The sequence below is a fragment of the Molossus molossus genome, unplaced genomic scaffold (assembly GCF_014108415.1).
Source record: "Molossus molossus isolate mMolMol1 unplaced genomic scaffold, mMolMol1.p scaffold_m16_p_1, whole genome shotgun sequence".
Classification (NCBI taxonomy): domain Eukaryota; kingdom Metazoa; phylum Chordata; class Mammalia; order Chiroptera; family Molossidae; genus Molossus; species Molossus molossus.
In genome coordinates, this window is record NW_023425344.1 from 205724623 (window position 1) to 205796711 (window position 72089).

The 72089-nt window shown below is 41.0% G+C and overlaps 1 protein-coding gene and 1 pseudogene across 1 annotated transcript; one reads left to right on the forward strand and one right to left on the reverse strand.

Annotated features, from left to right (window-relative positions):
- Positions 1 to 11016: 11016 nt before the first annotated feature.
- LOC118623294 lies at positions 11017 to 11564 on the reverse strand (annotated as a pseudogene).
- A 14673-nt stretch (positions 11565 to 26237) lies between these two features.
- On the forward strand, positions 26238 to 43227 carry SPESP1 (sperm equatorial segment protein 1). Its single transcript, XM_036250812.1, has 3 exons — positions 26238 to 26277; positions 42041 to 42439; positions 42602 to 43227. The coding sequence occupies exons 1-3, from the start codon at positions 26238 to 26240 to the stop codon at positions 43225 to 43227; spliced, it is 1065 nt and encodes a 354-aa protein (XP_036106705.1).
- Positions 43228 to 72089: the final 28862 nt, after the last annotated feature.

The following is a 72089-nucleotide window of genomic DNA, read 5'->3' on the forward strand; positions in this document are numbered from 1 at the left end:
AGGCCTCCATAGATGCCTGAAACAGCAGATAGTACTGAACCCTATATATAGTTTTTTCCTACATATACATACGTATGATAAAGTTATTTTATAAATTAGGCAGAGTAAAATATTAACAATAACTAACAAACAATTATAGCAATATACTGTAATAAAAATTATGTGAATGTGGTCTCTACCTCTCAAAATATTGGACTGTACTCATCCTTTCTCTTGTGATGATGTGAGATGATACAGTGCCTCCGTGATGAGATGAAGTGAGGTGAATAGTGTAGGCACTGTGACATAGTGTTAGGCCATTATTATAAGGGTTACTTGAACACAGGCACTTCGATACCATGACAGTTGATCTGATAACCAAGACAGCTACTAAGTGACTAATGGGCGGGTAGTGTACACAGCATGGAAACACTGGACAAAAGGATGATTCATGTCTCAAACACAACAGAGCAGGACAGCGAGAGATTTCATCATGCTACGCAGAAGCGTGTGCAATTTAAAACTTATGAACTGTTTATTTCTGGAATTTTCCATTTAATATTTTTAGACTTCGGTTGATTTGGGTAACTGAAATTGCAGAAAGCAAAACCCCAGATAATGGGTGACTACTGTACAAAGGTTTTAGAGGGAAATTTGGCCCTATACACAAAATTTTAAATACAATGTTCTCTGATTCGACAAGGCCATTTGTAAGAATTTGGTGTGCTAAAATATTGGCCCATGTTTACAAAAATATATGAACAAAGAAAGCTCATTAATAAATATTTACAATATTTGTGAAAGTGAAAAGTTGACAACCTAGATGTCTAACAATGGAGTTAAAAACTTGATTGTAGATCCTTACCATGCATACTAGGCAGCCATCAGCAAGAAGGAGGCTGATTTACATGAACTGACTTGGAAGTAAGTCTGAGATCTTTTGGGGAGAAGATAGCAAGCTGCAGAGCATCATGCATAGTATAATTTTATTTTGTAAAATAAATGGTAAAAAGAGCAATCTGAATATACATTCACATGTGTGTTTATAAACAATTAAGGAAATACTATATTCATAGCAAACAGTTAAGAATGGTTAATGCTTGGGAGTGAGAGTGCTTCATTTGAATTGTTTTTTAGGATGTACGTACCTTACCTTTTGTTTTTTAAGGCAGAATTTCTTTTAAGAACAATGGAGCATATTGTCGGTTAGGTTCTGACTCCGAAAAATCATTGCACTTCTCCCCTGCACTGATCACATCGGAGACTAACGGCAGTGGTGACTGTATATAAAAAGATACCATGGATGCTGTAAGTGAAATCCAGTCTCTCCACACCATCCCAAGTACAGGGATTAAAAAACAAACAAACAAACAAACCTCAGCCCTGGCGAGTTTGGCTCAGTGGTTTGAGTGTTGGCCCATGGACCAAAGAGTCACGGGTTTGATTCCAGTCAAGGGCGATGTACCTCGATTGTGATTTGGTCCCCAACCCTAGTCAGGGTGGTGTGGTAGGCAACCAATCAATGTGTTTTCTCACATTGATGATTCTCTCTCCCCCCGCCCCCCCCATCTAAAGATAAATGGAAAAATGTCCTCAGGTGAGGATTAAAAATAAACGCGTATATACACTACTGTATTTTTGGTAAAGGTTTCAATTAGGTAACACATTAAAGTCACTTCTCAACTAAAGGTAATATATTACTTGAAAAATCAAAAGTATATATTTGTACTTATTCATATTGTTCTATTTTAAATTTGGAATATAAGGAATGTTTTTCCTTCTTCCCTAAGTTATTCCTCACTTCCTGGGTCTCCCAAGTTTACATCTGTCTCTCTCTAGACACCATTCAATTAAAGTAAATTTTAAGATATTTTAAAACAGGAAACAGAAGCTGTTAGTGGTTCTAAAAGAAGTGGTATTTCTGGAAATTTCCATATGAATGAAGTGAATGGAGTGGGTCCAGACATACTTGAGGGATCCAACAAGTGACACAACAATTATTAAGAGACTGAAGAGCAACTATCCAGAGATCAAAGGTAACTCACCAAGATGGTACTTCTGTTCCCACCTATTAACAATGCCTGTTAATCAACTTAGTATTCTGTGAAAGCAACCAAAAAACTAATGCAGAGTATTAAAAATGCAGAGAATTAAGGAGAATAGCTTGGAACAATAGCAATTTAATCTTGGAAAACATCATTTGAATCTTATAAAGGGATTAAAATAAAATTGTAATTGCGGCATAATATACAAAAACAAAAGTATGCATTTAATAAATATACAGCTTGTTAAATTTTCATAAAATCAACACTCCCATGTAATCAGTATTCAAATTAAAAACTACTAAATCAGTATCACAGGAACTCCGTGTTTGTTTGTTTTTTAATGTCAGGTGTATGTGTGGGTCTGTTTCTGGGCTCTCTTGGAAAGGACTGACATGACCACAAATTGAATTCCAATCCATGAACACAGTCTATCTCTTACAAAGGGACACTTTTTGATTCAACAACTTCCCTGAGAAATGCAAGAGAACAGAAAGAATAGAAAGAGAGTAACTAAGTTAGTCAGTTTCTCTGAGGCTTCCGAGGGTCTCTGCAGGGAGATGCTCTACTTCACCAAATCTTTCAGGAATGACACTAATATGTTCCTTGGCTTGATGAGGTGAGTAAGTTGTCATGCAGAGTCTCCAGTTTCCTAGCTCGCCCACCCCCCCCCCACGTCATTGTCCAGTCACTGCAGGCGCTTAATTCCTCCTCTCTCCACAGGACATCCTCCATCATCTTAAGCCACTTTTTCTCCAGATCCTCTGCTAATTTTTTTTCTTTCTTTTTTATTCCTTACCTAAGGATATTTTTCTACTTATTATCAGACAGAGTGGGAGGGAGGGAGAGAAAGAGACACAGAGAAACAGGGATGTGATGGAGCCACATCCACTGGCTGCCTCCTGCACGACCCACTAGGGCTGGAAACAACCACAACCGAGGTACGTGCCCTTGATGAGAATCGAACCCGCGACTCGTTGGTCTGCGGGCAGACGCTCTAACTGCTGAGCCAAACCAGCCAGGGCTGCTGAGAATTTTTAGTATGACCCAGAGCAAAGCATTTTTGGTGGCCTTTCATCTTAGGTGCAGAGCTCTTAGTCCAGCCACCTGCTGACTGTTCCTTGTGATTTGGCCCCCCCCATTCTGGGACCTTCCTTGAAATTTGTTCTTTATGCTGATGTGTCTAAGGGAAAACAGGAACACCTTCTTCATCTAGATACTTCCTCCCAATTTTTGTGATAAAATTTTTCAACATAAAGAAAAATAGAGTAAGTCGAATAGTTCAAATATATATACCAATCAACTAGACTTAACAGTTGTTAACATTTGCCATATTTCCCATGCTGATCTTGTCAAGATGTTGTAAATACAGACATCATGATATTTCACCCTAAGTATTTTAGCAGGCGTCACTAAAAATTAAGAACATTTCCTTATATGGCAACAATAACATTATCATCTCTAACAATATTAACAATAATTCCTCTATATAATCTAATATCCACAAGTTATTCAAGATCTTCCAGCTGTCTCCCAAATATCTTTACAGCTGATTTATTCATTTGTGTTTTATTGTATGTCTCTTCAATCTTTAACTATTTTACCATTCAGTTGTCGAAGTTTCACCTTCTGGATTTGGCTGCTTGCTTCCTCATAGAGTAGTGGCATTATTTCTCCATCCCTTCTACTTCCTTTTAACTAGAAGTTAAATATTTTTCTGGCGAAAAAGTACTTCATAGGTAGCGCTGAATACTTCATATTTCATCAAATTAGAAGGCACATGAATCTAATATTCCAAATATTTGCAATGCTAAGATTGATCCTTGGGTTAAGATGATGATAGCCTGATCCTAGAATTGTAAAATTACATTTCCTTCTCATATTTAGCAAGTAACCTGTGAGGTGAATTTTTGCAAACATGTAAAACATGGGTTCTCCATCAATCTTTCATCTAATGGTTTTAGCATCTTTTGTTAATCCTTGCCTGAGTCAACTATTTCTTTAAGGGGTTGGAAATTAATTTTCTAATTTTATTATTCCTATACATTTATTATCTGGCATTCCTCTGTAAACAAGACTTTCCCTCATCAACATGTTTTATTTGTTTATCCTGATACTAGTACCTAATGAAAATGTGGAATAAATGCTTATCTCTTTCCCTTTAATAACCTATTTTCAAAGAAATAAAATAATTTACTAATTTTTACAGTTAATGTTATAGCTACCACCTCTGGTAACAACTGAGTTTGTTGTTTTATTATTATTTGAATAGAATTATGGATATATAATATAATATCATTATGAATTCTAAGTATTCGACCAATTCCATTAAGTATTTTTTGATGCCCATATTGTTATACATTTGACAATATAACCCCTTCAAGCTGGTTTATTCCATTTAACAAGCTTTTATAAGGTTTGAAAGTTCTCTTACTTTCTGACACAACAAGATCCCCCGGGGCTCCCCTGATCATAAGCTTAATAGCTGTATGACCTTGAACAAGTTTCTTAAACTCTCCAAGCTTCAGAGTCCTCATTTTTAGAATGAAAATAATGGTACCTACCTCACAGGTTTAATATGAATAATAAGTTAGATAGCATTACTTAGTATAGTAACTGACATTCAGCTGGTAGGTACTAAATCATAGTTATTATTATTATGGGTCCAAGCTCTGCCTTTAACAACTCTAGTGAACTTGGATAAGATATTTGGCATCTCTGGGCCTCAGCTTCTCTATCTATACACTGGGAGGTTAGGCTATAAATTTTAGGTCCTTTCCACTTTCAACATTCAATGATTCTCTAGTAACCAGTAGTTCTGTACAGGCTTGACAAGAAAAACAACCCCAAAACAACAACAGAAAAACCAAGAAGGGCATTCATGAAAAACTCATAATTACATCATATTCAATGATGACAGACTGAAGCTTTCCCCTTAAGATCTGAATCAAGACAAGAATGCCCTGTTTCATCACTGCTATTTCACATCACACTGGAATTTCTAGCCAGAGCTGTTAGAAGTTGATGGCCCTGAAGGAGTGCTGTAGGACCGAGCCCAAGTGTGAAGACTGGGAAAGGTGTCTCGCCTGTCTCTGTCTCCCTCTCTCCTCTCCACCCCATTCAATTCCTGGCATTCAAGGAAATCTATCAAAACACTAACTGAACACAAGCTAAAGGAATATAAACTTCAGAGACCACATAAACAAAGATGACAGACTTTACTATAAAAATAGTTTAGAAAATAATCAGGCAAGCAAATAGCTGAAGCCTATAACAAGTAATAGAAACAATCACTAAAGGAGGGAACAATCTGATTTCCAGAGTTGCCACATTATAATATTAAAAATATCATACACCAAAAGGTTGTGGGTTCGATTCCCAGTCAGGGCATATACCTAGGTTGTGGTTTTGATCCCCAGTCAGGGCATATAGGAGGTAGCCAATCAATGTTTCTCTCTCACATAGATATTTCTCTCTCTCTTTCTCCCTTCCTCTCTCTAAAAATCAATTAAAAAACATATCTTCAGGTGAGGAATAAATAATAATAATAAATATTCAGTTTAAAAAATTATGAAGTATGAAAAGAAACAAGAAAGTATGGCCCACTTACAGAAGATATTAACAGAAACTGTCCCTGAAAAAGCCACTGAACTCACTAAAAAAATTTTTTTTTTTTTTTGGGTGGTACATGCCCCTAGCGGGAACCGAACCCGGGACTCTCTGGTCCGCAGGTCACGCTCAACCGCTGAGCCAAATTGGCCAGGGCTCTAAAAAAATATTTTAACTCAATTGTCTTTAATATTCTCAAGGAGCTAAATGAAACTATGAACAAACTGCTAAAGAAAAACTGGAACACAGATAGGAAGAAATAGAGAATATTATATAGGGTTAGAGATGATAAAATAAAAAGTCTAACAGTATTATGGAGCTGGAAAGTACCATAATTAAAATGAAAAACTCACTAGAAGGTTTGAGCAGGAAGAAGAAAAAATGTAAAATTTGAGATATATCCATTGACAATATTTAGATTAAGAAACAGAAAGAAAAAGAAGAAAGCTCAGAAGAACCAAAGAGATCTGTAGGACATCCTGTTACACCAACATCATGTATAATGAGAATCCTGGGAGAGGAGAGCGAGAAAGGTGCTCAAGGAACATCTGAAAAAATAATGGCCCCTAATTCCGCAAATCTGATACAATACACGGATCTACACATTCAAGAAACTCAACTAACTCCAACAAACAAATCCACCGAGACATATAATCAAGATGTCTTAAAAGCACCAAGAGAATCTTAAAAGCACAAAGAGATAAGTGACTTGGCATGTAAAAGGGATCCTCAATAAGATTAAGGGCAGACTTTTCATTAGACACATGGAGGCCAGAAAGGAGTGAGATTTTTTTTTAAACTTATCTTTATTGTTGAATGTATTACAGATGTCCCTCTTATTTCCCCCCTCACCCCCTCCTCCCCAGTCTCAACACCCCTCCTACTTTCCCCACACTACTCTGTGTCTATTGGTTATGCATATATGCATATAAGTTATTTGGTTTCTCTCTTCCCGCCCCACCTTCCCCCTTCCCTTTGAGGTTCATTAGTCTTACAACCAATTTGTACTTCTTAATCCCTTCATCTTTTTCACTCAACTCTCCTCCCGTCTGGCAACCAATAAAAAGTTCTCTGTATCTATAAGTCTGTTTCTGTTCTGCTTGCTCATTTTGTTTGTAGATTCAATTGTTGATAGATATGTATTTATTGCCATTTTATTATTCATATTTTTTTATCTTTTTCTTCAAGAAGACCCATTAGCATTTCATATAATACTGGTTTGGTAATGATGAACTCCTTTAGTCTTTTCTTGTCTTGGAAACTCTTTATATAGTCACTGATTTTAAATGATAGCTTTGCAGGATAAAGTAATCTGGGTTGTAGGTTCTTGCGTTTTATCACTTTAAATATTTCTTGCCACTCTCTCCTGGCCTACCAAGTTTCTTTTGAGAAATTAGCTGACAGCCTTACGGGAGCTCCGTTGTAGGTAACTGACTGCTTTTAAGATTCTCTCTTTGTTTTTAACCTTTTGCATTTTGATGATGATGTGTCTTGGTGTGGACCTCTTTGGGTTCATCTTGTTTGGGACTCTCTGTGCTTCCTGGACTTGTATGTCTGTTTCCTTCACCAAGTTAGGGAAGTTTTCTGTCATTATTTTTTCAAATAGGTTTTTCATTTCTTGTCCTCTCTTCTCCTTCTGGCACCCCCATCATGTGAATATTGGTATGCTTGAAGTTGTCCCACAGGTTCCTTATACTATCGTAATTTTTTGGATTCTTTTTTCTTTTTGCTGTTCTGGTTGGGTGTTTTTTGCTTCCTAATATTCCAAATTGATGGTTTGCTTCTCAGCTTTACCTACTTTACTATTGATGCCCTGTAAATTATTCTTTTTTTCAGTTAGTGCATGCTTCATTTCTGACTGGTCCTTTATTATGCTTTTCAGGCCCTCAGGAGTGAGATATTTTTTAATGTTCTGAAAGAAAAAACTTGAGCTAAGAATTGTGTAAATGGCAAAATTATCTTTCAAAAGTGAAGGAGAACATAGGACATTCCTAGATAGACAAAAGCTAGAGGAATTTATTGATAATAAAACTGCCATACAAGAAATGCTAAAGGTGCTGTTTAGATTTGTGCACACACACACACACACACACACACAAAGAAGTTTTATGGAAAGTAACCTCACAAGGTGATGATCTTGTTGTGGTTGGTAGTCACACCGTGGGCATATAACTTTTTAGTAAAAGGCTTATCTTTAGCTGAGGCAAGCCCTGTCCATTGTTTCTGTGCATCTAGGTTAACACACTTTGAAATAAGCCATAACCACCTTCAGGAGACACATAATCTTGGTAACTATCCTGTAATCCGGTGACTTTCAGCCCTTTTCATCTTATGGCATATATTAATTACTAAAATTCTCTAGCACACCAAAAAATATATTGCATTTTTCACCGATCTGATAAAAAAAAAAAAAAAAGGTATAATTTGGATTCATTCACACTGGACAGCTATTGTTGTATTGGATGTTGTCATTTTTTTATTTGACAGTCTAAGGGAGAAGAGGTCAGTGTCCCTGACTAAATAGTCAGGTATTTTATGTTTTAAAAATTCTTGCGTCACAGCAGTTGAAAATCGCTACTGTAATCCAATTCTTACCTTGCTGTCTTCCACCTCCATGTAATCTTTCTTAGTTCCCTCCTTCATTTCAAATGCACAGAAGCTGCAAAACTGTTATTCTTTAGAGCATTTGAGATCTTGTTTCCCAACAATGTCATCAGTTTGGTTCCAATTAACTCATACAAATTCTCTACAGGTTTGGACGTTTCTTACATGAACAGACTGAAATCAAAGGACAATAAGGAGTAACTTAAAGCCTTATGAAAAAAAATATAGATCTCCAGTAAAAGTAAATACATGGGTAAATTTAAAAGCTAGCATTATTATATTTTTGGTTTCTACTTCCACTTTTTATATGCTATATGATTAAAAGACAAAAGTAAAAACAATCATTATAAATCTGTCAGTGGATGTATGCACAATGTATAAAGATGTAATTTGTGAAAATAACAACCTAATGGGGGGAATGGAGCTGAACTGGAGCAGAGGTTTTTTTGCTATTGAAATAAAGTTGAACTCAATTCAAACTAGATTGCTATAAATTTAGGGTGTTATTTGTAATCCCATGGCAACTATTTTATTGTTGCTAATCCTCACCTGAGAATATTCTTCCATTGACTTTTAGATAGAGTGGGAGGGAGGGGTAGATAGAGAGAAAAACATCAATGTGAGAGAGACACATCTATTAACCAATGACCTCCCACATGACCTCGACTGGGGCCTGGGATAGAACTGAAACCCAGGTATGTGCCCTTAGCCGGGAATCAAACCTAAGACCCTTCAGTCCACAGGCTGATGCTCTAACCACTGAACCAACTTGCCAGGGCTCCCATGGTAACTATTAAGAAAATATCTAAAAAGTATACACAAAAGGAAATGAGAGGGAATCAAATGGTACAATACAGAAATATTAATCACAAAATAAGGCAATAATGAAGACAATGAGAGATAAAGGTACAAGACATACAGAAAACAAACAGCAAAGGGCAAAAGTAAGTCCTTCCTTATCAATAGTTACTTTAAATATAAATGGATTAAACTGTCCAACAAAAGGCAGAGATTGGCAGAATGGATTTTTAAAAAAAAAACAAAAACGATCTAATGATATGTAATCTGCAAAAGAGTCATTTTATTTCTTATTTATTTATTTATAGGCTTGTGAAGATATTTTGTGTTTGTTTCTTTATTTAATACATCTGAAAATAATGCATATACACAGAATTGAGACATGAGAAAGCATTGGTTCAACACTAATAAATCTACGAGAATTCGGATTTGGGGAAGGTGGAGAAGATTACCTAAACATTTTTAAAAATTGGAATCTGCAACCAAAATAAGCTGATAAAATCCCTATTAACAATTATGAAGAATCTTCATAAGACTCTCTCCATGATTTTTATTAAACTAGAGAGCCTCAGTTGGCTGCTCTAAGGTTCCTCTTGCAAAACAGAAATAAGGGGATTCACCTGACTGGTCCCCATTTTGTTAAATGTTCTCCCCACCTTCACCCCATCCCTAGCTTCCTAATGAAGCAGGTCTTCATCCTCATAACTTGAAGAAGATGTGAATCATTCCAGAGACATCTGTCTTCTAGCACCATACCTCGTGTATACCAGGTCTTCTGCTGTGTTCTAGGAACTCCGTATCATACACCATTAAGCTGCACATCTATGCTAAGCATATAAGACAATGACTGACAAGGAACAATGTATTTTTTAAAAATTATGTACTTAATCCATTTGGTATATTTCAAAAGAACAATATTTTCCTTCTTTTATTAGTGAAAGAAGTTAGATATTAACTTTTTAAAAAATCAGCAAATGGCTAACAAATTTCCTTGAAAGTTAATCACATATATAGTGCACCCTAGAAAAGAGGAGGGACAAGACAGGTTCCAGTCACTTTCATCCGTTTCATCAAATACTAAACCTACTCAAGGGTGGAGAGAAAAGGAAATTTTCAAATAGGAGTATGTTATTTTTATTTTTATTTATTTTTTATTCTCACCCGAGGACATTTTTCCTTTTTTTTTTTTTGTTCAGGTAGAGTGGGAGGGAGAGAGAGGAATAGAGAGAGAGAGAAACATCGATGTGAAAGGGACACATCGAGTGGCCGCCACCCACACGACCAACCAGGGCCGGGGACAAACTGCAACTGAGGTACATGCCCTTAGCAGGAACCGAACCCGGGTCTCTGGACCACAGGCCGACGCTCTAACTGCTGAGCCAAACCAGCCAGGGCAGGAGTATGTTATTAAATGAGGCATTTATTATGCTTCTTCCTAAGAGCACCAGGTGGGGAACATGTTTTCTAAACTAGATTTAGGAAGTGGAATGTGGAATCACCCCATCCCCCTGGCCTAAAGTGCTGTCCAATGGTTAATGAATTTTTAAATAATGACTAAATAAAAACAAACTACACACACACTATCCCCCCCTAAAACAAAACAACAACAACAAGTAGATGTCCCAGATCATCCTGCAGAGTGGAAACCGGGAGCAGCGTCAACAACCCGAATTAGTCTCTTACAGTCATCACAAGTATGCCTTGCTTTAAAAAAAAAAATTTTTTTTTTCAAAACAGAACAAAAACCAGTACTGATCACTTTTCTGACAATACAAATTACTCAAAATTAACTGGTACTGAGAGGGAGAAAGGGATCATACCTATGGGTTTTGTTTCTTGCAAAAACAAATTTTAATTTTTAATCTTTAGTTTGATTTAAACATTGCTTTTAGTATGATGCTGACAACAGCTCTGCAGAAAGGGCTCTGGAGAGATGATGTTCATAGCAGCACACACCTGCGGCTCTTCTTTGGTTATGGAGGCTTCAGGACAGAGTGTGTACAGTACACTCTACGTACTTGACAGCCTTCAAGTCACAGGACAGATTTTCAGAAGTTTCTGGAGTGATAAGTTTTTCTTTGTTCTTGGCAAGTTTTTCAATAGTAGAAGGGTCATCTCTGAGATCAATTTGGGTCCCAACAAGCAAGAAAGGAGTCTTTGGATAGTGGTGAGTTATCTGAGGCATCCACTTTTCTTTTACATTTTCAAATGAGGATGGAGAGACCACTGAAAAACAGACTAGAAATATATCTAGTTTGTGGATAACTCAGCAGTCATAATCTGTCATAATCCTCTTACCCTACAGTATCAAAAAGTCCAAGAGTATCTGGCTCTCCACTAATCATAATTGTGACTGCCTAGCTGTCAAAAAAGTCAGTACATACTCAGATGGAAATTTGTTTGTTGTGTAGGATATCAGGAGACATGTTTTACCAATGGCACCGTCGCCCTCAACAATGTATTTAATTGTCTGCATTGCTGAAACAGTTTTCTATCCACTTTAAATATTTCAAATCCGATGATGACCTCAGCTTCTCCTCCAGGGCATTGGCAGCACTCTACAAGAGAGCCATTTTAGATCTAAGCAAATGCATGGGTTGATATTGAAAGAATGTAAAAAAGGTATTCCATGCAAATGTAATTAAAAGAGAACTGGAGTGACTATACTATACTAAAATAATAAAAAATAGACTTTAAGTCAAAACCTTTAACAAGAGTAAAAGGACATTATATATTAGTAAAAGGGTCAATTCACCAAGAATTTATAACAATTATAAACATATACACACCAAATGACAGAGCCCCAAAATATATGAACCAAACAGTGACAGAATAGAAGGGAGAATAAGACAGTGATACAATAATAATTGGAGATTTCAATACCCCACTTTGAATAATGAGTACACCATCTAAACAAAAGATCAATAGGAAATAGAAGAATACTAATAATACAACAGGACTATAAAACAACTAGACCTAACATACATATACAGGACATTCTGCCAATAACAGCAGAATACACATTCCACTCAGGGGCACATGATAGGCCATAGATATTAGGTCACAGAAAAAAATCTCAATAAGTTTAAAAAGATTGAAAGCATTCAAAATATACTTTCCAAAAATAATTTAAAAACAAACAAACTAGAAATTAATAACAAAAAAGAAACTGAAAAAAATTTAAAATGTGTAGAAATTAAACCACATACTCTCTCTCTTTTTTTTAATCCTTACCCAAGGATACTTTTTTACATTTATCATCAGATAAAGTGGGAGGGAGGGAGAGAGAGATAGTGAGAGACAGAAACATCGATGTGAGAGAGAGACATTGACTGGTTGTCTCCCACATGACTCTACCAAGGCCAGGGATTGAACTGCAACTAAGGTACGTGCCCTTGACTGGAATCGAACCCGCAACTCATTAGTCCATAGGCCGATGCTCCAACTGCTGAGCCAAACCAGCCAGCGTATAAACAACATACTCTTTTTTTTTTTTCCTCACTTGAGGACGTTTTTCCATTTTTTGTTCAGCTAGAGTGGGAGAGAGAGAGAGAGAGAAACATCGATGTGAAAGGGACACATCGAGTGGCTGCCACCTGCACGACCCAACCAAGGCTGGGGACAAACTGCAACCGAGGTACATGCCCTTAGCTGGAACCCAATTCGGGTTCCACTCTAACTGCTGAGCCAAACCAGAGAGGGCAGCAACATACTCTTAAACAACCAATGGATCAAAGAAAAAAAAATCACAAGGGAAATTACAAAATATTTAGAGACAAATGAAAATTAAAATTCAACATACCAAAATGTATGAACTGCAGTGAAAGCAGTGCTAAGAGGAAAATCTATGCCAACATTAAAAAAGAAGAACAATCTCAAATCAACAACCTAAATTTACAATTTAAGAAACTAGCAGCATTATTTATAGTAGTCAAGATTTGGAGGCTGCCTGTGTCCATCAGTAGATGAGTGGATAAAACAGCTATGGTACATTTACACAATGGGATACTATTTTGCTGGGAAAAAAAAAAGAAGGAAATCTTACCCTTTGCAACAGCATGGTTGGACCTGGAGAACATTACGTTAAGTGAAATAAGCCAGTCAGAGAAAGATGAGTACCTTAAGATTTCACTCATATGTAGAATCTAATGAACAAATAGAACTAAAAAGCAAAATTGAGACAGACTCATACTCATAGATAGAGAACAGGCTGATGGCTGGCGGGTGAGGGGGTAAAAGGGTGGCTGGGGACTGGCAGGATTAAGCCATAAAAAAAAAAGAGAGAGAGAGAAAGTACACATAGACATGGACAACAACATGGTGATGGGGGGGGGTTAGATGTGGAAGAGGGTACAGGGGGGATAAACAGTGAAGGCAAAAATTATATTAAATTTATAAAGAAGAAATGAAACCCAGATTCAGCTGAGGGCTACAACCCAAGGCTCATCAAGTAACTGTGACTAATAGCCTCTAGGCAAAAGGCTAGAGGATACCAGAACCTTTCCTGGGCTGGCAAATCTACACAAAAAAGTAAGACCTGACAGTGGTCCCGGGATTTGGAGGGCACTCAGAGTTTTTGCTGAGCTGTGGCCACAAAGGACAGTGGCCAGTGTGCTCCTTCCCCGGGCTGTAGGGAAAAGCAGCAGCCCCCCTCTCGGAGATTCAGCCTTTCCCAGGTGAGGCAAAGAAATGCAAATTGAGGCTCATTAATAACCAGTATCTGTCCCACCCTCTGGAAATCCTCTTATGCAGAACACCAAAGCTACATTCCAAGGCACTGAGTAATTGAGACTACTAGCCACCAGGAAAAAGCTAGAGGATAACTGAACCTTTCCTGGGCTTGCAAATCTACCCAGGAAAGTAAGACTAGATGGTGGTGTTTAACGTGGGCCCACCCAGGCTCATCCAAACCCAGTAGAGGTAGCCACAAACAGCAGAACACCAACACCTACAGGGAAAATTTGACAGGCTCCAAAACCCACTGTGATAACCAAAATGGTGAAACAAAGAAACAAATCTCAAATGAAATAACAAGAGAACTCTATCAAAGACGAGATCAATGAAATGCAGCTAAGCAAATTATCAGAGGTAGAGTACAGAGCCATGATCTTGAGGAAGCTCAACAGCATGAGTAAGGACATCAGCACCATGAGTAAAGATACAGAAACACTGAAAACCAACCAAGTGGAAATGAAAAATGACATAGCAGAAATTAAGAACACATTGGAAGGACTAACCAGCAGAGTAGAGGAAGCTGAGGAATGGATCAGTGAATTAGAAGACAGGGTAGAAAAAATCAACCAATCAGAAAACCAAAAGGAAAAAATAATTAAAAAACAGGAAGATAGCTTAAGAGAACTGTGGGACAACTGGAAACGTAATAACATTCACATCATAGGAGTCCCTGAAGAGGAAGAAAATGGGCAAGGATTAGAGAATATATTTGAAGAAATAGTGACAGAAAACTTTCCTAACTTGGTGAAGGAAGAAGGCATTCAAGTTACAAAAGCACAGAGAGCCTCAAGTAAGAAGAACCCAAATAGGCCCACACCAAGACACATAGCAATTAAAATGCTAAAAATTAAAGACAGAGAGAGAATCCCAAAGGCAGCAAGAGATAATCAACAGGTTACCTACAGAGGAAATCACATAAGGCTCTCAGCTGACTTCTCAACAGAAACACTACAGGCCAGAAGGGAGTGGCATGAAGTAATCAAGGTCAAGAAAAACAAGGATCTGACTCCAAGACTACTCTACCCAGCAAGGCTAACATTCAAAATAGAAGGTCAAATAAAGAGCTTTCCAGACAAAAAAAAGGGGGGCTAAGGGAACATATTAACACCAAACTAGCACTGCAAGATATGCTAAAAGGACTGCTGTAATTAGTAGAATACATAGGAAGAAGAACAGAACCACACTAAACAAAAAGGGCATAAATAAGTACATATCAATAATCACCTTAAATGTGAATGGTTTGAATGCTCCAATAAAAAGACACAGAGTTGCTGACTGGATAAAAAAACATGACTCACATATATGTTGTTTACAAGAGACCCACCTCACAACAAAAGACTCACATAGGTTGAAAGTGAAGGGATGGAAAAAAAAATCTTTCAAGCAAATGGAAAGGAAAAAAAGCTGGGGTAGCAATACTCATGTCTGATAAAGTAGATTTAAAAATGAAGGCCATAACTAGGGACAAAGAAGGCCACTACATAATATTTAAAGGATCTATCCAACAGGAAGATATAACTTTGGTAAAGATATATGCACCCAATATAGGAGCACCAATATATATTAAAAATCTTTTGGAGGACTTCAAAGGAGAAATCACCAGCAATACAATCATAGCAGGGAACTTCAATACCCCGCTGACATCACTGGATAGATCTTCTAGACAACAAATTAACAAGGAAACACAGACTCTAAATAAAGTGCTCGACCAAACAAATTTAATAAATATCTACAGAGAATTACACCCCAAAACTACAGAATTCACATTCTTCTCAAGTGCACATGGGACATTCTCAAAGACAGACCACATGTTAGAACACAAACTAAATCTCTACAAGTTCAAGAAGATCAAAATCATATCAAGCATCTTTTCAGATCACAATAGCATGAAACTAGAAATCAATTGCAACAAGAACGTGCAAAGACATTTCAACACATGGAGGCTAAATAGCATGTTATTGAACAATGAATGGTTACCATGGAGATCGAGGAAGAAATTAAAAACTTTCTGGAAACCAATAAAAATGAACACACAACAACACAAAATTTATGAGATGCAGTGAAAGCAGTTCTGAGAGAGAAGTTCATAGCACTACAGGCCTACCTCAAGAAGCAAGAAAAATTTCTAATAGACTATCTAACCTTACAACTTAAAGAACAAGAAAGCAAACAAAAAGTTAACCCCAGAGCAAGTAGAAGGAAGGAAATAGTAAAGATCAGAGCAGAAATAAATGACACAAAGACCAAAAAAAAAAAACAGTTCAAAGGATCAATGAAACAAAAAGCTGGTTCTTTGAACAGATAAACAAGATTGATGGACCCTTAGCTAGACTCACCAAGAAACAAAGAGAGATAACCAAAATATACAAAATCAGAAATGAAAGGGGAGAAATAACTGACACCACAGAAATACAAAGGATTGTTAACAAATATTATGAACAATTATATGGCAACAAATTGGACAATCTAAGCAAAATGAACAAATTTCTAGAAACACATAGTCTCCCAAAACTGAATCAGGAAGAGATAGAAAACTTGAACAGACCGATACAACAAAAGAAATTGAAGATGCAATCAAGACTCTCCCAGCAAACAAAAGCCCAGGCCCAGACGGCTTCACAGGGGAATCTTACCGAACACTCAAAGAAGAACTGATACCCATTCTCCTCAAATTATTCCAGAAAATTCAAGAAGAAGGAAGACTTCCAAACTCATTTTATGGGGCCAGCATAATTCTAATTCCAAAACCAGAAAAAGACACTACAAAGAAAGAAAACTACAGACCAATATCCCTGATGAACATAGATGCCAAAATCTTGAACAAAATACTAGCAAATCGAATCCAGCAATACATCAAAAAAATTATTCACCATGACCAAGTGGGATTCATCCCAGGGATGCAAGGCTGGTACAATATTCACAAATCAATCAATATGATACACCTCATAAACAAAATGAAAAATAAAAATCATATGATCATATCAATAAACGCTGAAAAAGCATTCGACAAAATCCAGCACCCATTTCTGATAAAAATGCTCAGCAATGTGGGAATAGAGGGATCACATCTCGACATAATAAAGGCCATATATGAAAGACCTACAGCCAACATCATACTCGATGGGCAAAAATTCAAAACATTTCCTTTAAGAACAGGAACAGGACAAAGATGCCCACTTTCACCACTCTTATTTAACATAGTACTGCAAGTCTTAGCCACAGCAATCAGACTGGGAAAAAAAAGGGGGGGGGGGATCCTAATGGGAAAGAGGAAGTGAAACTGTCATTATTCGCAGATGACATGATACTATATGTAGAAAACCCCAAAGACGCCCTGGCCGGTTTGGCTCAGCGGTTAGAGCGTCGGCCTGCGGTCTAGAGAAAACCCCAAAGACTCCATCAAAAATTTACTAGACTTAATAAATGAATTTGGCAAAGTAGCAGGATACAAAATTAACGTCAAGAAATCGATGGCATTCTTATACACCAATGATGAACTCACAGAAAGAAAAATGAATAAACAATCCCATTTACCATCACAGCAAAAAAATTAAGATACCCAGGAACACACTTAACCAAATAAATAAAGGACCTATTCGCAGAAAACTACAGGACATTGAAAAAAGAAATAGAGGAAGATATAGAAAAGTGGAAGCATATAACTTATTCATGGATCGGAAGAATTAACATCATTAAAATGTCCATATTACCAAAGGAATCTATAGATTCAATGCAATGCCCATCAAAATACCACCAACATACTTCACACAACTAGAACAAATACTTCAAAAGTTCATATGGAACCAAAAAAGACCTCCAATAGCCACAGCAATCTTAAAAAAGAAGAACAAAGTAGAAGGGATCTCATTACCAGATTTCAGGTTATACTACAAAGCCACTGTAATCAAAACAGCCTGTTACTGGCACAAGAACAGGCAGGTGGACCAGAGGAACAGAACAGAGAACCCAGAAATGGACCCAAGGCAATATTCTCAATTAATATTTGACAAAGGTGGCAAGAGCATACAGTGGAGTAAAGACAGCCTCTTTAATAAATGGTGTTGGGAAAATTGGACAGCTACATGCAAAAAAATGAAACTAGACCACCAACTTATCCCATACACAAGAATAAACTCCAAATGGATAAAAGACTTAAATGTGACTAGTGAATCCATAAAAATCCTACGGCAACAACATTTCAGACATCATACGCAGCAGAATTTTCACTGATACATCACCTAAGGCAAGAGAAACAAAGGAAAAAATGAACACAGGAGACTACATCAAACTAAAAAGCTCTGCACAGCAAAGGAAACAACCATCAAAATGGAAAGGGGACCCACTATATAGGAGACCATAATTGCCAATCATGTATTAGATAAGGGTTAATTTCCAAAATATATAGAATACTCATACAACTCAACAGAAAAAAGACAAAGAACCCAACTTAAAAATGGACAGCCCTGACCGGTTTTGCTCAGCGGTTAGCGCATTGGTCTGTGGTCCAGAGAGACCCAGGTTCATTTCCCGCTAAGGGCATGTACCTCAGTTGCAGTTTGTCCCCGGCCCTGGTTGGTCATGTGGGTGGCAACCACTCGAAGTGTCCCTTTCACGTCGATGTTTCTCTCTCTCTCTCTCTCTCTCTCTCTCTCTCTCTCTCTCTCTCTCTCTCTCTCTCTTCCTCTCTCTCCCTCCCACTCTACCTGAACCAAAAATGGAAGAATGTCCTCAGGTGAGGCAAAAAAAAAAGGGCAGAGGACCTAAATGGACACTTCTCTAAATGCGACATACAAATGGCCAAGAGACATATGAAAAAATGTTCAACATCACTAATTATCAGAGATGCAAATTAAAACAACAATGAGGTATCACCTCACACCTGTCAGAATGGCTGCCATCAACAAATCATCAAACAACAAGGGCTGGTGAGGGTGTGGAGAAAAGGGGACTCTAGTACACTGCTGGTGGGAATGCAGATTGGTGCAGCCACTATGAAAAACACTATGGTGTTACCTCAGAAAGTTAAAAATTGAACTATCATTTGACTTTGATCCTACTTCTAGGAATATATCCTAAGAAGCCTGAAACACCAATCAGAAAGAATATATGTACTCCTATCTTCATAGCAGCACTATTTACAATCGCTAAGTCTGGAAACAGCTCAAGTGTCCATCAATAGATGAGTGGATAAAAAAGCTGTGGTACATGTACGCAATGGAGTACTATGCAGCTGTAAGAAAGAGAGATGTCTTATCCTTTGAGACAACATGGAGGGACCTGAAGAGTATTATCCTAAGCGAAACAAGCCAATCAGAGAAAGACAAATATCACATGATCTCACTTAATTGTGGAATATAATGAACAAAACAAACTGATAAACAAAATAAACCCAGAGACATAGAAATAGGGTACAGACTGACAAACCTCAAAAGAGGAGGTGGCAGGGGAGGGAAGAGATAAACGACAGAACTTATATGCATGTATGCGTAACCATGGACATAGACAACAATGCTGACATGGGGGGAGGGGGAGGGATTGGAAGGGAGGTGTCAATGGGGGAAAAAGGAGCAATATCTGTAACAAAAATTAATTAATTAATTTAAAAAAAAAGAAATGAAACTCAAAGCAAGCAGAATGAAGTAAAAAATAGAGATAAGAGCAGAGATAAGCAAAAAAGAGAACAGAATGATCTATTCTATTCACAGAGATTATTGATAAAATTAAAAGTTGGTTCTTTAAAAAGATCAAGCCCTGGCTGGTTTGGCTCAGCTGGCAGATTTGGCTCAGGGGTAGAATGTCGGCCTGAGGACCAATAAGTTGTGGGTTCGATTCCAGCCAAGGGTACGTACCTCGGTTGTGGTTCGACCCTGGCCCTGGTTGGGGTCGTGTGGGAGGCAACCAATCGATGTGCTTCTCATGTCGATATTTCTCTCTCTCTCCCTTCTCTCCTTCCCACTCATCTGAAGATAAATTTTTAAAAATCCTCGGGTGAGAATTAAAAAAAAAATCAACAAAATCGACAAACTTTTAGGTAGAATTGTTAAGAAAAAAAGAGAGAAGACAAACAGAGCCAGAGGGGAAGGAGGATGGGAGACTGAGTGAAAAGACTGTGGTGTGAAAGAGGTGAAGGGATTAAGGAGTACAAACTGGGAGTTACAAAATAGTTACCAGGATGTAAAGTACAGCATAGGGAATACAGTCAATAATATTGTCATAGCTATGTATGGTGCCAGGTAGGTACTGGAACTATTAGGGAAAACACTTTGTAAAGTATCTGATTGTCTAACCACTATGCTGTATACCTGAAAGTAATCCAAAATAATATTGAAAGTAAAATAAATAAATAAATAAATAAATAAATAAATAAATAAATAAATAAAATCAGAAATGAGAGTGGACATACTGACCTTCCATAAATAAAAAAGATTGTAACAGAAAACTATGAACAACTGTATGTCAACAAATAAAATAACCTAAATGAAATAGACAAACTCCTAGAAACATACAAATTACCAAAACTGACTCAAGAATAAATAGAATATATTATCAGACCATTAGCAAGTAAAGAGATGTAATCAGTAATTAAAAAAATATTTCAATAAAGAAAAGTCCAGGACAAAGTGGCTTTACTGGTGAATTCTATGAAACATTAAAAAAGAATGCCAATTTTCAAATTCTTCAAAAAAATAGAAGAGGAGGAAACACTTCTTAACTCATTCTACAAAGCCAATATTACCTTGATACCAAATCCAGACAAAGATATCACAGGAAAGAAAACTACAGACCAATATATATAGATATTAAAATATTCAATAAAATACTAGCAAACCAAATTTAACAGTATTTTAAAAGGGATTGTACACTATGACCAAGTTGGATTGGCTTTTTTCACTCAGCATAATTTCTTGGAGATTCACCCAAGTTGTTGCATGTATCCATAGTTCATTTCTTTTTATTGCTGAGTAGTATTTCATGGTATGGATGTTCCACAGCTTGCTTAACCATTTACCCACTGAATGGCAGCTGAGTTGTTTCCAATTTTTTTTGTTTGTTATTATGAATAAAGTTGCTATTAACATTTATGTATAGATTTTGTATAATCATGTTTTCAATTCTCTTGGGCAAGTGCCCAAGATTGCAAATCTGGAGTTATACAGTTGTTTCATGTTTAGTTTTATAAGAAAATGACAAAATGTTTTCCAGAACAACTATACCATTTTATATGCCACCGGCAATTCATGAGTGATGGCATTTCTCTGCAGCATTTGGGACCACTGTTGTTTTTTCAGTCATTCAGACATGTGTGCAGTAGAATCTCGGGTGATTTTATTCCCAAGTCCCTAATAGCCAATGATGTTGAACATCTTTTCATGTGCATTATTTGACATCTGTCTGTCCTCTTGGGTGAAGTGTCTGTGTCTTTTGCCCATTTTCTAATTGATTTTTGTCTTTCATTGTTGAGTCTTGAGGACTCATTATATATTCCAGAAATTAGTCCTTTGTCAGACTTGTGGTTTGCAGATATTTTCTCTAAGGCTGTAGCTTGTCTTTTCATTCTCTTTCTTAGAGAAAATGTTATTAATTTTAATAAAGTCAATTAATCTTTTTTTTTTTCCCCTTGTATAGCTCATGTTTTTGGTGCCAAGTCTAAGAACTTTTTGCTCAGTCTTAAGTGCTGAAGATTTTCTTTTCTTTCTTTCTTTTTTTTTTCCCCCATTTATTTTTTGCTAGAGTGGGAGGGAGGAGTTGAGAGAAAGAGAGAGAGAGAGAGAAATATCAATGTGAGAGAGACAAGACACATTGACTGGTTGCCTCCCGCACAACCCCAACCAGGGCCAGGGACAAACTGCAACCAAGGTATGTGCCCTTGACTGGAGTTGAACCCGTGACTCCTTGGTCCTCGGGCCAACGTTCTAATCGCTGAGCCAAACTGGATCTAATCCATGATCCATGTTGAGTTAATTTTTATATAAAATGTGAGGTTTAAATTGAGTTTCTTTTGTTTAACCTATGTATGTCCAATAGTTTTAGCACCATTTCTTTAAAAGGGTATCATTTCTCCATTGAATTGCTTTTGCATTTTATAGAAAATCAGCTGGGTACATATGTCTGGGTCTATTTCTGGACTTTCTGTTCTGTTCCATTGGGCTATATGTCTATCCCTCTTCTAATCCAACACAGTTTTGACTAGTGGTTATTTGTTTTTAAAGTGCTGCACTAATTCTAATGTGCTGTAAGAACTGAGAACTACTGCTGGAGCTAGAAAAAGGATCTCAAGACAGTAACAAATCCAATTATCTCTTATAATCCAGAGTGGTTCTGTGAAAACAGTGTTGTTCTTAGAGGCTAAAGACCTGTGTTTTACAGTCTTATTGCATCAGGTTGTGGCTGGATGACTTGCCAAAACTTTTAGCCTGAGCCACTATGGAAGGTGGATGTTAATATCTGGCTAGCCTACCTTTCCAGTATAAAAGAAAATATACAGTCTGTAAGGTTTAGACAAAAGCCAGTATTCAAATACAAAGGGTTATTATTTGAGGGATAGGGAAAATGAGATCCCAAGAGGTAAGAGATCCCTTAAGGTCCTTCTTACCTGAAGTCACCTTCTATTTGACTTGGTGGCATCATCAGAAAGTATCACGTGTTATTTAACAACACTTACAGAGCCCACATTCTTTGAGGCACTGTGAAAAGTCCCTGAGACACAAACACAAAAGGACATGGTCCCTGTCCTTAGGAATTTTTCTTCACTGTGGGGACATATTCTATTTTTCTTTTTCTTTAAATTTTTTTTTTTCCTTTATTGATTTTACAGAGAGAGGAAATGAGAGGGAGAGAGAAACATTGATGAGAGAGAACATCAACTGGCCGTCTCCTGCATGCCCCCCACTGGGGATTGGGCCCACAACCTGGGCATGTGTCCTGACCAGGAATTGAACCAGTGACCTCTTGGTGCATGGGTCGACGTTCAACCACTAAGCCACACCAGCTGGACCATATTCTATTTTTCAAAGGTTAAGTGAATTCAAATTAAATTTACAGTGAGGAACCCTTCAGAATTCCAGGGCCTTCCTAGGTGGATGGATCCATAGAGCAATAAATCATTGTCCTCACATCTCTATAAGTCACCAGCTACCTTCTCAGACATTCACAAGGCTGCACACTGACTTTGGTAGAGACAAAAGGAAAGATGGAGGGTTTTCATGGACAGAACTAAAAACACTCCAAGTTTCATATGCCTGCAACCACTTCCCAGCTATTCCCATCCCCATTCCAGGATGTCTTTGCCATCTATTTATTAAAACAAAACAAAACAAAAACACCCCATGGGGAAAACAAAACACCCCATGGAGCCAATTCAAAGTCCTGTATAGTGAATAAAAAATGCATTTTTTTTTCTACCTTAAGTGAGGCAGAACCTGTTGAAAAAGGATATTTCCAAGGGTCAACCTGCCTCTTGTGTGTGCTCCCAGGTCTCATTTTACAAGCTGATTTCAACCCAGGTCTGTCTGCAATGAGCTGCATATGGAGTAGTTTTAATAGTCAGAGAAAGACTAGATGTCCAATATCCCTCTAGACAGCCTGCAATGAAGAAAATCTCACGGGGAGAACAAAAGCTGTTATTGCTGAATCATTTTAAATATTATTGCATCCTATTTGGAACATTTAGAATGCAAGGTATGAGAATAAAACAAAACATACAATAGCAAAATAAGATCCAGCGCAACAAAGTCAGAATCCAGTTCCTAGACTCAGAGCTGGAATGATGCTCTCAAGTAACTGCCTGGTACCATTTGGTAATTGGTGAGGCTCTGCTGCCCCCAAGTGGCTGAAGCCTTTCTCCGACAAAGCCTCAGGTGCTCTGGGGCTAAGTGTTATGGTGATATTTAGAATGATGGATGGTTGGATAAGGAGATGGGTGAATTCATTTATTTGTTCATTCAGTTAACAAATATGGAATTTAAACTAATTTTCCAGGCACTTTTACAAATGCTATTAGAAAGTGACATTTAAGATATGATATCAGCCCTGGTCGGTTTGGCTCAGCGGTTGGAGCGTAGGCCTGTGGTCCAGAGACACCCGGGTTCGGTTCCTGGTAGGGGCATGTACCTCGATTGCAGTTTGCACCCGGCCCTGGTTGGGTTGTGCGGATAGCAGCCACTCAATGTGTCCCTTTCACATCGATGTTTCTCTCTCTCTCTCTCCCTCCCACTCTATCTGAACAAAATATGGAAAAATGTCCTCAGGTGAGGATAAAAAAAAAAAAAAAAAAGATATGATATCTGAAAACTGCTATGGTCTGAGCTACCCTGTGCATTGGTACCAAGAAAATAATGGGAGCAGTGACAAGTGACCTATGATGATAAAGATAGGAATTCCCAAACATGCTTATTCCCCCAGAGGGATACATATATGTCATAGTCTATTAATTCAAACCTATTGGGGAAAAGAATATGAAGCAGGTAAATGTGAGTTTTAGATATACACTAAAAGGTGGGGACAGACAGAGTAAGCAGAACCCTTTGCCTCACTGAAAAAAAGTGAAACAGACTAAAACAACAAGATACCATATTTAACATGGCTTATCCTCAAAGATGATGACACCCAATATTGATGGGTATGGAAATTGGTGCAATTCATTTGATGGAGCAATTCCACAATGAGGAATTTACTGTCCAGAATTACTTGCAAAGGTATACAGGGGAAAGAAAAGATGAAGTGACCACATGTCATTCGTCTCACCTGGGCTTGAACGATAGCGTTGCAGACACTCAGAGCTGAGAAGTTCCTTCTTAAGACTGAAAATTGTGCTGGAAGTTGCCTCTGTAGCTGTCTTAATTGTTTGTTGGTCCTTTTAGGATTCTATAAGCCAATATAAAATCTCCAACCTTTGCCCTGGCCGGTTTGGCTCAGCGGTTAGAGCGTCGGCCTGTGGTCCGGAGAGACCCGTGTTCAGTTCTCGCTAAGGGCATGTACTTCAGTTGCAGTTTGTCCCCGGCCCTGGTTGGTCGTGCGGGTGGCAGCCACTCGATGTGTTCCTTTCACGTCGATGTTTCTGTCTCTCTCTCCCTTCCTCTCTTTCCCTCCCACTCTATCTGTACAAAAAATGGAAAAACATCCTCGGGTGAGGATAAAAAAAAAAAACTCCAACCTTTTAATTTCAGTTGAACTCAAACATGCATTTATTGAGCACCTGGTAAATGCAAGACTTTGGCTGGGTTAGGGAGGGTGTAATGCAGAGATAACTTAGATCAGGTTCCTGGACCTCAAAGACCTTGGTCTAGCAAAGATTGACTTGTAAAAACATAAAATTCAGTAATTCAATGAAATAATGGCTAAAACATAGCATTATGGAAATGGTATAAGATAGGGAAGATATAATATATTCTAAGTAGATGGATTAGGGAGGGGTGGATTCCTAGCAGACATGGCTTTTTGGCCTTGAAATACAACAGAATTCTGATAGGCTTGGGAGGTCAGGAGGTGAGGTGAAGGACTGACTCTTCCTTTAGTTTAGAAGATTATGAGATGTTAATTATTTAGCAAGTCTTTACCGAGCACCAAATCCAAAGAATAAAACAGAAGTTATATGAATCCCTTGGCTAATGACTATAGTAAGTGTCACCATCAAAGATTTGAAAGATGCATTTAACCTGCCAGCTTGGTTGGGGATAAAAATTGATGAATCTTGAAGAATGACTGAGGATTATAAACTCAATCAGGTAATGTATCCAACTGCCAGGGCTTTTCCAGGTGAGGTCTCTTGAGGAACATATCAACAGAGGCCCTGGTATGGAGCCACTGCCTGAGCAAATGTCTGCCCTTCAATTTAATAGATAAAAACATACCAGAAGCAATCTGCTTTCCCCTGGAAGCAACTGTGGAACACCATCTTGCCTTAGTATTGATATAACTCTAAGGCTCTGTGCCACTGTTTTGTAAGCAGAGATCATGATCATTTTACTAGCCCACAGGATATCATAGCGGTCCATCAGGTTGATGAGCTGCCTAATAGCACTCCTTTATTAAGTGGAAAAGTGTGTGTGTATGCGTGCGCGCGTGTGTGTGCGTGAACGTGCATGCTCGCATTATTCATTTCTGTCTGTGCTCAGCTACATTTCTACCTTTCTATACTCTTTTTGGTTATCATAGGGCTCAAAAGTATATCAAACACATTTCTCAGACTCTCTTGTCAGGTATCTTCCAGTTAAGTTTTTAACAAGGAAAAATAGAAGGCATATTTTGTTTGTGTAAGGTTTTTTTCCCCTCTCCAATTTCTGGCTTACTTCCAGACAACAGTAGTTGTGGACAAGAGTAGCCCCTGGTTTTCCGTGTGATTTCAAAGATGGCAGTATCAGCAGGCACCCTGGAAGTCATAGAACCAGTGACCCTGGACACTGCCTGGGGCGGGGGGGGGGGGCGGCAACAAAAGAAGCAAGTGTCTTCAGGTCTCAGGGATCCTTCGACGTCATGGTGGTGGCAGTAGCAATGGCAGCATTGTCAGCAACAGGTACTGCAGCTGGCTCATCTCTGTGATTGTGGGCTCTGTGTAACATCATTTAATGATTATCTGTTGCTGTGTAACACATTACTCTCAAACTAAATGGATTAAAATGACAAGCATTTATCTTAGTTTTTGGTCAGGAATCTGGAGTAGGCTTACTTGAGTACCTCACATGGCAGCTGGCTTCACTCACAATGAATGAGCAAGAGAGTAAAAGAGGGTGCCCAAGATGGAAGCTATAGGGCTTTCTGTTCTAATCTCTGAAGTAACATCCTGTCACTTTTGTTGTATTCTGTTCATTAGAATCAAGTTACTAGGTCCAGCCCACAATGAAGCTAACATTTCCCGAGTACTTACTATGTGCTAGCTCCATATACTCTGCCTCCTTCTATTCTAAGCTATAGGCCTGTCTGAGTTTAGAGGTGCTCTCTCAGCATTTCTGAGCTCCCCTTGAGGCTTAGGAACATTACAGTGCTCCATGATCTGAGCCATCGATTTGACCTGTCCACTTAACTGTGTCAGCCAAAGCTGCACAATTGCTCTGGCCCCATACTGGATGTGCAGCATATCTAAGAAACCCTAAATTCTACCCTGGAAAGGGAAACACAAGCAGTTTCTGCACCCCCCCAAATCCTGTCGGGGGGGTCTGTATGCAAATTACAACCCCCCTTTTTCTGCTCCCAGAAACTTTCCCCTGAATCAGGGAAACAGACCTTCCATCATTCTGTAGCTGCCCGTGACCTATGTGTTTTTGCAATCTTTATTGTTGAGAGCATTCCATATGTCCTCCCCCTTTTTCCTTTCCACTGCCCTCCTCTACCTGGTTCCCACCCCAGGTCTTCACCCTATTGTCTGGGTCCACAGGCTATGCATATATGCATATACATTCTTTGGTTAATCTCTTCCCGCCCCCTTCCCTCTGAGATTCTTCCGTCTGTTCCATGTTTCCATGTCTCTGGTTCTATTTTATTCATCAGTTTATTTTGTTCATTAGCTTCCACATATAAGTGAGATCATGTGATATTTATCTTTTCTGGCTTATTTCGCTTACCATCATAATCTCCCGGTTCCTCCATCCTATCTCAAAGGGTAATAGATCCTTCTTTTTTACAGCTGCATAGTATTCCATAATGTAAATATACCACAGCTTTTTTATCCACTCATCTACTGATGAGCACTTGGGCTATTTCCAGATCTTGGCCACTGTAAATAATGCTGCTATGAACACAGGGGTGCACATATTCTTTCTGGTTGGTGTTTTGAGATTCTTAGGATATGTTCCTAGAAGTGGAATCACTGGGTCAAATGACAGTTCTATTTTTAATTTTTTGAGGAAAATGCAGTTTTCCACAGTAGCTGCTCCATTCTGCATTCCCACAAGCAGTGTACTAGGGTTCCTTTTTCTCCACATCCTCACTAGCACTTGTTTATTAATTTATTGATGGCAGACATTCTGGCAGGTGTGAGGTGGCATCTCATTGTTGTTTTAATTTGCATCTCTCTGATGATTAGTGACTTTGAGCACTTTTTCATATGTCTCTTGGCCATTTATATGTCCTCTTTGGAGAAATGTCTATTCAGGTCCTCTGCCCATTTTTTAATTGAATTGTTAGTCCTTTTCTTGAGTTGTATGAGTACTTTATATATTTTAGAAATTAACCCCTTATCAGATGTCTCATTGGCAAATATGTTCTCCTATACAGTAGGTTCCCTTTTTTTTTTCTTTTTTGTTAATCTTCACCCAAGAATACTTCTCCACAAGTTTCTAGAGAGAGTGGAAGGAAGGAAGGGAGGGAGGGAGAGAGAGAGAGAAAGAGAGGCAGGTATCGATGTAAGAGAGACACACCAAATGTTTGCCTCCGCACAACCCAAACCAGGCTGGGGATTGAACCTGAAACCCAGGTACATGCTTTTGACTGGGAATCAAACCCGTGACCCTTTGATCCATGGGCCAACGCTCTAACCACTGAACAAACTGGCTAGGGCTCCCTTTTCATTTTGATGCAGGTTTCTTTTGCTATGCAGAAGCCTTTTAGTTTGATGTAGTCCAATTTGTTCGAAGAATGCTGACATAAAGAGATAGAGGAAGATATAAACCAGCGGAAGAATATACCATGTTCATGGATTGGAATAATTAACATCATTAAAATGTCCATACTACCCAAAGCAATCAATAGATTCAATGCAATCTGTATTAAAATACCAACAGCATATTTCATAGATCTAGAACAAATACTCCAAATATTTTTATAGAATCAAAAGAAAAAAAAAAAAAAAGACCCTAAACAGCAGCAGCAGTCTTGAGAAAGAAGAACAAAGTAGGAGGGATCACAATACCAGATATCTAATTACACTACAAAGTCACTGTAATCAAAACAACCAGGTACTGGAAAAAAAGAACAGGCATATAGATCAATGGAACAGAACAGAGAACCCAGAAATTGACCCAAGCCACTACATTCAATTAATATTTGACAAAGGAGGCAAGAGTATACAATGGTGTAAAGATAATCTCCTCAATAAATAGTGTTTAGAAAGTTGACAGTTATGTGCAAAAAATGAAACTAGACCACCAATTTACACCATACACAAGAATAAACTCAAAATGAATAAAAGACTTAAATGTAAGCCGTGAAACCATAAAAATCCTAGAAGAAAACATAGACAGCAAAATCTCAGACATCTCACATAGCATAATTTTCAGATATATCACGTAGAGCAAGAGAAATAAAGGAAAAGAGACAAATGGGACTAATCTGTGGTTTGTGCTCTTCTGTCCTCTAGGTTCCTTGGCTTTTGATACTCAAAGCCAAGCATTTCCACTAAAACATAAACAAAACAAATAAAACTTTTTACCTGAAGAGTGCTTTTACAAAAGTGCTTTGACTTTCAACTTCACCATGAATTAAATAAAAAAAAAAAAAAAATCCAGTCCTTTTTTTAATGTCTCCTTTCGAGATTTTAGCTGTCTTTCCCTGACCCAAGTGCATTAAAGTGATCACTGGTATCTCAGTGGTGAAATGAAAGGTCAGGTACAAGGAAATTCAAGGAGGGTGGAACCTCAGTTAAAACCTCAAATATGATCCACTACAACATCTTATGACATATCCCTGCTTAATGTATATTATACAATTTATATCATCATATTTATAGTATGCTAAGGCTTGTGTTACATTTTCCAGGTTGCTTTCCAAATAGTTATAACTGTTTGATTATAAAAAACTGCTATATTTGGATTAAGCCCTGATAGAGCACATTAAAGACTCCCACACCTCCCTTGAAAAAGTCTGTACTAGTTATCACCACTTCCTCAGCTCTTACTCATTCCTCAAGTCGCTGTGGTGTGGCTTCTGCTGAAACCACGCCACTAAAACAGTTTCTGACAAGATATTGTTGCTAAATCAAAGTCCTTCTCTTGTTTGACTTCTCAGAAGCATTTGACAGTTTTGTACTCCTTCTCTTCCATGAAGCTTCTATTTTCTTCTGGTTTTCCACTTCCCACTTTCAGTCTCCTTTGCAGGTCCATCGTCCCCTTTCCAGCCTACCCAGGGAGCTGTCGAAGGCCCCCTTCACACTCTAAAAACCCTCCTCAGGCAATCTCATACATGTCCACTTCTAGATGCTGGTGCCTCTTAAACCTCCTTCTCCATCTCAGCTCTTTCTTCCATATGCTCCTTTATGGGCCACTGCAATAGGTCACTCTTTTTCTACTTATTATCAGATAGATGGGAGGGAGAGAGACAGAGAGACAGAGACAGAGAGAAACATTGATGTGATACAGCTACATCAACTGGTTGCCTCCCGCCCAACCCGACCAGGGCCACGAAAGAACCACAACCGAAGTACTGCCCTTGACCGGAATCAAACCCTTGACTAATTGGTCCCCGGGCCTATGCTCTAACCGCGGAACCAAACCGGCCAGGGCAGTCACAACCCATCTCAACAGAATGTTGAAACTAAACGTATCCCCCTCCATCCCCTCCACCCCTGTATTACCCATCTCACACCACATGAAGAGCTACCCAAGCCAGAAATATGAACACCATCTTCTCCCTCTTCCTCACATTCAATTTCCCAGTCGTGTTCATTCTAGCTCTAAATGTCTGTCAAATCTGTTCACATGACCCATGCCCTCTGCCACCATGAGCCCAGACCCCTATTAATCCCTGCCTATATTACTGGAACAGCCTTCTAATTTGGCTCCCTGCCTCTAGTCTGGCTTCCCTTCAACCTATTCTTTATGCTACATGGAGTGAGCTTTCTTAAATGCAAATCTAATTACATGGTTCCCATATCAAAACCTTGCAGTATATCCCCAGTGCCTCAGAATAAAATCTAAGCCCCTTGCTTCCCGAGGCAGTGATTCCAGGTGAATTTTAAGAAATTATCATACAGCAAAACTGATTATTTGTAGTTACAGTTCTATGGATTTTAAGACATGTTTAGTCAGATTCTATGGCCACCACAACTATCCATCACCCCAAAAAACTCCTTCATGCTCTTCCTTTATAGTCACGCCCTCCCCCATCCTTAACCCCTGACAACACGGATCTATTCTCCATAGTTATAGGCTTGTCTTTTCAAAGAAAAAAAGGGGTGGGGGTGTAATCTTAAAACCCAAGCCCCTTAAAGTGGCTTTCATGCCTCTGCCTGCCTCACCTCCCTCACCTCCAACAACTGCCCTTCCTTTGCAATTAGAGTGAACCATTTTCAGTTCTTGGGGAGTTCCACGCTTTCTTCCAACTAGGCAACCTCCTCCCAACTCTTTCAGAGAGGGGAGCACAGAGAGATGTGAGCCACAGCGCCTAGCACTTCCTCCACTATAACTCACGTTGTTGTACTGGCCAGGTTATTTGTCTCTTCCCACAGACAGTTCCTCGCGCGCTGGGACCGTGCTTTGGGTACTGTTATATGCCCAGCTTCCCTGGGTAGACCGAGCCCCGCCACCCCAACCCCCCACATCACCCGCACTCGCTGGGTCTTCGAGACTTTCCGAGGCTCGAGGCTCGTGCTTCCGGCGAGCTTCGAGGGCAGAGAGAGCATGCGCGGCGGGGCGGGGTGGGGCGGGGCGACCCCGCCCCCAGCCCGCGGCCCCAGGATGCCGAGGCCCTCGCCTCTCGCGTTCCTTTCCCCAACACTGGCTGCGCCTGCGCGCTGGGGACAACCGTTGCAGGGCGCCCAGGGCCCTGAGTTAGGACCGCCGACGCCCACCCCTTTTGGCCCTGAAGTACCCGGCCTGGTGGCCCCTAGACGTTCCCGTCGCATGGCGGAGTGCTGCGGACGATGCCCATGAAGTCGTTAGTCCTAGTTGCGCTGTTGCTATGGCCTTCGTTCGTGCCTGCGTATCGAAGTGAGTGACTCGGCCTGAGGTAGCAACGACCCGGGGGACACTAATAGGGGAACCTCCGGCTCCTCTTTGCCTTGGTCCAGCACTGCTTCCAAACTCCACTCCACGGTCCTGGCCTCCAATGCCGAGGAGTACCCCTCTTCTCCTCCCTGTCCTGCAGGCTGTGGGGCTGACCTGGCAACGCAGTGAGCCAGGCCGTGGTCCCAGGCTTGGTGGGGGTGGACCGGCCTGGGCACACGGGGCTCCCGGCTGTGCCCTCCTTACCCCTGCGGAGATGGTCCTGGATGTTAACCCTGCCCCCTTCTACCAGACAGTCATTGCACGTGTGATAAAGCAGGGGTGGGCAAACTGCAACCAGCAGGCCAAGGGGGCCTGTGTTTGTATGTTTTAATTTTTTTTCTTTATTGATTTTAGAGAGAAGAATATCGAGGGAGAGAGAGATGGAAACATCCATGAGAAAGAACATCGATTGGCCGCCTCCTGCATGCGCCCCACTGGGGATCGGGCCCACAACGTGGGCTTGTGCCCTGACCGGGAATCCAACCGGCCACCTCTTGGTGCATGGGTCCTAGCTCAAGGTGGCCTGTTTTTGTATGGCTGGCCGGCTAAGAATGGTTTTTATATTTTTAAGTGTTAATATGAAAGGTGATCTTTAGTGACATGTGAGAAGGTATGAAATTCTAATTTCATTGTTCATAAATAAATGTTTATTGGAACATAGCCACACTCATTCCTTTATGTATTGTCCATGGCTGCTTCCCTTGTTATAACAGCTGAGTTAGATAGTTGCCACAGTGACAGTGTGGCCTGCAAAGCCTAAAATATTTACTATTTGGCCCTTTACAGAACAAATTTAACCCCTGCAGTAAAACATGGAGAACACGTGGGTTGTGGGCAGGGAACTGGGACACTCACTTATCCCCTACAGAGCATCGCCCAGAGCACAGTGTTAAAAACCTTTGTTAAGCCCTGGCCAGTTTGGCTCAGTGGTTAGAGCATCGGCCTGCAGTCCGGAGAGACCCGGGTTCGGTTCCCGCTAAGGGCATGTACTTCGGTTGCAGTTTGTCCCCGGCCTGGTTGGTCGTGTGGGTGGCAGCCACTCGATGTGTCCCTTCACGTCGATGTTTCTCTCTCTCTCACTTCCTCTCTCTCCCTCCCATTCTCTGTACAAAAAATGGAAAAATATCCTCGGGTGAGGATAAAAAAAAAACACAAAAACCTTTGTTAAGCAGAATTACAGCTTACAACCTGTCCATCTCCAGTAGCTGAAAATTACTAAGGTGGTCACCTTGAGCTATTTAAGTAGTTAAGTCCAGTGTTTGATAGCTGATATTCCAGATATGACTTGGGGCATGTCCATCTAGTCTAACTGTAGTTCATTATAGCATTTTGTAATGTTGGGGTTTGGTTTAATCAAATAAATAAAATTTAATGGGTAGGTGTAAAGTACTAAAGTGCATGCTAATTATGCACTGCTACATTTCAGAATTGTTAAAAGATCTTAGCTAAAATTTATATTTTAAAAATGAAAATACAACACAACCTAAATCGTGAATAGTAGTGGCAAAAGTACTGGAAAAAGTGTCTTAGGTAAGTTAGTCCATTAAATACTAGCATTTATGATTGTTAGTGGTTTTAAACAAAAATTTTTGTAAGACTGTTCTTTGCCATAGATGAACAGAACATACTGAAAATGATATTCTTTTCTTGATGTCTGATGGTCATTATTACTAAAACTAGTCATTGCATTTTGGTAGTTGTAGATAAGTAGGTCACAACTGACTAACATATATGGGGAGTTTGATTTAGGTGACATTGACACATATAGTGTACTCTGGAACTGCTGTATAGCAGTCCCTGGATAGACACTTAACTCAAAGCAGTCTCCTTCCTAACTTCATAATTTCATGGCCTGTTCTTTTTCTTTGAACCCTCTTCCCTAAACTTTCTGAAGGCTTTTAGGAAATGAAAAGATACTTCTTTTAAAAAGGGATGATTTGTGTTGAAGATATAGATGATATAAGATATAAGGAAAATTATTGGATGATTAGCCCCAAACCTCAAAAGCCAAACCAAAACAAAAACAGTCTGTTTTCTTCTTCTTCATTGATTATAGAGAGGAAGGGAGAGGGAGAGAGAGATAGAAACATCAATGAGAGAGAACTTCAATTGGCTGCCTCCTGCAAGCCCACCACTGGGTATTTGGCCCATAACCTGGACATGTGCCCTGACCAGGAATCTAATGGGCAACCACTTGGTGGTGCATGGGTCAACTGTCAACCACTGAACCACACCAGCCAGGCCAAAAAGTAGTCTTTAGACCAGTAGATTTATTTTAAACACAACATAAACTTTAGTTTCCCTCTACAGCATTCTTTTACACAAAAAATTTTCTTTACCTATTTCTTAAGGTAAATTACTGGAGGCACAATTAATTTACATACTTGCAAGCTTTTGGTTCATTCATTCAGTCATTCATTTAACAAATGCTTTTTGATTGTCTACTATGGCTCTGCGCACTGGTTAGGGATACAGAGAACAAAGCACACATTGTCACAGCTCTCAAAGAGCTTACAATATGTAGTAGTTAACAATCATTAAACAAATATATATAGTTAAAATTATCCTAACTTTTATAAAGAAAAAATCAATGTGCTAGAGAAAGACTAATGAAGGATATTGGGATCATAAGAGAAGTAAGAAAGGTATTTTCTTTACTAAGGATCCTATACACATGACAATTCTAGATTTTATTGTTTAAAAAAAATTTGCTACTTGACTGGTAAAATAAGAATTGTTTTTAAGTTGTGTTTCTTTCATGAACAGTGTATTTTAGCATGTTTTCATGTTAATCGGCTTTTTTGTTATTCCCTATACCCTCTTCCTCCTTTAATTGGCCATTCTATGAAAAGGAAGTATATATTTTGAATGTATTGTTTGTTGATTGAAATTTTATATTTCATTGCTCATTTTAAATTATGATTTTATTATTTTCCTCAGAATAAACTCAAAACTAATTAATTTGCCTTTTACCTCTGTGTGAAGTTAATTTATTCTTTTGTAAGTCATTAACTGTTGGTTCCTACCCATACTTTGTAGTAAGAAAACATTAAATTTGGATCTGTTATATTTAATATTTTCAAATACATCTTAATATATTAAAAGTATGCATTTTGGTCCAGTTGTCAGGAGAGCAAACTTTTGTATATTTTAACAAACTTATTTCATTTATCTATTATATTTTAATATTCACATGTATTTTAAAATAGAGTTGTATTCTTCCCAGACAATTTTATCATACTTCTACTGTTTTGCCAACATCCTTGTGTCATCTTTTGATGACAACATTGTGTAGTTACTTATGTGCACCTGCTTTTGAAACAAGGCAGCATGTGTTAGAATCTCATTCTTACCACTTACAAGTTGAATATAATCTTAGGCAAATTACTTGTTCTTTCTACGTATCCTCCTTATCCTCTTTATAAAAGCACATTCAAAGCCCTTAATATGGTGCCTGGCACACAGTAATTGCTCAGTCAGTCAGAACTCTTATGGTCTTTCATTATTTTCTAATTTCCCCTTCAGATTTCATGCCCCTTTGTTCCTACAGTTGTTTTATCATTTTGTTTATTATCCTATTGTTTGTCATGCACATAATTCTGCTTGTTCTATTTCAAGAATAGAAGTGCAGAGAGCCTCCAGCTCAGCTATAACTTCCATACCTGTGATTCCTGCTAACCTCAAGCCTGCTTAGCAGGTAGCCATCCTGTTAACTAGAGGCACTGGAAAGCGGCATTGTGGTTTTTCAAGGTGGAAGAGATTCTTACTTTAGCCACGTTCTTAGACATTGCTATGTTTAGTTGGATCACTAACTGGTAAAAATAGAGGGGGTGTTATAAAGTATACCAGTGCAGAAAACAAATATTCAAAGTTTAATAGTACACCTTCTAGCTGAGTACTCTTGTTTTTGTAAGAATTGAAAATTTGTTCATACTTCTAAGCACCTCCTAAAAAATGGGATAAAGCAGGTTTTCACAGTGGCCAGGGCCATTTGTAGGGTTATGCATGGCTTGACTATCTTTTATTACCTTGCCTGCAAACATTCTTTTTTTAATTTATTTTTTCTTTATTGATTTGAGAGAGAGAGGAAGGGAGAGGAAGAGAGAGAGAGAGAGAGAGAAACATCGGTGAGAGAAAACATCGATTGGCCACCTCCTGCATGCCCCCCAATGGGGATTTGGCTCACAACCTGGGCATGTGCCCTGACCAGGAATCAAACCAATGACCTCTTGGTGCATGGGTCAATGCTCAACCACTAAGCCACACCGGCCGGGTGCCTGTAAACATTTTTATGAAGAACAAGTTGATTTGCAAGAATAGTTCTGATTAGTAGAACGGACAAAGTCGCTATGAAACATAGATATTTTAGGGGGACAAAAATAGAAGGTAGGAAATGTGTGGGGGAGAGGATGGATTTAACAACAAAGCGATGTGGAGACAAAGGGTACATGAAGAAGGGAGGAAAAGCAAGGTAGAAGGTAAGGTGCTCTGTTAATAGGCAGCTATGAACAGACTTTTTAATGTTGCCTGAGTAACAGTATAAAAGGATAATGAGTATTTTGGGTTTTGTTTTTGTTTTAAAGAAATCAGCCCTGGCCAGTTTGGCTCAGCAGTTAGAACGTCAGTCTGCGGACCAGAGAGTCCCGGGTTCGGTTCCCACTAAGGGCACGTACCTCAGTTGCCGTTTGTCTCCGCCTGGTTGGGGTTATGTGGGTGGCAACCACTTTATGTGTCTCTCTCATGTTGATGTTTCTCTCTCTCTTCCTCCCCCTGCCCCACTCTATCTGAAGATAAATGCAAAAATGTTCTCGGGTGAGGATAAAAAAAATCAACTAGCAGTATCCCCTTTTTCTGTCCTTTGACAATCTAACTCATCTAATAGTAACATAGGCATCCTATTTATTAGTATGAGAAGAGACAAGTTAAATGATTAAAAATCGAATGTTTAGCAGACTATGTAAATGGAAATGTCTTCTTAAAAGCATTTAAGCTTTTGTTTGCAGATTTTAGCTTTGCTTATGAATAGTTGCTCATAATCAATATTTTTTTCAAAATTGATTTTAAAAAACATTTTATTTTGGAAAAATGTCAATATATAAACAAGTAGAAAGGATGGCATAATAAATCTCCATATATCTATAACCAGCTTCAACTGTTATTAACCCATAATTAATCTTGTTTTATTGATATATCTACCCACATTCTCCCCTACCCTCACCTCCCCAACTTCTCAGGTTTGGATTATTTAGAAGGAAATTCCAAACATCATATAATTTTATCAGTAAATATTTCAACATGTAGAACTAAAATATGAGTACTTAAAAACACAACAATGTGAATTTCATACCTAAAAAGATAACCATCCCTTAATATTATAAAGTACCTGATTAGTATTCAAATTTTCTTAATTCTCTCTCTCTCTTCCAGTTTGACTGAATTGGGATTCAAATAAGATTCATACTTGTAATTTGTTCATGTCTGTTAATTCTCTTCATCTCTATTTTTCCCCTTGTGATGTAATTGTTGAAGAAATTGGATCATACGCCCTGTAGTTTGCTGCAGTCTAAATTTTGCTGATTACTTACCCATGGTATAGTTTATATTTTCCTTTGTGTCCCATGTATTTTTGTTAGTTAGATCTAGACAGACCTGTTAGATTCAAATTTGACTTTTTTTACAAGACTGCTACATTGAAGGTATTGTGTTCTTTCATGAGAAAGCATGTCTGATCTTGCATTTTTTTGTGATATAATCATTGATATGGATAATCTTTGAAAAATAATCATATTCCATTTCTAAGTGGCTTCTTAATTTATTATCTACAATACTTTATATTATATATAATATATATTATATATTATATAATATATATAATATATATAATATATATATTACTTTATATATATAAATTTTTATATATATATATATATTTTTTTTTTTTTTGGTATGTGCCCCTAGCAGGAACCAAACCCAGGACTCTCTGGTCTGCAGGCCAACACTCCAACCGCTGAGCCAAACCAGCCAGGGCTATATATTGAAACTTTGCTTCACCTGGAGCTATATTTCAATATGCAATTTGATCTGTTTTGATCTGTTTCTGTATCTTCTGTTCTATGTATTCATATGCATTACAAAAATATTTTTATAATAGAGGCTTTATACTGTATTTTAATATATAATAAGGGTAGCTCCTGTTTTTCTGGCTATTCTTACTCATTTGTTCTTCAAATGAACTTCATAATCCATTTTCCTGTCTTCAGAAAATAATGATATTTTATTAGGAGCATGCTAAATGTATGAATTAATGGAGAATATGACATCTGAGCATTTTATGATATTGCTCTTGTTGTCTGGGAACATGGTATATCTTTCCATTTGTAGAAGTTTACATTATGCCTTTTAGATTTTATATTCCTGTGTCAGTCTTCTGAGGCTGTTGTAACAAATTACTAACAAATGTATTCTCTCACTGGAGGCCTGAGTCTAAAGTCAGTTTCATTGAGCCAAAATCAAGTTGTAGGGCAGAGTTGTGCTCCCTCTGGAAGCTCTGGGAGACATTATTTTCATTGCCTTTTCCAGCTGCTGGTGGCTGCCCGCATTTCTTGTCTTGTGGCCACGCTAATCTCTGCCACCTCCTCATTACCACTTCCTTGTCTGTGTGTGTATCAAATCTCTCTACATCTTTCTCTTATAAAAACATTTGTGACTATATCTAGGATAATCCCCTTTGTCAAGATCCTTAACTTAATCAAACATGCAAACACCCTTTTTCCTTATAAAGTAACATTCACGGGTTCCAGAGATTATAGCCTCATCTCTGAATGTCTATATTCGGCCTCGTATAATTCTTCGTATAGATTTTGGGCATGTCTTTTAAACTTTATTATTAGATTTTTTTTTTTTTTTTGCTATCAAAATAGCATCTTCCCTTTCATTTTATCTTATAATCAGTTTACATTTGTATATTGATTTTTATATATTGATTTTCCAACTTGCTACTTGATTAAATTCTCTTACTCCCTATAGTAGTTTTTCAACTGGTTCTTTTGTGTGGTCTAGATGTATAATTATATCTACATATAAGGATAGTTTTATCTTTTTCTTCTGAATTCTCATGCTTCCATTTATTTCCTGTGTCTAATTACATTTAATAATACCTCCAACACCCTGTTATATGGTAATGAAGGTATTAGTATCCTGACCTTATTCCTGTCTTTAGGGGGAAGCTTCTAATGTTTTGCCAAATAGGACAAAGCGTGTTTTTAATATTCTTTTTAAAAAATATTTTTATTGATTTCTTAGAGAGAGAGAAAGGGAGAGAGAGATAGAAACATCAATGTGAGAGAGAAACATCAATTGGCTGCCTCCTGCATGCCCCACACTGGGGATGGAGCCTGCAACCCGGGCATGTGCCCTGACCAGGAATCGAACCAGGACCTTTCAGCCCATTGGATGATGCTCAGTCCACTGAGCCACACTAGCCGGGCTTTAATGTTCTTTTTAGGGACTTAAATTTATATCTTAAAATGAGAAGTGTAAGCAGTTACCTTTATAAGGAATATTATTATTGTATATAGTGCTCTCTAGCTTTTGAAATATTTTCAAGTATCTAATTTATTTGGTTCTGTGAGATAAAAGGGTAGATACAGTATTTTAATTTTATAGTTTGGAGAAATTAAGTAATTGCCTTAGGTCATGATGCTAGAAAGTGGTAGAGCCAGGACCAGAATAAAAGATTTTCTCTTTTTTTACTGCACTCGAGGCTACATACTCATTTTACTTAATATTTTCTTTCAGGAAAGCTCTAGATTCAGGATAGTGCATTTTATACATATGAGAATACATACATAAGTTATTTTACTTTTCAAAATGTAACTTTTAGCCCTGGCCAGTTCGGTTCAGCGGTTAGAGCGTTGGCCTGTGGACCAATGAGTCTCAGGTTCAATTCCGGTCAAGGGCATGTACTTCGGTTGTGATTCACACCGGCCCCGGTTGGGGTGGTGCAGGAGGCAGCCACTCAATGTGTCCCTTTCACGTACATGTGTCTCTCTCTCCCCTCTCCCCTCTCTCCCCTCTCTCTCCTCTCTCTCCTCTCTCTCCTCTCTCTCCTCTCTCCTCTCTCTTCTCTCTCTCTCTCTCTCTCTCTCTCTCTCTCTCTCTCCCTCCCTCCCTCCCAGTCTATCTGAACAAAAAATGGAAAAATGTCCTCAGGTGAGGATTGAAAAAAAAAACAACTTTTAATGTTTTACTATGTTAAATGAGTGGGTGTGTATGCCTGTGTGTGTGTGTGTGTTTAGGAAGTAAAACATTATAGATAAGTTTGAAGTCCTCTTTAATGACCAACTTTAGTTCCATTTCCTCTCCTCAGAGGCAACTACCCATGTGAGTTTGGTGTGTTACCCTTCTGTCCATTTTTTAAAAAAATCCTCACCCAAGGATGTTTTTCCATTTATCTTCAGATAGAGTGGGAGGAGGAGGGGGGGGGGAGAGAGAGAGAGAAATATCGATGTGAGAGGGACACATCGATTGGTTGCATCCCACATGATCCAGACCCAAACCAGGGACCGAACGGTAACCAAGGTACATGTCCTTGGACTCTTTGGTCCACGGTTTGCGGACTGATGCTCTACCTGCTGAGCCAAACTGGCCAGGACGTTCTGTCCATTTTTTTTAAATCTATAATTCACAGACAAAATGTATGATACTATGTTAGTGATTAAAAAATATTAGTGTAAGGATAATACAAAAATCTACCTTATGTTCTATATCTTCCTTTTTTCACCTATCACCATCATCATCTGGATCTTGGAGTATGCAAGGCTTTTCTCAGCATGACATAAAATGCAGAATCTACTTTTAGAATCTAGATCTCCAGACAAGTCTAGTATTTTCCCACTGTCACATTTCCTCAATAAACTGTTTTCATTAAGAATATTTTAAAATTTATATATAATGCTCTCAATTTTGATTAGGCTCCATATGGTCTTTCTAAGTTGTAACAGAAGAGTTAAGGAAGAGAGGTGAAACACGTAAATATAAAGCATTTTTAGATATTCTGTGCTTGCCAAACAGCTGAATAAAAAGTACCTCCTGAACAGAAAGTTTGTTGCTGTATTTCATTTTGCCTGAAGAGGGGGTTCAGCTGGATGTTATGCATTAGAGTTTGGTAAAAAGTGACTTACTTCCTTGAATTAAATCAATTGTACCATTGATAGTGGAGAATCTATTAAAAATTACATGCAATACAATATTCCAACACTTAAAAATTCCTGACTAGGAGTAGGGAAGTTGAGTAGAATTTCAGTATATCTTATTTAATAGTCTTTGTTTTCCACTATGATAATGGGAATGAGAGACTTCACCACTCAGATGCTGCAAATACCAGCATAAATAGAACTGCCATTTTTATTATAAGAGTGACATGTTGATGGTTTAGGCAGGAATCTGCAAAGGTTTTTGTAAAGGGCCAAGTAGTAAGTATTTTTGTCTTCTCAGGCCATGCGGTCTCTGTTGCAGCTACTCAGTACTCAGTTCCTCTGTTGGAGCCAAAAGAGCTACAGACAATACATAAGCAAATAAGCAAAAGTGTCTGGTTTCAATAAAACTTTATTTACAAAAACAGTTAGGTGGAGATGACCCACAGGCTGTAGTTAGATCTTTGCTTAGGTGAAGGCAGTGGTATACTGATGAATGTTTAAAAGAAGGAAAGAAGGGTAAGCCCTGATTTATAGCATTTGCCCCATCATGGTTGATTTCAAGCTATCTACTTGACATCACTGAGCAGGGAGGTAAAAAGAGATTTACGGTAGCACACCATTAGACAGCATTTCTACCATACAGATACCCTAGATGTAAATAACCTCAAGAACATAGATACTAGTGAAATAAAATAATATTTATTACTTTTATTTTTAATAAAATTTATTTAAATGCAAATTCAGGTAATTTAATTTTAATGATGTCTGTGTTTAATATTTGGCTCACAGAGTTCCTAAAATTTAACAGTTAGCTCTGGTGAGCCAGTATGAGCCTATTTCAGCACGCACTATGTTGGAGGACAAAATCAAGAATTTTGTTTTAATAAGTTTCTACTGAATCGGAAGTTATATAGGAGAGTAAAAGCAAAAAGATAGAACTGTGTTAATATGCAACTTTTGCACTAATCTTGCTCATTTGTTTTAATAAGAATTTGAAAAAATAATTTTGTTCTTTTAAGTGACAGTTGATTGTCAGATATGCTTTATTTCTTAGTTCTTTAACTTTTAAATAATAGCATATGAAGTAAATTTTGGTCAGTAGGTTTTGTCAATATATCATATATAATAATAAATGTTACTTATTGTTTGATTTTTCCTCCTTAAGGCATAACTGTGACACCTGACGAAGAAAAAAACTTGAATCATTATGTGCAAGTTTTACAGAACTTACTACTCAGTGTTCCCACTAGGGAGCCAGGCCGTGAGACAACATCAACGTTTCCAAATACTGTTTATTCTATGATATCGAAGGTATCAAAATTGAAGGAGTTAATTACACATGATGGCAAAGCTTCAACTGGGAATGATGTTTTAAGTGACCCTACCAGTGATAAAACTACATCTGCATTTACAACTAGAAGTTTCTCTACTAGAGACTTCCAACCAGAACTAGAAACTGTAAAACGACCTGAAACTACATCATTCTGGTCGATTAAACCAAACAATGTTTCTGTTGTTTTAAGTACAAAAGAACCTTATATTGAAGAAGAAGAGCCAGAGCCAGAGCTACAGTCTGAGCCACTGTCACAGCCACCGCTAGAGCCATTGTCACAGCGACCGCTAGAGCCACCATCAGAGCCACCGCTAGAACCACACCCAGAGCCACCACTGGAGCCACACCCAGAGCCACCACTGGAGCCATACCCAGAGCCACCACTGGAGCCACAGCCAGAGCCATCGCTAGAGACACAGCCACCCACTGAGGCACCAATGTTATGGCCAAATGTTACTGAATTACCTGAAAATTCTTCAAGTAGGAGCACTGACTGGGATACCTCCATGGAACTAGAAGATGTTCCTCAGCTCTCAGGCGAATATGAAACACCAGCATTTGAAAACCACCCACTAATTTTGAGTAACAGAGAAATTTTGAACAAAATTTCAGATATTCGTTCAAAAGTGCAACATGTACCTCTAGCTGAGAGCCTCAAGCCAGAATATAGAGAAGACATTCAAGCTTCTAGAGAGCACCTAAAACGAAGCCTTGCTTTAGCAGAAGCAGCAGAACACAGATTAAAAAAAATGTATCAATCCCAGTTATTACCACTAGGACGAAACAGTTTTGGAATCGATGACATTGAAACGGTTATTAACATGCTTTATAATTCTAGATCTAAGTTATCTCAATATTTAGATATTAAATACGTTCCATCAGAGATGAGAGAAAAAGCTATTACAGTAATCCATACATTGAAAAAAATATTATGTGTAAGTCGACTAGAAACTCAAAACCTTATTAGGAAGTTATTAAACAATAATATAAAGATTTTAAACCTACTTGATGTTCCATGACAAAGGTGACTTAAGAAAACTGGACATTAATTCACAGGAGAAATAAGTAGTCTAGCGATCCAAAAATTGTATACAAATATTTTCTATTATAGTTCAATGTGCTAACATCGTTACATGTCATGTGTTATGAAAATATTTCATACGCATTAATATGCCTAAAAATTTTAAATAAAATTTTGGTTCAGGAGTTTGTAGTTTTCTTTTATTAATTGATTTTTAAAATATGAAGATTCAATTTTTAAAATATTTAAGCTTTGATTTTACTTGAATAAATTAAATTTACCCATTTAATAAGAGTTAAGAGACTGTACAATCTCTACATGTTGCTTGTTTTAAATGATTGCATATAAATGTAAAGTTTTAGAGAATCTGAGTTTTCTGTCTGAATAGAATAGAAAAGTAGAGCTTGTATCAAAACTACTTTTATTTAGATATATCTGTGCCTCCTTTGAAAGGTGGATGATATAGTAAGATACCTCTTTTCCTTTGTTTGTTAAGTACTTTGGAGTATCAGGGAGGGACCGTAACCTGGATTAGTAGTAAAGTCATTCTCACTTATTTCCTCCTTTTGTTTGTTTATACACATATATTTTTTTAAATTTTTAATCTTTTATTTGGGAGTATTACTAACATCATTAAAGCTAACTGTGTAATACTGTAATTATGGTGCAGGTAATTCTGTTTCATGATTTGAACAGTATTTAAATTTACTTATTTATTCATTCATCAATCCAGTCATTTATAGTTTAAAAAAGATATATTGACCTTTTACTATGTACAGGATAAAATGGTAGGCTCTGGGGATACAGTAATAAGATCTAGTTTCTTCACTCTTTGAGATTATATGATAGGAAAGATAGAAACTAAACAAATAACTTTAACAATATATAATTCATTTTTAATTGATTTTTTAGAACGAGAGGAAGGGGAAAAGAGATAGAAACATTGATGTGAGAGAGAAACAACTATCAGGTGCCTCCTGCATGCCCCCTACTGGGGATCGAGCCCACAACCCAGGAATGTGCCCTGACTGGGAATGGAAGCAGGACCTCTCAGTCCATGGGACAATGCTCAATCCACTGAGCCAAACCAGCTGGGCACATTTAAGGGTTTTTGTGTGAACATAATTTTTATGTTTTTGGGATAAGTGTCCAGGTGTCAAATTGCTATGTTGTATGGTAGTTGCATATTCAGTTCTATAAGAAATTGCCCACTGTTTTCCAGAGTGGAAATGGCTGTACCATTTCATATAAGCACCAGCAATATATGAGTTTCTCTGAAACCTCACTAGCATTTAGTGTTATCACTATTATTTAATGTTTATTTGCTTTAGTATGTGTACACATACGTGTGTGCACACATACACGTGATTTTTTTTAAATTTATTTTTGTTACAGATGTTTCTACTTTCCCCCCCATTGATACCCTCCTCCCGATACCCTCCTGGCCCCGTCCCCAGCATTGTTGTCTATGTCCATGGTTACGCATACATGCATATAAGTTCTGTGGTTTATCCCCCCCACCCCTTCTTCTGAGGCTTGTCAGTCTGTACCCTACTTCTATGTCTCTGGGTCTATTTTGTTCATCAGTTTGTTTTGTTCATTATATTCCGCAAGTAAGTGAGATCATGTGATATTTGTCTTTCTCTGATTGGCTTGTTTTGCTTAAGATAATACTCTCCAGGTCCCTCCGTGTGATCTCAAAGGATAAGAGAGCTCTCTTTCTTGCAGCTGCATAATATTCCATTGTGTATATGTACCACAGCTTTTTTATCCATTCATCTATTGATGGACACTTGGGCTGTTACCAGATCTTAGTGACTGTAAATAGTGCTGCTATGAACATGGGGGTACATATAGTCTTTCTGATTGGGATCCCTAGAAGTGGGATCACTGGGTCAAATGGCAGATCAATTTTTTTATTTTTTGAGGTAACACCATAGTGTTTTCCATAGTGGCTGCACCAGTCTGCATTCCCACCAGCAGTGTACTAGAGTCTCCTTTTCTCCACACCCTCACCAGCACTTGTTGTTTTGATGATTTGTTGATGGCGGCCATTCTGACAGGTATGAAGTAATACTTCATTGTTGTTTTAATTTGCATCTCTCTGATGATTAGTGACGATGAGCATTTTTTCATATGTCTCTTGGCCATTTGTATGTCCTGTTTGGAGAGGTGTCTCTTTAGATGCTCTGCCCATTTTTTTTTTTTTTTCTCCAGGGAATAGAAAGACTTGGGATGGGGATAAAGAGGGAATCCTTAACTCACAGAACTCAATCAATACATATAGTTCAATTTATATGATCACCTTCAAGGTAAAAACAGAACAAAAAACAGCGGTGGGTGAGATTCTCACTCAGTGGGCAAGTGTCACACTAAAAATAGTCATTTCTTAGGGCTGCTGTAATGCAGAACTACAGACTGGGTGACAACAGAAATTCATTCTCTTGTTCTGGAGGCTAGAAGCCCAGAGTCAAGTGCAGGCAGGGCCACACTCCCTCTGAGACTCGAGGGAAAACCCTTCCCCACTCCTCCTGGCTTCCGGGGTTCCTGGCAGCCCTAGGCCTGCGGCTACCACACTCCTGGCTCCCTCTCAGCTGGCACATGGCACTCTCCCTGGGTGTCTGCCTCTTCACATGCTGTTTTCTTCTTCCTTGGGCTCCAGCAGAGAGAGAGAACAGACTGAATTGGAACTGTGTGGAAACTCAGGAGCTTAGAGAGCTGGGAGGGCACTAAGAGTTTTTTGCTGAATCACTTCCTCACAGGACAGTAGCCATATTACTCAAAGAACCCCTTCCCAGAGCCCTGGGGACCTCTGCCCATTTTTTAATTGGGTCCTTTGTCTTCCTTTTGTTGAGTTGTATGAGTACTCTATATATTTTGGAAATTAACCCCTTATCTGATGCATCATTGACAATTATGCTCTCCCATATAGTAGGTTCCCTTTCCATTTTGATGGTTATTTGTTTTGCTGTGCAGAAGCTTTTTAGTTTGATGTAGTCCCATGTGTTCATTTTTTCCTTTGTTTCTCTTGCCTTAGGCATTGTATCAGGGAAAAATTCTGCTGCATGTGATGTCTATAATGTTTATTTATTTTAAAGTGTACAATTCAATGCTTTTAGTATATTCATCAAGCTTTACAACCATTACGGCTATCTAATTCCAGAATTTCATCACTACAAAATAAAACTCCATACCCGTCAGCAGTCACTCCCCATCCCTCTTGTACCCAGCCCTGGCAACCACTGACTGTGTTCTGTTTCTATGGATTTGCCTATTCTGGACACTTTATATAATATAATCATACCACATATATGCCAATCCCAGGAAGGAGGAATAACTGCCCCCTCCATGATGAAGGGGTTTGATATAATTAGCTGGCTATGCTGTTCAAGAGATGGTACCCTATGGGCTGCTCAGGTTCTCTCTCTGTTGCTCTACAATCAGGCAGTCAACAGTGTCAATAACTAGATTAGCCTCAGTGAAAGAGGAGCTTGTGCTGTTGGTCCAACACATGGCCTCACCAATACCACTGTGGCTATTCCATTCATGGGATCATTTTGCAAGCACTGAGGTAGCCAATGACAGAGGCTAGCTGACAGGCACTGGATGAATCATTCTATTCACTGAGTTTCTCAGTGTGTCACAGAAGTGATATCTTCAGGTAGGCCTTGATTGAGAGACAAAGTTCCACACACTTATGCCCATCCTGATGGGTCATGTACATGTTTCTTTCCCAGAGTTCCTAGTTTCTACTCTTTCTCCTTTCATATAATTTGTTACTATACAGGCAACCATGTATACCTTTAATTTAGGTCATTACTCGCTCCATAAAAAAATGATGACTATTCTCAAAGCTCTACGCACAGAAAGGATTCCCCACCACCATCCAATGCTGCACTTTAAGTACATCCCTGAGTGGGAATGTGCTGCAGCAGTAGTTGGCTCATATCAATATACCAACCTGACCCATCTATGAACTAGACCCAAGTTTTTCCTTCTTCCTTTATCTGGTTATGTGAACCCCCGCAAGGTTTGAGGTAAGGTGTTGCTGCAAAAGATGCAGGGGTCTTGGAGGTTTTGCTCACTTGTTTATGTAACTTATCTGTGCCTTCTGTGTCTACTTGAGCCCAATCCTGAATAAATAATTTCCACCATAGCAAGGATTACTCTGCATAGGTCCATCTCTTGATATGGTGGGTCTGACAATATATACCTTATAACAAGCAACTCCAGTTTCATAGTTACTTGATGTTTCATGGTTAGGCGCTCAGTCTCTACTAAGGTTCACTTCAGGACCTTCTTTTCAAACAGAACCTTCTCCTCTCTGCAGAAGGCATGGCTTTGCTCTGGAACCCCAGAGGTCTGAATTATAGGTTTCTTGTTGGGACTTATTGGAGACGCCTCATAGTGTACTTATCACTAGCACCTTGGCTAGGCTGGATCATATCATCTAAATGCCAGGGCTGCTCACAGCCTGGACCTGCAATAGAGCCCTCTCTTAATCAGAATCTCACTCAAAACTGATAGCCTTCTAAGTTACCCAATAAATGGGTTGTAGCAATTTTCCCCAAAGGAAGTACATATTGTCTCCAAAATCCGGAAACCCATCGGGTGCTGTGTCTCTTTCTTAGTATTAAGGGGTGAGAGATACAAAGAATTGATCTTATAAAAGGATGAATTGACGTGGCCAGACTATTCACCCATCCAACAGGCTCTGAATCTTGATAGGGTTTATCTCCTACCCTCTGGCACATTTCCTTAGAACATCTCACTTCTTGTTTACCAAATATAATTAACATGACATTTTATCAATATAGCTGACCAGCAAAATATATTGTGAAATGTTAAAATAATCAAAGTTGCCCTGGCCGGCTTGGCTCAACAGTTAGAGCATCTGCTGGCAGATCAAAGGGTCTCAGGTTCGATTCCCAGTCAAGGGCACATGACTAGGTTGAGTTCAATCCCCTGCCCTGGTCAGGGTCATGTGGGAGACAAGCAATTGATGTGTCTCTCTCACGTTGATGTTTCTCTCTCTCTCTCTCTCTTCGCTCTCCCTCTCTCTCCCCACTCTCCCTTCTACTCTATTTAAAAATTAATGGAAAACTATCCTCGGGTGAGGATTACCAACAATAGCAAAAAAGGTCAAAGTTTCTCTGTACTGTATTGTGACAGGAAACAGGCGTGTTAACATAGCCCTGGGGCAAGACAATGAATGTGTACTTCTGTTCTTTCCTTGTGACTATTACCATCATTTGCTCTTCTCTATTGATGGAGACTGAAAATATTGCATTTGCCAAAACATTAGTCACATACTAAGTATTATACCTATTGTAGTAAACCTATAACAGCTGGCGCAGCAGCTGTAATTAGAGCTACCACTTGATTGAGTTTTCAGTTAGTGCACCATTATCTGCCACAATCTGTGTGGTTTTGCAGGGGCATACAAGTTCATCGGATGGGAGAAATAATGGGGATTCCTACCCCTGCATTCTCTAAAATTTTGAGAGTAACTCATCCAGCAAGGACTCATTATTTCTGCTGATACTGCCATCTTGGTTGACAGGAGGGCACTAATGTAGGAGCTTGCACCTGCCCTTTCTATAGAATGCTGCAGGTCAGGGAAACAATATAAGGACTAGGAGCTGCTAAGAAAATTGGGCTCAATTACACACTCGAGGATGGGGAAATAACCAGATGGTGACATATGGATCCCTTTGAACACTGTAAAACAGACTTGAGCAAGACCTCAGTTGATCACCTGGCCTTCTTGAATCCCCACTCTGACCAGGAGCCATGATGCAGGGTGAGGCAAGTAAGGTACCCAGGGTGAAGACTCTAAGGAAACACTCTTGGATGCCACCCCTGCATTTGCACAACTCCGAGAGTGAGTACCTCCTCGAATGTTGTGCCCAGGTCTTTTACCTCACCCTAGTCCTGGCCCTGCTGTGACAGCCTCACACCATTCTGGTGTAGAGTGCTTGTGAATCCCAGCATTTCCTCTTCCTGTTTTACCTCCTCCCTACCCACCACACAGGAGACTCTTCGGAATTATGAAGCTTCAGCATGCCAGGGGGAGACTACACCACTTACTACCAGCAATGAGATGCTTGTCGCCATCTGACTGAATGATCCAGTTCCAGAATCTCAACCCGAGGGGACTCCTTTCTAGTGCCATTCCTTTGCACCAGTCATGTTCATTTGACTTCTCCCAGATAGCAGAGTGTGACAAAGATGTGAGTACAAGAAGTTTATTTGGAAGATGATTCAAGAGAGGAAGGGGAAAGGAATTTGGAGAGAAAGACAGGAAGGGCGAGAGTGTTTTTTTGAGTTGGTATCTCTGTGAGCAACTGGGTTTAATAACCTTTGACAAGCGACCCTTTGACAAATCATGAAGTATGTATCTCAGAAACATCCCTCCAGAGGAAGAGTGGCAGAGTCTTCTAACCACCATTCCTGTCCCCCATTTGTGGAGAGTGGCTCCCTTGCAATTCCAGGCTGTGCATACCCATGGGCCGACGGTGTCCTCCTGGCTTAGGAGGAAGCCCCGAGGCAGAAGGGTGGTGAGAAGAAGCAGGTGTCTGAGATGGGAGGCTGAAGTCAGAGATGGGCTGAGAGGTGTGGCCTATGAGCACCTTTTGATCTATACCAGGCCACACCCATGACAATTATGCCACCACCATATGCCCTGAATCGCTTGCTTACCAGTTGTTCCAGGTCAGGACTATAGCCTTGTGCTCCTCAAATATGTGAGCAACCCAATCCTGGAATCCTATTTTTGAGGGCCTGTTTCTTGGGGCCATATTCCATACCACTTTGGGAAAACAGATGGCACTCTCAAATTAGGTAATCTGAGGAGAGATAATAGAGAGTTTTTACAAACATATGGGCAGGGAGGCCACAAAGAAGAGTGCAGTCTTAGGGCAAATAACAGCAGAGACACCATTATTTCCCTTAGCCTAGAAGGGGGAGGGGGAAGAGATTTGCCAGGACCTGGAGACAGAGAGCTGTTTGCTAACAGGGGCTGTGACCTGAGTAATAAAGTGACATACAAGGTAGTCTGCTTTTCACTATCACCACACATGAGCAGTTTTAAATAGTACCAATAATAAATCTGGTGTGGCTCAGTGGATTAAGCATCATCCCATGGACTGAGAGGTCCCAGTTCAGTTCCAGTCCGGGCACATGCCCAGGTTGAGGGCTTGATCCCCAGGAGGGGAAGTGCAGGAGGCAGCCGATCAATATTTCTATCTCTTTCTCCCTTCCTCACTCTCTAAAAAATAAATAAAAACATATTAAATAAATAAGTTAATAAATTGTACCAATGATCAAACATACAGTGCTCTGCCATGACAACCTGGTGACTTTGCACGTATCCACATTGCAGGCAAAGGCTTGAGCCACTAATACGAGTCTTGAAAGAAAGCTTTGTGGTCCTCCTGGAACACTGGGGAATGAGAAGTGTGGGGAAGCTGCCTTGAGGCACCTCCCACTCTCCTCTGCATCTCCCCTGGAAGGTTGTCAGACAGTGTCTCCTCACCTTCTGGACTCTGATGGGGTGTGGGGCTTTCTGCCCTGCCCGCCTCAGAGTAGAGCTGCAGAGCATGAACCTTCTTAGCTGCAGACTAGAATTGGCTCCTCAGCAACCGTCCATGCTACAGTGCACGTGGCAGTCACCTGGCCCCTTTTGTTTTGGTGTTGTCCTTTTTGATGTGTAGGACAGAGATCATGGGGCAGCTGGCACCCTCAATTACTCTTTCCTTCACTGTCTGTGCAAGGGATGAACTGTCTGAATCTAAAGGTGGCTCTATGTATATATATATATATATATATATATTTTAAATCCTCACCTGAGGATATGTTTTATTCATCTTCAGATTGAGTGGGAGGGAGAGAGAGAGAGAAACATTGACGTGAATCTATCCCTTAACTCATTGGTCCGTGACCAATGCTCTACCACTGAGCCAAACAGGCCGGGGTGGCTCTATGTATTTTTACCAGTGGAATCACTTAGGCCATGGCCTTGGCCTTGTCTTGTGTTTTCTTGACATGAAATACTCTTTTTTCCCCAAAAATCTTCTGTAAGGCCAAGTTCTAAGCTATTCCTGTGGTTCTGTTGAGTTTTAGTATTATGTAAGTTTCCAAATGATCACTTTTGTATTACTCACCTTTTAATGACAGTACATGTTACATGGACTTTAATTTGGAGAACTCTCAGTAATGCAGTGGACTGATACAAGTGGACTCAGCTACACACATTTGTTTTGAGAGTAAGTTCTTAATAATAAGTGATAGAAACAGAAAGTTCTTAACAGTAAGATCTTAACAGTAAATAATTTTTTGTTTGGTAAGCACAATATTATACTTTATTTTGCTAATTTCAGTGAAAATCCAGAAGATAGTTAAAATTCAGCAATATCAAATAGTATCAAATGTTAATTCACCAGTATCAAATGACTGGAACAAATATTTGGGGAAAAGAAAAGGAGAAATTGCCATACCCTTCTTTCCTTTCTCACTATCGTGGTGTCGCCTACTGTGCCATCTTGACTGACAGATAATCCTTAACAGTCCTTAGCAAACTCTAAGACCTCACAGCTCTGGAGTTCACTTGCCAGTCCTCACCAAGAGGAGCGGCTTGCTCGCCAGTCTCCTCTTTGGCCCCAGTTTGCCACCAGCTTCTTGAAAGCTCCACATCCTCCCCACACCCCTGGCATCTCTAGCTGCCCGACTTCAACCCAAAATTCCAGCACCTTCCAGCTTGCAATCCAATTCTATATCAAGTTCTCGGTCCATCTTCACAGCTCAAAATGCATTAAGAGACTCTGATAAGCATTTGTCAGCCTCCTCGGGGTCTACATTTAGCAGCACAAAGAACTGGCAATAGCTTTGACTCTATAAAGTTTATTTTGCTTTGTTTTTAATATAAATTTTTTTAGGCAAGGTACCTTTTCCACTATGGAATCAGGAGGAGGGCCTGGTTGTTGAGTTGCATCATTAACTAAAGCAGGGGTGAGTCTTAACCATCTCAACGTTAGCTAGAAATTTTGTAAGAACGAGGTGGAATGAGGTGGTGCAGGGTCTCCAGAAGTGCAGGTTTATTGGGAATTAACCTGCCGGACTACCTCTAAGGAGAGAGTAGCAACCGGCTTGTACAGAGTAGGGATTTTTAAACTTAGGGCTGGGGGGTGGTCGTTCAGCATAGGAGACGTGGTCATCTTTAATTGGTCGGGCCTGGGGTCTCCCGTGTTCTTGATTGGTTGGGGGCTGGGGTCTCCTGAAACTTGTTTTTCTTGTCGAGGGACCCTTTGCAGTTTTGGGTGGGTTAGGGTGGTTCCATCATTCCATTCTGCCTGACTGGAGTGATGGGTTTTGGTTTCCTGGAATGAGAGGTTTAGGGCAGTAATATGGAAGTTGAGAGCTAACAAATTTAACACTAAATTACTCTGAAGCAAAAACAGTGCTTATTGCTAAATAATTTGGCTGCTATGGACATCTTTGTGTTCTTGCTTTGAAGAAATGACCAGGAGTCTGGAGGCAGGATTCTGGATTTGTCTTTGTTACAGGGTGTTGGGGTTCCTTCTATCCTTATCCAGCTCTGCAGGAGCTAGCTGAGCAAGAACCAACCCTGGGCGGCCATATTCATTCACTGGGATCCCTCAATCCTGGATCCTTGGTCCCTACGTAGATGGCAGGAGATGGAAAAAGGACCAAACTTTTTGTATTTGTTTTTCTTTCATGACTTCTTAGAGGCCACACTGACATTCTTGAAGTATGGGGTTGGGGTGGGGTGGGATGAACTTTCTGGTCACCAAGATAGGACCTGGAGTGTGTGTCAACCAGTAGCCTTTGGGTTTCATTTTTAGGCACATAGGCCCTTCCCTGCCCAGGTTCCATAGATCTGTGCCAGGGTGGTATTGAAAATCAACATGTCCTTCAGAAAGCCTGAAATATGGCAACTTGGGAATACAGGAGGTGCCCCAACTCACCAGCAAACAAGGGAATTTTTTAAAACATCAGCATCAAATCTCTTAGACTCTCAGTGTGCTCAAATTGGAGAGCCATGGGGTTGGCTGACCTAAGACCCTCGGTTTATAGATGATAAGACTGATGGGGGAAAGGCACATAATAGGAATAGGACCACAGTTGTTTAATGATTATTCACCTTACTAACTGTAGGTAAGAGTTTTCTTACAGACCCCGGGAAACTGGAGGATGTGCTGCAACAAGACAAACAGGGCTGTAAATAAGTCAAGATGTCTTAGAGCCTGGATAGTCCATTACTCACAAAAGAAAACACATTTTGAGAACAAACAAAGGACAGGACACATTTTGATTTGGTTACTGTGCCTGGACCCTAACCCCCTCCAGGAGTCTGTTTAGGAATGCCAACCATTCTCCCATCCTAGGAATGGGCAGAGCTATTTTCAACATAAAATAAAATTAACTACCTTGTTATCAAACCTCAAGATCCTGGAAGGAGACATATGGTCCATGGATCCTGCAGCCCTTACACTGCCCCTCCCAGACCCACTTGCACACAGCCCCTTTCTTACTTATCCTATATAATCAGCCGGCGAAGAGAAGAGGTTAGAGCAGAATTTATAGGATGACCTGCTGCTCTCTCCATGCTTCCAGCATTATTGGAATAAGCACTAATATATGATTCAACCTGTCTGTGCTTAATTTGGCTCAAGAAGTGACAGGCAGCCTCTGACACATTGTGTCAGGTTTCAAGACTGAGGTCAAAAGAGGGGAGAGTCTTGCTCAGGATCACCCCGAAAGCCCATGGCACAACCAGGACTAGCCCCAAGTTCGCCCGCCACACTCTCCTTTTGTCGTTCTTGCTGCCTCTCAGAGCTCATCTTTTAAATTTTGTGCCTGTGTTCCCTTTTTTTTTTTTTAATCCTCACCCGAGGACATTTTCCCATTTTTTTGTTCAGGTAGAGTGGGAGGGAGAGAGAGGAACAGAGAGAGAGAGAGAAACATCGACGTGAAAGGGACACATCGAGTGGCTGCCACCCGCACGACCGACCAGGGCCGGGGACAAACTGCAACCGAGGTACGTGCCCTTAGCGGGAACCAAATCCGGGTCTCTCAGGACCGCAGGTCGAGGCTCTAACCGCTGAGCCAAACCGGCCAGGGCCTGTGTTCCTTTTTATCTAGTCCTTCTGCCACTGCCCTAGTTAAAGCCTCTTTTTCTCCTCTCAAGATGGCGATGATGATGAAGATAACAATATTAATAATAGTAAATGCTACCATTGATGGAGTTCTCCCTCTTCATCAGACCCTATTCTGCCGAGACCTGCACAGCTAGTCGAATCAAGACCTGAGGCGGGGCGTCGGGAGATTAAGAAAGACACAGAGACATTATACAGAGAAAGGCTGGGCCCAGGTGGAACACTGCTCTCTGATGGAGGAACAGCGACCCTGAGCTAGCTCAGCATGTTTATCATATAGCAATAATGTAGCGGGGGAGTTCAAAAACTTCATTATCTTCAGAAAACAGATGTTTCCACCAGTCTCTGAGCTCAAGGTCGAGACTGTCTAGACGCTCCTGCCCGTGGCCCAGAATGCTCCTGGGCGGGCCTTGCCAGCGCTGCAGGATCAGCAAGAGACCTTGGCTCAGCCGCCCTCCACGCTATTCTAAACTTCAGAAGTACGAACACTTAAATCTAACAGCCCTTTGAGGGAGATACTAGTGTCACTCCCATTTTATAGATAAGGAAGCTGAGGCACAGAGAAGTTAGGCACAAGGTCATAGAGCTGGTAAGCAGTGGAGCAGATTTGAATTTGGGCAGTGTGACTCTGGAGTGCATGTTCTCAACCATTTTGTTAAACTTTCTTTAGTGTATATTAGCATAATGGATGGCATTATCACCCCACTTGACAGACCAAGAAACCGACTCTTGGTGAGATTAAGCAAGTTCACAAGGCTAGTAAGGAGCAGAGTCGGTTCTCAAACCAAAGCTCTTGCTCTGAAATACTGGTTATACCTTCTCCTTATCATAATAACCTCCCCCAGTCAAATGGATTAAATCTAAATCTCCAACAGGAGATCCAAATAAGCTGTATTTTTAACAAATAAGTTCAAGAACCACTGCTATGTTGACATAAAAATGTTCAAACCTCTAAAGAATTTTCTTTTTAATCCTCACCCAAGGAATTTTTCTATTTATCATCTGATAGAGTGGGACAAAGGGAGAGAGGGAGAGAGAGAAACATCGATGTGAGAGAGACACATCGAGTGGCTGCCTCTCGCACAACCAGACCAAGGCTGGGGACTAACCACAACCGACATACGTGCCCTTGACTGGAATCGAACCCGCAACTCACTGGGCCATGGGCCATGCTCTAACCAGTGAGCAAAACTGGCCAGGGCTCTAAAGAATTTTTATAAAAATTTATTTGAGCCCTGGCCGGTTTGGCTCAGCAGTTAGAGCGTCGGCCTGCGGTCCAGAGAGACCGGGGTTTGGTTCCCGCTAGGGGCACGTACCTCGGTTGCAGTTTGTCCCTGGCCCTGGTCGGTCATGCGGGTGGCAGCCACTCAATGTGTTCCTTTCACATCGATGTTTCTCTCTCTCTCTCTCTCTGTTCCTCTCTCTCCCTCCCACTCTACCTGAACAAAAAAAAATGGAAAAATGTCCTCGGGTGAGGATAAAAAAAAAATTTATTTGAGTCAAAAATAAATAAATTAATTTTAAAAAGAAATAAACAAATAAACTGCCAAAAAAAAATTTATTGGAGTCCAAAATACGATACACCCGAAAGTGAGATCTCAACAGAATGAGATAAATCTTTCAAGAATAACAGTTTGCAGTTTTTTATTTATTATTTTAGAGAGGGGAAGGGAGGGAGAGAGAGAGAGAAAAACAAAAGAGACAAAAAAACACCCCACCGATGTGAGAGAGAAACCCACAACCTGGGTAATGTGCCCTGACCAGGAATGGAACCCATGACCTTTCAGTGTACAGATGATCTCCAACCAGCCGAGCCACACTGCAGTTTCTTTATTCTTTTTAAAATTGTTTTTTATCCTCACCCGAGGATACTTTTCTATTTATCTTCAGATAGAATGGAAGGAAGAGAGAGAAACATCAACATGAGAGGGACACATCAACTGGTTGCCTCCCTCATGACCAGACCACAACCGAGGTACGTGCCTTTGGCCAGAATCCAACCCACGACTCATTTCGTCCAAGGGCTGACACTGAGCAAAACTGTCCAGGGCTGCAGTTTCTTTCTATAAAGCTAAGGAAGATTACATGAAGGTGGGAGGAAGCCTGCAGGGATGGGATTACATGGTAGTCAAGATCTCGTGCTCCCTTAGGGCCCTGAAAGAGGGCATTTCAAAGGTGTGTGAACCTAGATGCACAGAAACAATGGAGGGGGCTTGCTTAAGGCCAAGATAAACCTTTTTTTTTTTTTCCTTAATCCTCACCCAAGGATATTTTTCCAAAGATCTTCAGACAGAGTGGGAAGGATTAGAGAGAGGAAGAGAGAGAGAAACATTGATGTAACAGAGACATATTGATGTGAGAGAAACGCACGACCCCGACCAGGACCAGGGACAAACCACAACCGAGGTACGTGGTCTTGACTGGGATCAAACCCGCGACTCTTTGGTCTTCGGGCTGACACTCCAACCGCTGAGCCATACCAGCCAGGGCAAAGATAAACCTTTTAGGAAAGAAGTTATATACTTGGGGCTTCTGAAAAAAGGGGTCGGGCGGCCTCTAGTTGCCATGGTTGTTGTTGCTCCTGGTGATACAAGATGCAGGCCTGGCCTTCCCAGCCCCCAGACAACAGCATTTCCACCTCAACCTGAGTCCTAATTATGTATGTATGTATGTATTTATTTATTTATTTTTTAATCCTCATCTGAGGACATTGTTTTTGTTTTTGTTCAGATAGAGTGGGAGGGAGAGAGAGGAACAGAGAGAGAGAGAGAGAAACATCGAAGTGAAAGGGACACATCGAGTGGCTGCCACCCGCATAACCAACCAGGGCCGGGGACAAACTGCAACCGAGGTACATGCCCTTAGCGGGAACTGAACCCGGGTCTCTCTGGACTGCAGGCCGACACTCTAACCGCTGAGCCGAATCGGCCAGGGCAGTCCTAAATATTTAAAATTTGTCTCTAACAGCACCAGTGTGTAAGTCAGCAGTGTTACTTCACGAAGACACTGAGTTCAGTGCTCTGTGCTGCATGGTGTACACTCTAAAGACAAATGTTTCTTATCTAAAAATATCTTTACCCTCTACCTTGGAGCACCAAGTGCCCATTCTCCTCCACTCTAGGAGAATCTTTCTAAACGTTGAAAGATTTCTAAGCACAGAGTTTTGTTCAGAGGTTATCTTCAGTGCAGCTCCTCATACCAGGCTCCTGGCCCACTCAACTTCCTTTCTCAGACCCAAATAGGAAGAATGGTTCATTGCTCCTTGGGGGTTAGAGAACTCATATTGTCGGCACGAAGAAAATTAGACTACTCTCCAAGTGGGTGGGCTCCAGAAAGCTTTGGTTTCTCCTTGGTGAGTCAACAAAACAATACATGTCATAGGTTAATTCCTCAATAAATTATTGTGCTACATTAAATTCTTAATAAGTTCTCTTTCAGTTCAAGTATGTCTTAATAGAGTAAAAATAAAGTGGAGTGAGAACTAGAGAAGAGACTTAAATTAGGTCTCCTGAGGAGGAGTGTGGTGGGGAAGGGAACATTTGCGGTAGCCCTTGAAGGGTATGTAGGAGTTCACCAGGTGAAGAAAGGAGGAGGAGAGCTATGATATGCTTGGTGCTAAAACCCAGGGCCTGACTCTGGCCAGAGATTTCCCCAAGTATACCATGCTGTGGCCCAAGCTCCTCCACGTCTCCAGGATATAAGAAGCAGGTTCAGGTGAACTCAGAGCCCGGAAGGAAGTAATGCCCTCTTGTCAGCTGGCTAGAACATGTCTGGTCAAGATGGAACCTGTAATATGCACTGAATCACCAGATGGTCCGTTGCTTTTCTGGTGGAACTAGTGTTCTGAGAATAAGCTGGGACTGCAGTCCTAAAGTAAGACCATGTCATCCATGTTGTGACTCCTGTGGGTACAAACTGTATAGGGTTTTTTTTGTTTGTTTTTGGTTTTTTTATTCCTCACCGGAGGATATTTTTCTACTTATTATCAGATAGAGTGGGAGGGAGGGAGAAAGAGAAACAGAGAGAAACATCAACAGGAGAAGGACACATCGATTGGTTGCCTCCCACACGACCCAATCAGGGCCAGGGACCAACCACAACCAAGGTATGTGCCCTTGACCAGAATTGAACCCGTGACTCATTGGTCCATGGGCCAGTGCTCTAACTGCTGAGCCAAACTGGCCAGGGCCAAACTGTACAGGGTTAAAGGAAGCAAAGGGAGTGGGAGATGGAAAGGGCAAGGCAAGGCAGAGAAAGGCGAGTCTGCTTTGACGAAGATCTTAGGCCCATGACCTGCCCAGTTAGGAATTTATGATCATATCACCCTGTGAGATTACTTTCCATGGAATCCCTTTTTTTTTCATCCACAAAGCTCATATTTTCTCCTTCTGGGACTCCCAAAGCCTGATGAATCTTGGCACCTGTAAAAAATAAAGAGCAAGAATAACATTCATATCTCTTCCAATAAAAGGTCTGAATTTATAGCTCTCACCTTATTCCAAGAACCAATTCTTCGGAAACCAGATGAAGATAAACTGGCAGAGTTCTTGGATCATTCTAAGAATTTTTTCCACTTATACTGCAAGTACTTCTCTCTGTCTTTTTCCTCCTTACCTCCCAGATGCAGAGCCAAGTTTCATGTTTCACAGTCACCTCCTCAGTGGGGAGGCTGGTGGAAAGAGCCCTACATTAGGGAGCCAGGGCCCCAGTCTCAGTTCGACCAACTCCTGAGCTCCCTCCAGGAAGATACAACCACTCTGTGGGCCTGTGTTTCCCCATCTAGAAAGGAAAGTTTACACTAAATATTTCATAGGAAAAAAAAAATCAGCATACACATTTGGGGGGAGTGTCAGTTAAAATTCTTCCCACATAACTAAATATTAATTTTAAGTGTTTGGAAGCCACTGGAATAAATAATATCCAAGACTGCACTCAGACCTAACTTCCGTAAGTCTCTGGAAGAGCGAAAGTGGAGGTAGAGTAGGGTGGCGGTGGACATCTCTCTGAGCTGGGTCCCCACAGCAACCTTCTCCCATTTATTCCCTTTTGACAAACACGAGTGTGTCACACATGTCACCTGTCTCTTGACTGAGTGGTGGTGACAGCACAGCTGGCCCTCGCTGCTGTGTTTCTGACGCTGCAGAGGAAGTGGGCCCTGTGCTAAGGATGCCGACAGCTGGGAGGGGGGGGGGTGGACTCAGAACTCTGCCCCACGCTCGCTGAACCAACTCCTCCAAGAAGCAGAAGGAAAGGAGGACAGGAGCTAGCACGCATCCGGTGCCACTTGTTAGAGGTGTACTGGTGGTGTCTCAAAAGAGCCCAATGACTTCATGGATGTAGGTGTAAGTGATTCCCGAATAAAGGTAAGAAAAATGAGGAACAGGAAAAGGAAGCAGGTTGGCCTTAGGCATCAAGTGGTGGACACACGTGCCAATTCCGTAGGTGGTTAGTGAGCCGGGCATCAGGGTCATGGCCCCTGGGTGGGCAGTTGGGGGTCACGTCCCTCAGTTATTTCTGCTTCAATAGGACTAATCAGGGTTCTTTTCCTAGAACTTGGTAAACAAAGGAGGTGGTTGAGAATGATCAGAACAACCTGCAGAAGGAGTGAAAGTGAACTGAGTGTTCTGGGCCGGGTGTTTCCTCACCTGGTACTTCACTTAATCCTCACAACAGTGTGGCCTGGTAGGGAGGGCAGACATGAGTCCATCCTACAAAGAGCTCAGGTTTAGCATGAGTCAGTGGGCTTCGGGGGGGGTGGGGCAGAGACCCATTCAAGGCCAGCCCTTCTCACTCAGTCACTGGTCTCACTCCCCTTGTGGAGCCTGCTGGTCACACTTGCCAAACAGCTAAATATCTCATGTGAGTTTCTTGAGCAAAAGACGAAGCGTCAGCCATCCTGTCCCTCCTGCCTCTGGCCCAGCATGGGTGCAGAGGTGAGCTCGGAACCAGAGCAGGAGTGTTTTCCAAACGATTGTAAACTATTCGAAGTTGTGACCTTCCTCACCCCCACGCCTCTCGTTTCCCTGTGTATGCTCCCGTGTACCAGCATTGCTTCCAACAGCTAAGTGGGAAAACAGTCTTTCCCTTTAGCAGGAAATCATACCTCAGCGGGGTCCTAGAAAAGAGCACTGTGCTAGGAGTCCAGTACCAGAGCAGCCACAACCCTCTGTGTGCCTCGGTTTCCCCATCTGTTCCATGAAAGCTCCCCCTGGTAAGCTGTAAGCCTCTGCGGCCTAAGGGCTCCAACCCTTTCATGGGTGGGGCTCCCGGTATAGACCAGGGGCAGGGCCCAAAAGGAATTCTTGTCTGGGCTTGTTGTCCAGAAGTTGCCCCACACAGGCCCTGTCTATGTGGTCCTTCCTGCTTTTCTGCTTAAAAATAGTCCCTACTCGGCTTTGATCGGATCAAAGGGACACATGCTGCTACAATTTTCTGGCCAGAGGCTGTCACTTCACTCTTGCCTGCTGGTCATAGGTGGGTTTTACCCAGTTCTGTGTGGGTAAATAAGGAATATAAGCGCTATGAAGGCAGGAACCGTGTCTCCCTTGATCATTGATTTATCTCTTGAACAGCATAGAATATTTCTTGAAGGAAAGAATGAATGAAATAGGGAATGAGTGGAAATGGTTTCTGCCTATCTATAGCTGCCAGGCTAGGTGGGGAGAGAAGAGGTACACACACAAAAAGTTAAATCATGACCAAAGGACCAAGTTACCGTACAAAGCAAAGGTATGAGATGTTGCAAGACAGCATGTGCTCAGGTCAAATTTGTGGGGCAAAAAGTAAGGGCTCCAGGAACACAGTGTAATTCTGTGCTGAGGACAGCAGAATGGCGCTCCAGGAAGAGGTGAACTTTGCCCCTGCAAAGTCTCTGTGTTGGAAATGAGCAAGGCTCAAGGCACGCCCAAGCTCTCCCACAGAGGGTGGGTCTGCCACAGAGAGATGGGAGACTGGGCAAGACCAGCTCAGATCAGAGCATGCTGGTCCAGGCCATGCCCCTCCGTTTGTTTGTCTGATAAACAGAGGCTCAGAAGTCCATCCACTGGGATCTTGTTGGGAGTTCCTGGGCTGTGTCTGCAGCAGCATCTGGCAGCCTGAGAGATGTTCTGCAAATGCTGATGCTTCCCATGAACCCGGGGCTCCCTGAAAGACCTGTTGCTTGAGATGGGCACAGTGCTTGCTCTCTCCACGTCTTCCTCCAGCCAGGGACAGTGACTACCCCAGGCAACTGATGAGGACCAAATCAGCACCCACTGGCCAGCTGAGTCCCACAGGGAATACAGGAGGAGGAACACGGGGCTCAGCCTTCCAGGGTTTCACAAAAAACTGGTGAAACTTCATATTCTCTGAAATTTTCTGTGTCAGCCAGAATGCTGTGTGAACTTGGAATTATGTTAGGTGACCTGAAGTGCACTGTTTTTATGAGTTTATTTCGACCCAGAGGAGTGGGGAATAACAATATTTCATCTCATTGGAATGAACCCTACTTACATCAGGATTCTTCTCGACCAAAGTAATACCAAACCGGTGGACAGGCCTCCAGGGAGAAAATTATCCCCAAAAAATGACTTGTAAACCGCTCCTTGTGAGCCTCTCTCCTAGACATGACTTTCATAGTGTGGAGAAGGATGACTTTTTTGGCTTTAAAAATATCTGTCCCTGTCTGTTCCGATACTATGTCCTGAGGAATGGAATACAGAGAAAATAAATCTCCATTGAGCAGGTGAGGGTCTGGGTCCTGGAGAGAGGAGGTGACTTTCCCAGGCCATTCAGTGAGTTAGGCTGGGCCTAGAGGCCACCTGTCCTGATTAATGCCCGGAGCTGGCTGGTCCTCTGCTCCTGCTGACATCCCCTAGAACGGAAGTGGGACATTGGGAATGCAGTGCGGAGCTTCCTCTCTGGGACGCTAATGTAGCTGAACCCCTTCAGCCACTTACTAAGTAGTGATTGCGTGACTACTATAGTCCAGGCGCTCCTCTCGTCTCTTGAGATTCATCTGCAAAGAAAACAGAAACAAGTCCCCACCTTCATGGAGCCAGCATTCTAGTGGGGGGAGGCAGACATAAAACAATAAACGCAACAAAGAAGCATGTGATATAGCATGTGAGAAGATGATACATGTCTGGAAAGAAGAGAGGAGAGCAGGGAAATGAGGATCAGTAGTTAGGGATGAGGTGAGACCCAATTTTAAAATAGGGCGGCCTGGGTGCACTGCATTGAGAAGGTGCAAGACAAGGAAAAGCTTGAAGTAGGTGAGGAAGTTAGCCACGTAGATCTCTTCGAGAAGAGTATTCTAGGCAGAGGGATGTCAGTGCAAAGATCCTGGGGCAGAAGTGTGTTTGCTATGTTCAAGAAATACTGAGGAAGCCAGTGTGATCAGGGCCAAATGATGGAGGGGAGAGCAGGAGATGAGGGCAGAGGGGTCATGGGGCCGTGTCATAAAGGGACTATGGGGGCTTTGGTGGTTATTCTAGGTGAGATGAGAAAGTATCTGAAGATGCTAAGCAGGGGAGTGACTTCATCTAACTTATATTTGAATAGAATTTCCAGAGCATCTGAATAGAGACCAGACCATAAGGGGTTGAGGGTGGAACAGCAAGGTGAGTTGGAAGGCTATTAGAATAGTTCAGGTGAATGGACATAGACAACAATGCTGGGGCGGGGGGATTGCGAGGAGGGTATCAGTGGGGGGAAAAGGAGAAACATCTGGAACAAAAATAAAATATAAATGGATAAAAACAAAGAAAAACAGAGTGATGTGCAGAGAGCATCTGCAGATGCAGTGTTTTAATTGGTTGGTCAGGACAGCCTCTCTGAGGAGACAACATTTGAGATCAGACTTAAAGAAGAAGGAATCGGCCACATGCAAAAATGGGGCCAGAGTGGTCCACGTGGACTCGGGGCTCAGGGGAGGAAATTCTTGCCAAGGGGCACAACTTTTTAAAGAGATGAAAATGATCTAAATCTTTATTGTGGCTGTGGTTATACAACTGTATACAATTACCAAAATGTGTCAAACTGTGTGCTAAAATGGTTAGGTTTTGTTATATATTACACATATATTAGCTACCTAAAATAGTTGGCGTGAGCGATGGAGGTGGCTTTGGCTGGTGTGGTAGCTGCAGAGAGGTAGTCAGATTCTGAATCTATTTCTAGCGGGGAAGCTTGTGGGTTGGATGGCAGGCAGGTGGGGAGGAAAGGAATAGACGAGTACTCCATGGTTCTTACTCTAAAAAGTTAGGTGAATGGGGAAAGGGTCATTCACTGAGACGGGAACACGAAGGTGGTTCAGAGGTAGGGACACCACAAGTACAGTTTGGGACATGTTAAGTTTGAGGTGCATATTGACATTCAAGTGGAGAGGATAAGTAGGCAGTTGGATCTATTAGACCACAGTTCAGGGACAAGGATGTTGACAAGGATGCTCTTGTTGATGTACTTGAAAACTGTGGAGCTAAATGAGCTTAATGAGAAAGTTAATCTAGATGGGGGGCGGGGGAGAGGCTTTTTCACAAAGATGGTGCCAAAAGCGAAGAAGGAAGTCCTGCCCCTCCCAAAGCCAAAGCCAAAGCCAAAGCCAAGGCTTTAAAGGCAAAGAAAGCAGTGATGAATGGTGTCCACAGCCACAAAAAAATAAAGATCCACACATCCACCTTCCAACAGGCCAAAGACACTGCAGCTCCGAAGGCAGCCTAAATATCCTCAGAAGAGTGGCCCCAGCAGAAACAACCCTAACCAACTATGCTCTCATCAAGTTCCCCCGGACTACCGAGTCAGCCAAGAAGAAGACAGAGACAGCAATGCTTTTGTGTTCATTGTGGATGTCAAGGCCAACAGGCACCGGATCAAACAGGTTGTGAAGAAGCTCCGCGACATTGACGTGGCCAAGCTCAATACCCTGACCAGGCGTGAAGAAGGCATATATTTGACTGGCTCCTGACTATGATGTTTTTGATGTTATTAACAAAATTGGAATAATCTAAATTGAGTCCAGCTGGCTAATTCTAAGTATAAAAATTTTACACTAAAAAAAAAAAAGAGAGCGAGGTCTGAAGATTGAGCCCAACTTTCTTTCTTTTTTTTTTTAACTCATCTTTATTGTTGAATGTATCATAGATGTCTCCCCTTTTTCCCCCATTGACTCCCTCCTCCCCAATCCCACCCCTCTCCTGCCTTCCCCACAATAATGTCAGTGTCCATTGGTTATGCATATATGCATATAGTTCTTTGGTTTATCTCTTCCAACGCCCCACCCCCTTCCCTTTGAGGTTCACCAGTCTAACAAACAATTTGTACTTCTTAATTCCTTCATCTTTTTCACCCATCCTCCAAGCCCTCACCCATCTGGCAAGCAACAAAAAGTTCTCTGCATCTAGGATTCTGTTTCTGTTCTGCTTGCCCATTTTGTTTGTAGATTCAATTGTTGATAGATATGCATTAATTGCCATTTTATTGTTCTATTTTTGTTCTTCTTCTCCTTCAAAAAGACCCTTTAATATTTCATATAATATTGGTTTGGTGGTGATGAACTCTTTAGCTTTTTCTTGTCTTGGAAACTCTTGATATGCCCCTCAATTCTAAATGATAGCTTTGCAGGATAGAGTAATCTTGGTTGTAGGTTGTTGCTTTCTATCACCTGTAATATCTTTTGCCACTCCCTTCCGGCCTGCAAAGTTTCTTTCCGGAAATCAGCTGACAGGCTTATGGGAGTTCCTTTGTAGGTAACAGACTGCTTTTCTCTTGCTGCTTTTAAGATTCTCTCTTTGCATTTAACCGTTGGCATTTTAATGATTATGTGTCTTGGGGTTCATCTTGTTTGGGACTCTCTGTGCTTCCTGGGCTTTATGCCTGTTTCCTTCACCAAATTAGGGAAGTTTTCTGTCATTATTGTTTCAAATAGGTTTTCAATTAGTTGTTCTCTCTCTTCTCCTTCTGGCACCCCCAAGATGTGAATGTTGGCATGCTTGAAGTTGTCCCAGAGGCTCCTTACACAGTCCTCAGTTTTTTAATTCTTTCTTTTTGCTGTTCTGATTGGGTGTTTTCTGCTTCCTTATATTCCAAATCGATGGTTTGCTTCTTGGTTTTACCTACTCTACTATTGATTCCCTGTAAATTATTCTTTATTTCAGTTAGTGCATCCTTCATTTCTGTCTGGTCCTTTTTATGTAGTTGATGTTCTCAGTAAGTTCCTTGGAGGTCTCCTTAAGTTCCTTGAAGGTCTCACCAAGTTCCTTGAGCAACCTTATAACCTATGTTTTGAACTCTGCATCTGATAGGTTGCTTATCTCCATTTTGTTTAATTCTATTCCTGGAGTTTTGTTCTTTTCTTTCATTTGGGACATGTTTCGTTGTCTCCTCATTTTGGCTGCTTCCCTGTGATTGTTTCTATCTATTAGGTAGATATGCTATGTCTCTTAGGCTTTGTAGGGTGGCCTATTGTTGTAGATGCCCTGTAGGATCTCATGGCACAGCCTCCCTGATCACCCCAGCTGGGCCCTCAAGGTGCACCCCTAGTGTGGACTGTATACCCTTCTGTTGTAATTGAGTCTTGATTGCTGTTGGCACGTCAATGAGAGGAATTTACTCAGGCCAATCAGCTGCAAGGACTGGCTGTGCCCACTGACCACTGCCCTCTGACTATCTTGGAGGATCAGCTGTGTAGGGGCCCACCACCCACCACTCAGAGCAAGACTTACTTCAGCAGGGCTCTGGTACCCACTGAGTCCACTCATTGAGTGTGTCACTTGTGGAGGTGGTTGGGTAGTGATGTTTCGATGTGGTCTGAAGCTGTCTACTCGGTATGTTGGCTCTGGGACAAGGTCAGCCACTGCCTATGTTCTATCCGGGGACACCAGCATAAGGTACAGAGTGATCTGCAGATGGCTGCTTCTTGTGCTAGGGTTGGAGGTATCCAAAAAAAGCCAAGTTGTGAACCAAGGCTGGTTGCTTCTAGTGTCAGGCCTGGGGCTACTTAGCGAGAGGTACCCACTAAAACCAGATGCTGCTTGTTTGAGAGATTTTAGGAACCTCTGACGCTGGAGCCAAGACAGACCAATCCTATGGCAAAGCCTTTAGAAACAGCTTGGGTGGGCCCAAAAGTTGGGTGGGTGAGGACCTCAGGGAATCACCAAGGCGGAGCAAACAGTGTGAGCCAGGTTGCTGGAGTCCCGATATGGCATCGTCCGTGTGCCGCCCTGTGGAAGGGCTCACCAAAGGAACATCAGCCTTCGCCAGCATGTCTGTCCAGGAGAAAGCTGCCTCTCCAGCCCCCACCCCAAGCGCCAAACAGTTTAGCTCTTTCCTATATGTCTCTGGTGCCCCCCAAGCTGCCTCCCCTCCGAGCTTAGAAGGAGCAAGTTCAAGCAAGTCTGTTCGTGGGCCCTTTAAGAGGAGCTGCCTGGGGCTCCAGAAGCCTCAGCCTCCCTGAGCCTCAGTTCCCGCTGGTTTTTCCAGCAGGAAGTTATGGGGATTCTCTTCCTGGCACTGGAACCCTGAGCGGGGTGTATGGTGTGGGATGAGGATCCCTCACTCCTTAGGGAGGACCTTCCCAGCCGAGGTGTCCTCCTGATTTTTATCCGCCACACATGGGTGTGGGACCAGCCCGTCGGCACCTCCGCCCCTCCTACCAGTCTCGATGTGGCTGCTGCTTTAATTCCGTAGTTGTAGGACTTCCATTCAGCTTGATTTGAGATGGTTCTGAATGCTGGTTGTTTTGTAGTTTGGTTTTTATTTTGATGTGGTTGTGGGAGGAGGCGGTACTGTGTTTACCTACCCACCATCTTGACCACAAGTCCAAGCCCAACTTTCAGTGGTCAGATAAAAGAATAGGCCGTGCTCTGGCCAGTGTAGCTCAGTGGTTAGAGTATTGACCCATGCACCAAAGGGTTGCGGGTTTGATCCCCAGTTAAGGACACATACCTGGGTTGTAGGTTTGGTTTCCGGCCCAAGTCAAGGCGTGTGCAGAAGGCAACCAATCGATGTGTCTCTCTCACATCTTTTTCTTTCTCTTTCTCTCTCTCTCCCTTCCCCCCCCCCCCCACCGCCCCGGCCCCCTTCCACTCTCTTAAAAAAAAAAATCAATGGAAAAAAGATATCCTCAGGTGAGGATTAACAATAACAACAAAATAGAACAGGACGTATCAATAAGTCAGGACACTGAGAAAAAGTCAGTGAGTTAGAAAGGAAACCAGGACAGAGCAGCATCCTGGAGATCAAGTTAAGCATCGCAGATCAAGAAGAAAAGAGTACTCACCTTTGTCAAATGCTGCTAAGGACTGATAATGATCACTGGACTTGGCCATGAGGAGGTTATTGGTAATCATTAAGAAAGGTTTCTTTGGGGGACAGAAGCCTGATTGGAGTAGGTTCTCCACGCACCCCCGCCGCCCCGAGAAAAGGAAATGAAGACGTGGAGACTGGGCCTAGGTAACTCTTTCAGAAAATTTTACTATTAAGGAAAAATTGGTCAATAGCTGGAGAAATAATGACTGAGCAGAGAAGGGGACAATGACGAAGAAAGCCAGGTGATAATTGCAGGTCACCATCCTTGAGTGGGTGAGGGGATGAGGGGGCTCCAGAGCACTGTAAAGTCTCCCTACCTTTGTCCACACCTCATTGCTTTTCCTGGCTCATCCTGGCTGAGGAAAGCAGCCATAGCAGTATATCCATCCTACAGCAAGGAGGGAAAATCATGGGCTACAGACTCAGGACTTAAATCAGACCCAAGAATAAACAAATAATCTGAGATGGGATGAGAGTGAAATATGTAAGGCCTCTGACAAAAACAATTTTTTAAGTGCAGAAAAAAAGTACTTTATTTTAAAAAGCAACCGATTGGGAGCTTGGCTATATAAAAGAAGCTCTGTATCACCAGTGTAGAAAATACACTTCACTTCACCTGAAAAATGAGGAAAAGATGATTTCGTGATTTTTCTTTCCATGATGATGTATCACTTTGTTACCAATCAGATCAAGGCAAATGAAAACTGCAAGGTGTGGTTTTTTTCTGCCTAATCAACAAATATTTTAAAAGATAATTCTTAGCATTCACAAGTGTTTGGTGAAAAACAGGCATTCTAGCCCTGGCCAGTTTGGCTCAGTAGTTAGAGAGTCAGCCTGCGGACCAGAGAGTCCCATGTTCAGTTCCTGATAAGGGCACGTACATTCATTGCAGTTTGTCCCCAGCCCCGGTTGGGGTTGTGTGAGTGGCAACCACTCCATGTGTCTCTCTCATATTGATGTTTCTCTTTCTCTCTTCCTCCCACTCTATCTGAAGATAAATGCAAAAAAAAAAAAAATGTCTTCGGGTGAGGATAAAAGAAAAAAGAAAAGAAAAACAGGCATTCTCTTCAAACAAGGGTGGGGTAAAAATTGATTCAAGATTCTTGGAACACAATTTGGCTACATTGAAAGACTTAGGAAGTTTGTACTTTTTGGAATCTAATCTAGAGAAACCATTGGAAACTTGGAAAAAAATTTAATCACAAGATTTCTCACAAACTTGAGAAATCATGTTATGATTAATGCAATAAACAGAAATTAAAATAACTGTCCAAACATAAAGAACTAGTTTATAACATTTTGACCTATTTACATTTCATAGTATGAAGAAATGCTTAAAATATGTTGGTAAATAAAAAATAAAGTTGCAAAATTATCCCAAATGAATACTACCTTAGGGATAGTACAACCACTTTTCAACTACATCTAGTCCAGAAATATTCTATTTATTGAATTATTTAAAAACTTTAAAAATCATATTTTTCTCCATATGTCTAGTTGGGTTTTCTATAACACCAACTAGGGCTGGTTTCATTTCTGCCCATTTTTATTCAAATTCCTATTCTTTTTTATTTTTATTTATTTATTTTCATTCTCACCTGAGTGTATTTTTCTATTTATCTTCAGATAGAGTAGGAGAGAGAGAGAGAGAGAGAGAGACAAAGAGAGAGAGAGAGAGAGAAACATTGATGTGAGAGAGACACATCGACTGGTTGCCTCTCGCACAACCCTGACCAAGGCTGGGGACAAATGACAACTGAGGTACGTGCTCTTGACCAGAGTTGAACCTGCGACTCATTGGTCTGAGGGCCAACTCTCTAACTGCTGAGCCAAACCAGCCAGGGCTCCTATTGTTTTTTAGTGGATGTTTTTATTTCTATTTTAAAGGATTCTAAATATGCTTAAAGTCTATTATCTTCACTTCTTACAAAATAAATTCTCCCTATTATTGGTTTGGTTGGCTGTCTTCTTAGTATTTATTCTTTTTGGGTCTTTTGAAATACCAGCTTACTGATTCATCTTGAATAGTGTGTGTGTGTGTGTGTGTGTGTGTGTGTGTGTGTGTGTGTGTGTTCATGTCTAGCCCATCTCTAGAAGTTTTGTGATTGCTTCCACTCAGCTTCTCAATCCCCTCAGTTCAATATGGGCTATGCCTTGGTGGCTTGGGAATGCCATCCATGAAGATTTGAGGGTATTGTGGGTCCAGTCACCAAGCAGCAACTGTCCTGATCCAGGTCTTGGCTAGGAGGCTGGCTATGCCTTGTGGCTTGGGAATGCCATCCATGAAGATTTGAGGGTATTGTGGGTCCAGTCACCAAGCAGCAACTGTCCTGATCCAGGTCTTGGCTAGGAGGCTGTGTCAACTTCTCCTTTACTTCTAAGCACAAAATACAAATCATAGTTCCAGACAATGGTCAGTCTCAGCTTTTTTTCCCAGCCTTCCTCTATAATCAGGGACCCTGCAGCTGAGAGGTTCACATCCCTTCCCAGCAGCAGAACCCTTAGAAGCTTCTGCCTGCCTGTTGGTCCAGAGCTGAGCAGAACCAGAGCTTCCATCTCAATTGCTAATATGTGTTTCTGCTTCATCTTTGGTCAACAGAAATGTTCATCTTATTTCTGAGTGCAGCTTTTACATTTGAAAAAATATTTTAAAGAAAAATGATGGCAGCAGGCAGGACCAGAGCGAGGGTGAGTGTGTGAGAAAGTGAGCGAGTGTGAGAGAGAGTGTGAGTAGACATGAGTGTGGACAATCAACCTTGAGCAGTGCAGAAAAGTAGGGCAGAAGGTTTTTGTGCCGTGGACAGAAAGCAGCTGGCTACCTCGGTAAGTGGCTCATCAGAGAGCTTCTCCCTGTGTGGGAGGAGGCCCCACCATTTTGAAGGATCTCTGGTCTTCCCTGGTCAGTCCAGTGGACCCCGCTGTGTCAATGTGGACCACTGCACAGTAGCGGTGCTATCAAGGTGCTGCTGCAGTAGCTGAAACCGGCCAGGAGCTGAGCACCAACCCCCACAGCAGCAGCCTGATCAGAGCCCAGCACCTTCCCCCACAACAGCAGTGACTGGATGGGAGTGGAGCCCCACCCCCAGTAGCAGCTGAGGCTCAGGAGCAGACATCCATCCACAGGTAGCAGCAGCTCATATTGGCAGCTGAGACCCATCCCCAGCCAGTATCAGCAGAGGCTGATCAGGAATGGAACCCCAGCCCAAGCAGCAGCAAGGCTTGGGCAGCCGAGACCTTCCCCTGACAACTGCAGCAGCGGATTTGGAGTGGACCCCCCAGCCAGCAGCAGCAAAGTCCCAGGAGTGGAGCATCCTCAGCCCCCAACAGCAGCAGAGGATTAGGTCCTGAGAGCACCCCCTGGCCACAGCAGCAGCAGTAGCAGTGCAAACCAGGAGCTGACACTTGCCCCCAGCAGCAACTGATCAGGAGCTGAACCCCAGAAGGCAGCAGCACCCCAGCAGCGTACCAGCTTGACCCATGAACCCCAGAAGAATAACAGCTTGTCCCACATACTCCAGCAGTGCACCAGCTAGACCCATGCACCCCATGCAGCAGCAGCTCAGGTCAGCAGCTGAGACCCATCAATAGTGGCATCAGCAGAGGCTGATCAGGAACAGTGCCCCAGCCAAAGCAGCAGCAATTTGGGGATCCAAGACCTGCATGACAGACCAATACCAGCTGCCAGTTGTCAATCCTCCGGGACCCACAGCAGTCAAGAGGCACCATACACCAAAACAGTCAGGGAGGCACAGCACCAACCTGCCTATACACTCCAACATCCCTCACTGGGCCTAGAACTACCAGATTGCTAAAATAGTGAGACAAAGAAACAACACCTAAATGAAAAAAAAAAGAGGAATCACCAGAAAAGGAACTACAGGAAATGGAAGAAAGCAACTTGTCAGATAAAGAATTCAAAGCAATTATTGTAAGGCTGCTCAAACAATTTGGTGAGAACTACAAGAAACTTAATAAGAATTATGAAGAGTTCAGTGGGAACTACTTCAGATTAAAAAAAAGAAGTAGAAGCTATGCATAAAAATCAAGAGGAAATAAAGAATGACATAGCTGTTATGAAAAATACATTAGAAGGCTTCAATAGATTAGAAGAAGCTGAAGACTGAATCAGCGACTTAGAAGACAAGTTAGAAAAAAACACCCAAATAGAGCAAATGGGAAAAAAATAAAATAAAAATCAGGAGGAGAGTTTAAGGGAGCTGTGGGACAAAACAAAACGTAACAACATTCACATTATAGGGGTACCGGAAGGAGAAGAATCAGAGAAAGGAATAGAGAACCTGTTTGAAGAAATAATGACAGATAACTTCCCTAAACTGGTGAAGGAAAAAGTCACACGAGTCCAGAAAACACAGAGAGTCTCAAGCAAGATGAACCTCAAAAG

Coding starts and splice junctions, on each gene's coding strand:
- SPESP1 (XM_036250812.1), top strand. CDS start 26,238: ATGGTGGTGGCAGTAGCAATGGCAGCATTGTCAGCAACAG. Junction 26,278..42,040: donor GGCAGCATTGTCAGCAACAG/GTACTGCAGCTG, acceptor TTCCTCCTTAAG/GCATAACTGTGACACCTGAC. Junction 42,440..42,601: donor AGAAGAAGAGCCAGAGCCAG/AGCTACAGTCTG, acceptor CACTGGAGCCAC/AGCCAGAGCCATCGCTAGAG.